This window comes from Nannobrachium achirus (assembly GCF_963921795.1).
Source record: "Nannobrachium achirus genome assembly, chromosome: 14".
NCBI lineage: Eukaryota > Metazoa > Chordata > Actinopteri > Myctophiformes > Myctophidae > Nannobrachium > Nannobrachium achirus.
This window is the reverse complement of record NC_137821.1, coordinates 46,822,831-46,894,919: the sequence shown is the minus strand read 5'-3', so window position 1 is coordinate 46,894,919 and position 72,089 is coordinate 46,822,831. Positions and strand designations below refer to the sequence as shown.

Here is a 72,089-nt window from a genome sequence, read left to right as displayed (position 1 = left end):
AACTAAACTAGTGAAAACAGCCGATCTACACAAGCACACAACTCCTCGCACCGCGAGGCGTTGTGTGCTTGTAGATCTGCTGTTTTCACTACCTTTGTGCGATGGCCTCGTCTGATGAAGCAGGGCTTCACTTAGCGAGAAAATGTACAAATTTGAGGTTTCTGCCCAACAATGACGATAATAAGGTTTAAAGAAATCCATAACAATTTTTGGCGAGCCAGCTAGGAGCAACTGTTCAGATAGGCAGCTGCTGTCATTAATGAAGAGTGACCGATACACGATAGCACATGAGGGGCTTTTAAGCCGTGACATCATTTTGTAGTCAGACCTCCAAGCAGATTTATTGTCAATATGTGTCCCTCGCTATTTCAACAGATCCGAGACAAAAATAACGACTGAAGTATAATTCTACCACTTGCCTGTCAACAAGAAAGAGAAAACAAGTAAATAGTAAAAATAGTAAAAAGATTCACAGGCGCAGGGGCCTTTTGGCCCCAAAAGTTCTCCTCTGCCTACAAAATGATGTCAGACTTAAGAGCCCCATATTGACAGTTTTATAAAAACCTCCTACACACCATGGTCTTCACCAAGATGCAGGAGACGCACAGAGCACGAAGCTCACAGCGTGTCTCAGCTGGCAGGTCCAGAGCCGAGGACGGACAATGAACAGCAGCGAGCACAGGAAGCACAGCTTGAGGAGCTGTTGTGCCTCGCTCAAAACCCATTTAGAACGGGTACACATTATTGTGTCTCATTATGTTATGCTTTAACTATTGAAAAATAGCAGATATACAAGCTCACATCTGCTATTTTTGAAAAAATCTTGAAAATTTGAATTTTGACCCGATTCTATAAGTGTCTTTTGAATCCTTCTTAGATTTTTTTTTAAAACCCTATGTTTCTATGTCAGCAATCTGGCCAGCCATCGTCAAAGAAAAGGTCCTTTTCACTTAAATGGAGCTCAGTTAGTCTGTTCTTGAGACACTACTATGTCAGTGGTTCTCAAACCTTTTCATGTGAAGGACCCCCAAACTGATATCTATTTGGCCACGGACACCCATCTCAAAATATCTAGTTCCAGGGACCCCCCAGAAGCAAAATTTGAGTAACAAACGTTCGCTTTAAAAATACATTATTCAAAGATTTGCACACATTTTCACAACTTTTTTCAAAAAATAGCAGATCTACAAGCTCGCAGCGAGCTTGTATATCTGCTATATTTTGAAAAAAGTCTATTCTAGGCCTAAATGGGTGCCCTAGATAGCACATAATATTGACAGTTTTATAAAAATCTCCTACACACCATGGTCTTCACCAGGATGCAGGAGATGCAGAGCACGAAACTGATGCCGAACACGGCGTGTCTCAGCTGGCAGGTCCACATTCTCGGACGACCGATGAACAGCAGCGAGCACAGGAAACACAGCTTGAGCGACAGCAGCAGCTGGAAGCTGAGCTCCGAGTTGTTGGCGCGCACCATGGGCGTGTCCCGGTGGTAGACGAACACGCCCATGACCAGGGCGCAGACGAGGGTGCCCAGCAGCGAGATGGTGGTCAGGGAGATGCCCAGGTGCTCGTGGTAGGACAGGAACTCCCTGCTCTTGGGGACACAGCGGTCACGCCGGGGACCGGACCAGAACTCCTCTGGACAGCTGGTGCACTCTGCGGAGTCTAAACAACAACGGCAAGGTTAAAGATGGCGTGACATGATTTTTTTTTTCTCCTCCCTAAAGGCCCATTCCCACTGGGCCAGATAACAGATAAAAAATCTCTTTCTCCAGATATTTCTTCCATTCAAAGTAGATGGTAGATACAGACAAAAAATATATATCTGCCACAGATAAAAGAAATGTGTATGTGGCAAATATTTTTTATATCTGTATCTACCATCCACTTTGAATGGAAAAAATATCTGGAGAAAGAGATTTTATTTATCTGTTATCTGGCCCAGTGGGAATGGGCCTTTAAGCATGATGATCAGGCATTATGATTATACTAGGATGAAGATTTATTTCCAAAAAAAAGTGTACAGAAAGAGTGAAAATGTTTATGTGGCCACACCCACTGGGTCATTAGGTATGCCTGGTTGTCAGGTGGGTGGTGACCCAACTTAAGTTAGCCACACCCACAGTGTTGGGTGTATGGTAAAAGGGGAGGGGATAATTTTATGATTAAATCTGAGTTTTTCGATCAGGCGATTCATTCAATCATTCAATCATTCATTCATTCAATCATTCATTGACAGTAGTGACAGTTGCAGTCCTAAGTCTAAAGTCTGCTTGTAGGACTAGTAATGTAAACCAACCTGTCTCATTGCTGACCTTTCCTTCAGAACAAGCAATGCAGTCGAAGCAGCAGACAGGTTCTCCTTTCCTTCTGGACACACGGGTTCCAGGAGAACAGTTCTCACTGCACACTGACCGAGGAGGCTATGGAGGAAGGGTTTTTGAAAAAAAAAAATGAAAAAACGTATGTTTCTATGATTAGTGATTCTCAAACTTTTTCATGTGAAGGACCCCCAAAACTATATGTATTTGGCCGCAGACCACCCCCGCTCAAAATATGTTGTTCCAGCGACCCCCAAAAGCAAATATTTTAGTTACAACAGTTCGCTTTATATTCAAAGATTTGCACAAATGTTCATGATTTTTCAAAAATAGCAGATCTACAAGCTCATAGTGCGGCACTTGGTGCCGCGCTATGAGCTTGTATATCTGCTATTTTTGAATAGCCAAAGTATAAAATAATGGTTAAAGTGATTAAAATCTATGGTCTAAACTAGATTATTCACATCAACGTGAGTTATTTCAGAAAGCCGAAATAACCTTTTGGGAGTCAAAGTTCCAGAAGATTCCGTCTTCATCCAGGATGAGTTCTTCATCTCCGGAGGCTGACTTCTTCACCACGCCTACGTTGTGAAACGCTGTGCTTCCGTCGGGGAGCCACACCCAGTTCATGACATCGTAGATCGGTAAAGCGTCGCCGCTCTCGTCAAATGACACGCGATCACCAAATGATGTGGTGAAGTTCACCCGCTCCAGGTAATAGACAAGCTAGAAATAGTGATGAGCAAAATCATCAAGGGGACAGACTGGTATGCAGTATAATTAAAGGGATATTCCACTTTCAACAGGGAAACAGGGGAAGGGCTTCTCTCCCCACACACACCCATTGTAACTTCAAACTCCATTTTAACCATGATAGATGTATTAAAAACACCCATTATTTTTTCTAGTGACTCATATTACCCTCCTAATATGTGAGCAGGCCGTGTTTTTTCAACAACTTTTTTCATTTATTTTGACTAATTATTTGGGAAAATGGAACAAAAATTAAATACAAACAATTATTAAAAATAAATGAAAAAATGTTATTGAAAAAACACGGCCTGCTCACGTATTAGGAGGGTAATATGGGTCACCAGAAAAAATAATGGGTGTATTTAATGAATCTATCATGGTTAAAATGAAGTTTGAAGTTACAATGGGTGTGTGTGGGGAGAGGCCTTGGGCTTGGAGGGCCTGGTAACATTTACATCACATATCTAAATATTGAATCAAGCAAATTAAAAACTGTTCAGGGTGTTCATAAAAGCCTGATTAGACAATAACATTACCAAAAGTTTTTTGAAAGTGGAATAGCCCTTTAAAATATAATTACCATCTTCTCCCTGTACAGACCACCTTTAGACATTGTCGATAGGACCAGAGACTTAGCTGGCATACAGGAAAGATCCTACTAAGTAAATTTGTCTTGCTTTCACCAATGTCAAGTTTACTTTTTAATTATTACTTTAGTCTAAACTTGAATCAAACTGCAGAAATGAAACCAGTAAGACTCCCTAATCGGTAGATAAGCAACCGTCAGCATACACAAACTTTAGAAGGCAATGGTAGGCTATCAGGAGGGAATATGGGAAATGGGACAGATCCATGTTGATGACATGATACTGTGTAACACTTTGCGTGATTTTAGGGCAAAATCTGTAGGAGCAGTGTCCAAAAATGTGTTTTGCAGGAATCGGCCTCATGGTGGCGCTAGAAGAGGGCCATGAGAGAAATGAGTTTGGCATGGATCGGGGCAACGGTGGCAGAGATATGAGTAGGGGAAAAGTGTGACGTGACAGACAGACAGACTGACTGACTGACTGACTGACAGACTGACAGACGGCCGGTGGAGGTTTTGATAGTAACTGCGACCTGGCAGTCGCAATTAACGGGAAAACAGGTGAATTAAAGGAGTAGTTTACCCCCCAAAATGACTTTTTTAATCACTCACGCCTCATGGAGACTATTGAGTTCAATAATATTTTTTTGTAATTTGTCGCATTCCTAAGACAAAGATTTGGATATAGTAAATGAACCCCCATTGACTCCGGATGGGGACCCAAATGCATTTGGGTGTCCATCCGGAATCAATGGGGGTACATTTATTGTAATCAAAAGTCATTTTGGGGGTGAACTACTCCTTTAATACCTCACCTGCCATGGCTGTACTGTCTGCAGACTGGCACAGCTGTGCCCAGTGAAAGGCCCTCTTCCTGGCACACACTGCAGCATGTCGTGGAGGGCGTGGGCCAGAGCGTACACAGCCTTGTACACGTTATAGTCTGCCCTGAGGTCTGACACGTCCACCAGCGTAGTCTCTGCCGTGCCCAGGTCCTCTTGTCCCGTGCACACCCTTCCACCGGAGTCCACCCACTCTGGCGGGAGGGGCGCAAATTTACACCGAAATGTGTTCTCCCAAAACTGCCTGACCTGATGAAAGAGCAATGGAACACATACACACAAGCGGATGTCATTAAGATATTGCAGCTTAAATACAACACTCCTAGACGGATTATGAGAAAATGGACCCCTAGGCACCGACACGCAAATTATCTGTAATAAATAGGGCAGGCCCTGGTTTCTTGCAAGAGTTGGGCCTCTATACATTTTCTAAAACTAGTGTTTTTTCTGTTTATGTAAGGAATCTCACTTGTCCCAGGCTGGTGGCTTACCACTGATAACACATACTTAACGGACCACAGTCAAGTGTTATGTGATGCTATTGTATGAATGAGGGGGCCCCATCTATACTATAATTTTGCGAATGTCTGAGTGAGTGAGTGAGTGAGTGAGTGAGTGAGTGAGTGAGTGAGTGAGTGAGTGTCTGTCTGTCTGTCTGTCTGTCTGTCTGTCTGTCACAGCGTTTCTCCTCGGTGGCTGGAGCAATTGATCTGAAATCGCATCACCATCAGCATATGAACACACCTGACATAACTGTGAAGCCCGTTTGTCACTTTCACAAATCGTATGCTGTATATTAGCATTTTTATGGTGTATCTATATCTATTTAGCCTACAGTACCTTTTGTGACCACACATGTTAAGGGAGGGGCGCTGTTGTTCAGGCCATGCACAATCACACACAAACCCACACACACACACACACACACACACACACACACACACACACACAGGGGGGGGGGGGGGGGGGGGGGGGGGGTGTGCAGGCAGGTCTGTAGCCATTAAACGAAACGGGTTTCTTACATTGATGCTCCTACATCATGCAAGCACCAGTTAAAGTTACTTTCCATCCCTCATATACTGTGTGCACAGTGCACATCCCATAACCCACACACTGCACATCATTTTGGAGCTCATATCTTTGAACGGGTAAGGGCTAGTTTAGATAAATCGTAGTAGATACAGTAACATAATGACATTATCTTATCTACACGATGTATCTAAATGGGGCTCGAATTGTTGTAATGCATGGATGTTATTTTGAACAATTTTGTTGTTTTGCACTTATCCGCAAGTTTCCAACGTCCCGTTGTGTATTGCGCAGAAAGTGGACGGTAGTTCCGGCGTCGCAGCCGAGTGTGATCACAACGGTTGCATCTGCGACATGAGCTTGTATGTCAGCTGTTTTCCGGATGTGTCCAACACACTGTGTTCTACAGTAAATTCCCACGGAAACAGATGGATAGATAAACTGAGGGGTTAAACACTCACAGTAACGTGTATCATGATGGTTTAGGACTTTTGGGGTTATTTTACTGACATGAATGAATAAGCCCATTGTCTGATAAAAAGCACAACGTTAATAACAGTGATGTGGTCACTCAGGGTCCCCATCTCGATGGCCCCTGGGCCTGGGCCCACTAGGCCCACTAGGCCCGTTGGGTAATCCTTCCCTGACAACACTAAACAAAATACTCACTACTCTATCTTCGTGGTCATTGTCGGGATGTGTTTTTAACAGGAAGTCCTTGAGACCCGGTATCTCTCCGCGCCGGATGGCGAAGCCCAGCGTTCCTCTCAGGTAGGGCATGTAGCGAGGAGACTGGAGGTTGAAGTCGTTCCACCAGGCTGCAGTGGCAGGTAACATCCACTGCAGACCCGTCACGTCCTGCTTTACCACCTAGCGATTGTGTTGAAATAAATAACGAATTAATTTAAACACACACACAAGAACACCAAGCATCGGCCCGAAACGGTCTTCGGCGAGCGAAGAAAACAGGCTATAACGGAAAACAGGCTATGTCCCGGGCAGGGACATGCTGGGCCCCTGATTCAGCCCGGAAAAAAGAATTGGAGAGGCCCTCATTGTTCGCTATAGAGAGAGATCTCTCTCTATAGCGCTGCTGCTACTCAAAGATTTGCCATTTCAGATCATGACAAGTGACAAGCCAGTGGGCCAATTACATGAGTTATATTTCATCGTTGTTGTGTGGAAACCTTGTCCAAAACCGTTTGTTTTGTATTTATCATTTTAAAAATGATTTAAACTAGTGAAAACAGCCGATCTACAAGCACACAACGCCTCCCACCTAGAGGCGTTGTGTGCTTGTAGATCGGCTGTTTTCACTACTTTTGTGCGACAGCTTTGTATGATGAAGCAGGGCTTTGCTTTGTGAAAAAATTGGAGATTGGTTTCTGCCCGACAGTGACGATTTACCCAGCCCAGCCCCCAAAATGGAACGAAGGCCGACATTTTATTTTTATTTTTTTCCTAATGGCCGGCCTGGACCGGCCGGGAATGAACTGGCTGTTCGGGAGTTGTCCCGCTTTTCCCAATGGCCAGCACGTCCCTGGTCCCTGGTCCCTGTCCGCGGGCCCGGACTTGAGTAAAAATAAATAACCCAGGTGTCCTCCTCCGGCCCCAGGAGCCGAGACGGGACAGGGCGGGGACCCCGAGCGAGGAGTCCTGTCAGCTTGGCGATTTAACTTCGCCCTGCCGTAATCATCAAGATTTTTTTTTAACAGTGTAAAAACAATTACACAGATTTATACTTCACTTTATCTGCAAGGAATCTAGAATGTACGAATATTTCACATTTTGAATTATATTCCATTATGGACGGGAACACATTTGTGTGCTTTTACCCCTCAGGCCAGGAAAACATTTTTGTGTAGTACAGTACATATACAGTATGTAGCAACGTATTTGTTTTTGTAATTTCTTTAACGGACTCTACATTCAGTGCCGGTTCTAGGATTCAGGTGGCCCTATGCAACTGATCAACATTTTCTTTTTGGAGGCATATTGACTTGCTCATGAATCAAGGCAGCCAGGCCTAGAATGAAGTTGGGGATTATGGGGAAGGAGGAAAGGGGAGGGCATATTAGAATAATAACGCTAGTTTTTGGATAGGGGATACATGCTTTGGTTGTGGCCCTAAGCGACCGCTTATATTGCTTATGCCAGGAACCGGCCCTGTCTACATTAGTGTAACTCATCTCAGATTCGGTGAAATTAAAATTTACGAAATTAGCAGGTATCATCACAAGTTAACACAAACCTCCCCCATGACGTTATCCATATAGATCAAGTATGCGAACGCGATGACCACGCGAGCTGTGGACGTCTTCATGGCGGAGACGATCCTGTGGAGTTTGTCCAGGTCCTTGTCCCTGGGCAGGGCCTCTGAGTAGGCCACACAGCCCAGCCCGGACCGGACCAGCTCAGCCTGGAACAACACAGCGGCATCACGGCCAGATTCATCATCACTGAACAGCACGCCCACCCAGGTCCACTCAAACCTCCTCATGACCTGCAGCATAGCTCGCACCTGATGGGGGGATGAGTGCTAGGGTTGGATTATTCCATTACCTCAATTCAAAGGAGCTTTATTGGCATGAGAAAACATACGTTTACGTTGCCAAAGCAAGTAGTCAAAATATAATAAAAGCAGTTGAAAATACTGCATTGTGTAAACTGAGCGTTCTACCACTTTTTCTAGTCACATGTTCAAATACTGGATTCTGATTGGTTTAAAACAGTGGTAAATAGGCCAACAACCTTGCGTTGGCTCATGGACCCTGTCACCCTGCCCACTGAAACAATTAATGATTGTAACTAAAGATCCTTGCCTTGCAAGTTACAACTGTGTTTTCTGTCATTTATATGGAAAAAGTGGTAGAAAAGCAATTTATCATTCGAGGTTGTGGGTTGTTGGCTGATTTACCACTGTTTCAGGGTTGGAAACAGTAGTAAATCAGCCAACAACCCACTCCCTCTCATGGTAAATGGCTTACATGTCACGTACCGGTATACACGGTCAAAGCTTTTTGAAACAAATAACAGCAATCTTTTGCAGTCACTGTCAAAACAATTTAAATGGTATTCAAAAAAGCCTCAGATTTAAAATGTGTTTAAAGGTAGCAGCTCTGTTTACAGTATATGTGCAGTAGGTCTAGAGGTCTAATCAGGACACTATGGTTACTGGTTAGTAGTCCTTGATGATTATTCAATCATCATCATCATCATTAACTCAAGGCCATGTTAACATAGTATGGAGCACAGATTCATAAATAGACAGTATACAATACATACAATTCGTACAGAAGCGGCAAAAGGCATGGCATGCATTATTTGAACAGAGATAGAACGTGTTAGAAAAGCACCCAATTTACTAATAACTTTTGGCTCATCGGATTGCATTAATACAATTTATTTCAACATAGATGGGTGAGTTGTACAGTATATATAGCCTAGTACGTTGGCAGATATGTTTGTCTAAAATTCATGATGATAATATGTTTGCACTCAAACAAAAAATCCAAACTCATCCCCAAATCGATTGGCGTTATAGAAATTGCGTAACCACTGACTTTTTCCTAGACTTTCATATCGGCCAGTAACCTTTGGAATTCTCGTGTTATTCACGCTAAATTTACAAATGGCCTGTCTGTACTTGTGGTTTTCACACAAGGGTTCTTTTTCTAACTTGAACTCTTGATTGAACACTACATAATGATGCCAAATTAAGTTAACGTTGACACTTTTTTTGCAAGAACTGGCCTTTTAACAAACTGATCAAAAGTTTGTTTCGGCCAGTCAATGTTATTACATTTCTGAGTGAGCCGAAGGTAAGACAAATCACAGTCCCAGTATCTGCTTCACTTGTGAGACCCATGGTAACATAACGTATATACATCTGTGTTAAACAGGTTAAGCAGAGTTGCACAGTTTGGCTCAGTTTACTCTCTTTGCCTTCAATCAACCAGCCCCAATAGTCAATGAGTGTATTTTTAATTAAAATAAAGATGGGTGGTACCTCCCCAACTCACCATATATTACTACAGGAACCTATAGTTGTTTTTACTTCTAAGATGTACTTGATAGGAATTTGAGATGGACATTTTCTAGCATTTACATTTTTTCAAACCCCCAGACGTATACCATGACATTAAAATTGTTTATTTTAATTTCTATGTTGGGTTTCAGGGGACATTGTATTCAAGTTACTAAAACATAACAACTTATATATATATATATATATATATATATATATATATATATATATATATATATATATATATATATATATATATATACACCTCCCACACCTCCCACGCACTTCTCCCCATTCCTCCCATCCCATCCACCATCCTTACCCACAAGGCCGGGCATACGATCAACAATACATACTGTATGTATGCAATTCAAAGACACAAAAAGAAAAAGAAAACACAAAATGATGTTCAGGGAAATCACTAATACATCAAAGTTTAAAGCGGAGGAGGAAAAGAAAAAAAGATGAGCATGTTCATTCTGATGATCAATCAATGGCCAAGTGTGTGGAACATGAACTAGTTGGATACCAACATGTTAACCGTGTGCAGAAGTTACAGTTACCTGGAAGGCATTGCTGGGTATTGTTCTGAAGAAGGATGGGAACTGAGTCAGATCACTCAGACAGGAGCAAGCAGCATAGTAACTAACCTGGAAAAGGCACAAAACATAATTACATAACTTACTACATAACTGTAAGTAAGCCTTGTCAAGCCACAAGGCTCATAGGGCAGGAGCCTATATCCTGTTTCTGTAGCGTGAGGCAGCTTGATCCCCCTGGACATGATGCTAATAGACTAGGACTTAGAAAACAGGGAAGAAAAAGAAAACACAAGATACAATATTTATCATATTCAAAGATTGGATAAATAGACAAATCACCAAAGATTAAGCATATACCGGTACAGAAAATAAGTTGTGGTTATGACTTTTATTGTTGCGATATGCTTTTGCACTTTCTTTTCTGTTATATTATTTTTTCTTCTTCTTTCTTTTCTGTTTTTTTTTTTTTTTCATCTGTATGACATGGCTATTAATATTTTATTTGTAGTAGATGTGTATATTCCACAATGATGTCATTTCATCCTAGAAATGTACAAATATTCCCAGAGAATGCAACTTCCCCAGCCCCTGGAGGGCATTCTCCCTCACATTTTTTACTGAATCTTTGTGCATCATTGTTTTATTTTATTACATTTTTAAGTGATAATAAACAAACAAACAAATGGCATTCAAGTGAGAGACCTACCATGGGCACCCTGTACAAACCCAACATTCTGGAGATGGCGATGGAACTCTTCGAGGTGGAGGGACCCACGATTCCCAGCACCGGGGGGGACCCTAGGCAGCTCTCGTCCGGCGTGAAGCGCTCCTCTCTGCCGCTGATCTGAGACAGCGCAGCGCGGAAAGTGACGCCGAGCGTGATGCAGGTGTCGTAGATGCTGTATCCCAGGGTGGCGTTGGGCAGCAGGCTGGGGTTGGCGTTGATCTCCTCGGTGGCAAAGGCCATTATCTGTGCCAGTCTGAACCCTTCGGCCACGAAACTAACAAGACAAAATTCACACTGTGACCTTGAATATCGTGGCTGTCAGGCAGAAACATTATTGTGTCTACAGTACACATACAGTATTGGCAGTGGTGGAAATAATTATTCACATTTTGTTACTTACTTCATTTAAAGTATCAATATTGCAGTGTAGAAATACTGTGTTAGGGGTTAGGGTACAATCACCGCACTTATATTCTACCTATGAGGGCCGATTCTGCGGAAAACCGCTCCATTCCCATTGAAATACATTGGCAGAATCCACCCTCATAGGTAGAATAAAAGTGTGGTGTGTGACTGTGCCTTAAAGGACAACTTTGTTTTTTTACAACAAGGGTTCATATTTTAGATTGTAATTAGAGAAAAGAAAAAGTGAGTGTTACAATGTTTTCATTTGCTTCGTTCTATTGTCGACAATATGCATCTTTGTAGAGATATCATCCTGGCACTGATCTATCAAAACAATTTACAATTTAGGCATTTAGCAGACACACTCTTATACTTACACTAGCGAGGTAATACATCAAGACATCAACAAAGAAAGAAAGAAAGAAAGAAAGAAAGAAAGAAAGAAAGAAAAAAGAAAGAAAGAAAGAATACTATCTAAATTACATGTATGGGCATTGAGAGTAGGCGAGTGCTACGGTAAGTGCTATGGGCTGAAACAAAAGTTCTGTGTTCTACTTGCTCTGCTATGCTATTATGTGATGATGCTCACCCGTAGCAAGAGGGCTGCTGTTGCTCGGAGGTGAAAGACAACTCGGGGAAGACGGAGGAGAAGTGGAACGGAAACAAGCCGCCCAGAACCACGTCTCCGGCCTTGTGGAATCTGTCCAGGTTAAAGCGTGCCTGGAACTCACACGATGGAGAGGGAGACAAAGAAGGAGAGAAGGACAACATCAAGGTCAGGTACGTGTGTGAAAGCAGGTGTATGACATCTAGAGAAGCCCTCATGACTGTCCTTTCCTCTTTCTAACACTCCCCCCCTCCCCTTTCTAAACCCATGGTCCAGCTGCTGGGTTTTATATACGCATGCAGAGCTGTGCCACCCTATGCCACCTCGTGATCTGTCACTCAACAACACCCACCTGGGCAGAGGCAGAAGAGTAGAGGCAGGGCTTAACGTTCATGTAAAAAATAATTACGTGTGTGTGTGTGTGTGTGTGTGTGTGTGTGTGTGTGTGTGTGTGTGTGTGTGTGTGTGTGTGTGTGTGTGCGTGCGTGCTCGTGTGTCCTGTAATGTGTCAATGGCACTATCCTGGCTACAGTGGTGTACATTTATGACACAATACTTAGATTAGTACCATGCTTGGCCTTGAACCCAAACTGATTGTCTGTGGTACCAAAAAAAGAAAATAGTCGATCTAATAAACTCTTTCTAGGACCTTGGACATTACACTGGCTATCCCCACCTTTCCCGCTCTGTCCATAAAGGAGTAGTTCACCACCCAAAATGTTTTTTTCCCCTGTTGATTACTCACGCCATGGAGACATGAGTTCAATAATATATGTTTGTATTTATATAAGACAAACAATATATTATAGTAAATGTACCCCCATTGATTCCGGATGGAGACCCAGATGCATTTGGGTTCCCATCTGGAATCAATGGGAGTACATTTATTGTAATCAAATTATTGTCTTAGGAATGCTACAAAAAACAATGTTTTTATTGAACTCAAGTCTCCATGGCCTGTGTATTCAATAGGGGTAAAAAGGTCATTTTGGTGGTGAAAAACTCCTTTAATGACCGACATCAAAGTGACAGACAACAGAGTGTGGCAGCAGTCCATGCGTCATGAGCCCAGTATGTTTAAACGAGTAGTTCACCCCTAAAAATACTTTTTTTCCTATTGATTACACAGGCCATGGTGACTCGAGTTCAATAATAATTGAATTGAAATTGAATTGAGAAAAAAAAAAAAAAAAAAAAAAAACACATTTTGGGGTGAACTACTCCTTTAACACGTTGCAGTCCGAAATAGAATGGTGGTTGGTAGATTAGCCGTGAAATTTCTATTATTGTATTGTGATCTGAGACATAATATTATGTTTATAAACATGACCCCGCAGCCCCTCCATCTTGAACAGCGCCGCTGTTTTTTCTTTTTTTTTCCCCCCAGGCCAGTAACTCACCATGATTTTCTCGATCTCCGTTGGGATAGAATGGGGGTTTTGGCCGATCGTCGATGTCCCCGTGCGTTTCGCGTGCGCGATCCTTTCACGTAAATGTCCCCGCAAATAGTCCATGTGTGACTGAAGAACAGAACTGAAAAGTTTCGCTAGCATAGCCCCAAGCATGGCTGCAGGAGGAGCTCGAGTGTGTAGACAGTAAACGGATGGGTGGAAGGTGCCTTGGAGAAGGAGAGGCGCTGACGTCACCTCTGCTTCATGCACGGTCTGCATGAGCTATCAGTGCACGAGTGGTGACTAGGGAAGGTTAGACGATCGCCGATTTTCGGATCAAAAGCTTTTATTCCGGTTTTAAAGACAAAGTCCGGGAATGTACGACGTGGCTGAGAGTCCCTGGGGGGATGTGCGATATAGTACGGTTTTAACATTAAGGGGCTCCCCTTGGCTTAGAAGGTGTTAAGGTGTTCTGCAGTGATGTGCAGTTCAGCAGAACAATTTACCTTCCAGCCTCAAATTGACCATTCATTTCCTTTGACAATATTCATTTTGCATTAAAGAGATGGTTGACCAATAACATTAACCATTCCATTTGTGTATGGCTGCCCATCTCTGTCTGTATTATGACACTGTACAAATACAGACCTAGTCCTATAGCTGTAAACATGGCACACCTGTGCCCTTGTTAATGTTTATGTCTAGACTCAGTACTGTATTATGGTCTCACTGGACCTTAAAATTAATTATCAACAGTGCAGGGTGCACCTGAGACAGTTTCATCACCCAAGTGTCAACACTGGCAATCACACACCTGCCTTTGATTTCCCAGCTCCTGTTTAATGTGTAGTACCCATCTGGGTATATAGTCTGTTGTTGTCAGACGATCAGAGATGTTCAATCTGTACCCACCTGGGTAATAGTCTGTTGTTCACGATCAGAGATGTTTGCCTGCCGATACGTCTGCTGGACACTTCTGAATGCAAGATCGTTGAAAGAGCGGCACTGAAAACACAAAGCTACGCCCACTGTTTTACAAACCAATCATGTCACGGTCACCACCCCAATGTGAAGGACCACCCTAAAACCTTTTGATTTGGTTCTGCAAGGCACTTTGTTTTTAACTCTATAATTGTGTACACCTAGTTTTAGCAATGGAAGATGAGAGATTACATCATTCTCCAGTCTAGTGTTTATAGCAGGGCTATTATAGGCAACCTTAGGCACGGGTGCCAACATTGGCACAGGGGAGGGTTATCACTGGCACACTGGCAGACATGTGAGAGAGAGAGTTTTTTTATTTTAAAATCAAATTGTTTTAAACATGGTCAATTAAATTAAGGTCAAGCAAGTTAGATCCTGCAGATAATTCTAAATTCATCACAACTCTGAACTTTGACTGGGGAGGGAGTCTGGAAGATAGGTGGCTTATTGCTCTGAGTCTAATGATCGTTATAACAATGTCATGACAATCAAAATATGACATCATTTTTGAAGGGTTGTCATTAAAATGTATTTTGACATGGCACACTGACTGTCTAGAAAATAAAAACACAGCACTTCATTTCAAAAAAGGTTGCTGACCCCTGGTTTAGAGACTAGCTGGTCATCTTCCAGGTGATGGCTCACAAACAACCTGTTCCTCAAGGGGGCACAAGAGGGCGCCATTGAATGTTGTATGCTATGTATACAGTATGTCTACAAACATTATGGCCTTCTCAAAAGTCTAGAAAAACAAGTGTGTGTGCGTGTGTGCGTCTGTGCGTGCGTGCTTGCGCGTAATATTATTTGGCATGCACAAAATTGACCTTTGGATACATTTTGCATGACATAATCAGGACCATAATATTTTTTATAAGACTATATATGTTTCACAGAAACACACACACACATGGCTCTGATTTTAGTGGAGTCAGTGGTAGGCCTACATCAGATTAATCTGTATACTAACAAGCATAACTCTAAATATGATTATAAAAGGGTTATGATGATGTTGATTTGACAGCTTTGACACTGAAGCATTTCTAATTTTCTTTATAAAAAAAGAAATTACACATATGAAACATGATGAATGTACAGCAATTATATTCAATATAATCTGTTTGGACGGACTTTGTAGCTGTTGCTTGCTTGTTATGTTGTAAACATCTGTGACATCAAATATATAACTTACAGAAGTGTTCATTTTTAATCAATTAACACCCGAGTCTGAAATGAAAAATAAGTCTTCTAAATCCTAACAGTTTTCTGAAAAAACCTGCTATATCAGTGGTGCTCAAACGTATATGTATTTGGCTGCGGACCCCCCCCCCATCTCATTTATTTTCCCAGGGACCGACCGGAAGCAAAGGTTTGGGTTAAAAATGTTTGCTTTAAAAATATATGTATAATCAAAATTTGCACACGATTTTTCAAAAATAGAAGATCTACAAACTCATCTGCTATTTTTGAGTAGTCAAAGTATATATATATATATATATATATATATATATCTCAAATCTAAGATGACACAGATCCTTTTGCAGTCTTAATGGGTTAATATACAATAGTAATGTTGGGTTTTCATACTTTTCTTGTTTTCCTTTTTTCTTTTTGTTTTACTGTTTCCTGAGTATGATCCACTTAGAAACCTCAAACAACACATGGTGCTTTCACAGGTCTCGAGCAGAGAGGACAGTGTTGGTGGTTTTACACAGTTGAGAACCACAGCTCATTTCCTCCACCGGTGCTGCATGCAACCTCTAGTCCAGGGTTTCTCAACGTGGGCGCCGAGGCACCCTAGGGTGCCGTGATGCAAGTCCAGGGTGCAGCAGAGTACTTTGATAAATATATTTACGATCCCTACGATACGATTTTCCATTTTCACCAAATGTCTTTGCCAAAAATAGCAGATCTACAAGCTCGCAAAGCCACGCGAGGGTGTGCTTTATCATGATTATTGGCACGACGGGGATGTGAATGAGCCGCAGCTACTCAAAAGCAGTGTTGGGCAATATTAGTAAGCTGTAACAACATAATCTGTTTAACCAGCTCCTTTTAGAACCGAATAATTATTTTGGGAATAACAATAATAGTAAGAGTCACCAATAAGCCAAAAAGGCTATAAAATAAATCTCTCTTGACCTTTTAAATAAAGTGTTTTCAAAAGGCAACAAAACCAGCGTAATATGCAAACATATTATGCAAACCAGCGTAATATGCAAACATTTGTATGTAGTAATATGGTATAATATTACTGTTTTGGCAAAGTAATTCCTTACACTACTCGTTACTGGGTAATCATATTACACTCATATATTACTAAATAACTTACTGTCTAACAAGAGACATCTGCAGTTTTAAAACTTGCAAAGAGCTAATATCCTGGGGGGAGTCAGCTTGCAGTTGCTTACTCAAACGTGTGTGCAGTGCAAGGAAGCCGGCTGTGACTTTGCACTTAGTTGGTACGAACTCTTTCCATCTTCTTCACTCAAACTTCTCCATCTGTAACACAATAAAACAATAAAACACAAATGCATTAGGATTGAACAAATATTGACAGAAATACATTGGCTTTAATAGGAATGGCTACCAACATGTAGCCTATACTGAACAAAATGCAATTAAAACTATTTAACTATTTTTCATATTTTTCACTATTTTTGTGAATTTATAACGATACATAAAATGCAAGTCTTATTATTGGGACTGTCCCTTTCTAGTTTTGCATAAATGACAGTGTTAACAGGTCAGGGTCGGTGGTTGCTGTAAATATAGATAATAGCGTGTGGCATGTATTTTGGTCCAGTATATTTTTTTGTAACATATCCGTATAGAGTCTGTTCTCCTATATGGCAGTGAATTCTGGACCCTGAAGCCAACTCTGCAGAAGTCTCTAGACGGGTGCAACACCAGAATGCTATGTAGTGCTCAACATCAGCAAGAGTACACATGTTACCAACAAGAATCTGTATGCTGGAATATTAAGGGTGAGCGATAAAATAGCAGCCAGGAGAATGAGACTTGCAGGACACTGCCAAAGACACCATGAGCTAACTAGTGCTGTGGGAACCAACACAAGGGCACTGGTCACAAGGACATCCCACAGTAACATATGTGGATATACTCAAGAAAGACGCAGCAGCGCAAAGCACGAGCTGGCCGGATGTATGGAGAACCAGGATGACTGGAAGCGGCGATGGAGAGCTCGTCGAGGACGACCTAGAGAGAGAGAGAGAGCATATCCATCTGCATAGCTGTGCACATGACTGACCTGCTGTGTTTATCTTCACAATGGAGTAGATGTCTTGTTCTTCAGTGGGCTGAACTGGAAAAAACAAAAACAAAACAGCAATTCTGCTATAGGACAACCCACAAATTGAATTCAAATATTTGTAATGTATATTAAAAGAGCAATACATTTATTTAGTTTGGTGATGATGAATGGATTTGTTTTTATAAGTACTTGGAGGAGCACGTTACATATCACCTTATTATGTGCCTCCTGAATCTTGCAAAGTACTGTTGCAAGTACATACAGCGAACACAGAGAGAGGAAAACAACTGAATAAGTGGCCGATCAGAGTAGCCTGATATTTATGTGAGGTGTTGAGATACTCTACCTCTCTCCCTGGGTTGAACTTTCTGCCTCACAGTCACGGCAGCGTACGTCACATCTTCACTCTGTCTGTCGGTCCTACAGCCTGCAACAGAGAAACAGTCAACAGTCGATCAGCTCATACAAATTATTTGGGCCAATTACAGGTTAGAATTTAGTTTATGTGTCTTTCATGAGTGCATGTTTTTATGTTGTTTGGGAGCTCCTAACCAAAGACAAAGTTTCTATCACTGTGAGATGGACAATAACATTGTTATTATATGTTTTAGCAGTTATGAACAGATTGTTCAGAATCAGATAACCTGATGTAACGCTTGGGTCTTAGCCAAGGATGAACCCTGCTTTTTACCTTGATTGGCCAAAAAAGGCTTTGGCAGTGCCCTGTCACCAAAAAATGGATAAGATAAAATAACATAACTTCTTGGTAGAGTGGAAGAGGTTTGATCTCCCAGGGTTAAAATCTCAGGTGGGACATGAAACTTGGATTGCAGCTTTATAAATAAGGACAATAATGAAACCTCAAAACAGCACAGGGAACATCCTGTAGAATGTTACAGCTTCTCATGTGTGTGTCTGAACTAGAGTTCTCAATAAGCCTGAAAATAAAGGCCAGGCCCTACTAGTAAGCATACAGTTTAGGCCCTACTCGGCCTGAAAACGTTGGGTCAGGTTGGGTAGAGTCGGGTTCAGGAAGAATTTGAGTAAAAGATTATAGATAATAAACGAAATCTCTATTATTTTTTTCATTGAGCCCAAGCCCCTACCCGGCCCGACTTATTAGCATACATTTTAGGCCCTACCTTACCCTAAATGTCGGGTCGGGTTCGGGTATGGTCTGGTTCGGGCAGAATTTGAGAACTCTAGTCTGAACATTATTGACGTACCTCTGCATTTCTTCCAGACGAACAGGCCCAGAATCAGCAGAATGATGGAGGCTCCAGCCCACATCAGAGGGTAGAAATATGGAGAGAGAGAGGAGGAGGAGGAAGCTATTAGAGAATTAAATACAGATTAAATAGTTAGGATGGGTGAAATGCAGAAGACAAATTTCAAATATGTGCAAAGAATAAAAATAAAAATATGACCACACATTTTAAGAGCTCCCTGTGAATCTCTTCACAGATTTTTGCCCATCTATTCTAGATTGTGTGTGGCAGTGGTTCTCAAACCTTTTTGACTGCAGTACCCCCTTATACTGATTCCTAAAGCCAAGTACCCCCTTCCCCTGACTACAGCATTTTGCTTAGTTTTTCTAGTTTCTCTCCCGTACCCGCTACTGTACCCCCACGTACCCATTTGAGAAACACTGGTGTGTGGGACCCTAATAGACAAACTACTTTGTGGGGTATAGCAGACCAGCACAGCCTATAGGGACAGTTAGCTAGGATTTATAAACTCTTTTTTAATCATTAACGTTTTTTTTTTATCACTGTCTTTTTTATTGGTTTTCCATTATTCAAAGGACATGCAAAGAACAAATTGACTGATTAATTCAGCTTTAATGCATAACCTTCTCACCTCTCACGTCCATCCGGCTCTCTGGTGACTCACCAAGGTCAGAGATGATACACTTGTAGAATCCTTCATCAGACTTGTAAACACTGTGGATGGTCATCTGTCCTGTAGACTCTGTCCTGATGAGGGATCCATCTTTATAGAAATCAGCTGGGAGGTCAGAGGATGGTTTACTAGTTGTCTTGTTTTTGGACAAGCAGCGGAGCGTGACATCACTTCCCTCTGTCACAGGAAGTGCAGGGCTCTCCAGTATCACAACACCATCATCTTGACCTGGGAGAACCAATAGTTATGAAAATGTGATGGTTTGTGTATACTGTATATGGTGCCATGGCATTGGTCCAAAATCTCATTGTTCCTACATCCCATTAGTCAGAATCTGGTGATGTTAACCTGGTGAAAAATACTATGCCTAAACCTAAACCTAACCCTAACTCTAACCTCAGTAAAACTATGCCTAAACCTAACCCTAAAACCTAACCCTAACTAAATTCGGTCTAATGAGATGTAGGACTAATGAGATGTCGGACATATGGGCAGTCCCCATATATATAACAAATATAACAAAATATCTATACATTTATTATTTCACCTACATAGCTGTGGATGTGGAACCACATACAGCTGATATAACAGTTGAGAACTAACCTGTCAAACATGGAATACAAATACAAACTGTAACAAGATTAAGCTGTTGATCAAGTGCTATTGCCATGGCCTACTCTGCCAACATCCCATTATTATTTGTAAATTGTTACCATTCTCATCTGTCTCTGACGTTGACTATTAATTAGCACAGCAACACAATACTTGACATATAATGACACAATAAACCTGTTGAAAGGGAATGAACCTATGTATGTGTTAACATTGATAAAATGTGAATTATGTCTATCCATCACAGTATATTGATGTAAATAATAGATTTTACCAGAAATGGTTATGTTGATAGACCGGCTGAGTTCTCCTGCCTCAGACTCACACCAATATATTCCACTGTCCCATGGATACGGTGTAATGAGACAGGAGGCTCCTACACAGACAGAATCACATTGAAAAGAAAGGATTTCATTTTTTTTTTGTCCATCTGTCTGTCTGTCTTTCTGTCTACTTACCTTTAGTGATTCCCCATCCATTGTTGCAGGTTCTATTCCCTCCCATAATAGTTTCTCGTTTCACAGACGACACTGGCATTGAGTGTCCTTCTTCCTCACAGCTCAGTAAAATGTTCTCAGATTTAAAGAAATGGGATCTATCAGGACTGACTCTCAGAGACACTGGAAGAAGGGAATGGCGGAAGGAAAGGAAAAAGAAAGAGAAAAAGAAGGAAGGATTGGTCATCAATAGACATGGACATTCTCGTTGCTGTTTAATGAGAGATTTGTCTTGTCATCACGAGAAGACAAATGTTGTTTTGTCATGATCACAACTTGAGGCATGTACATGTCCACCATGGAATGGCACACTTCATCAATCTGAATCTACAATACGGAATGAGTATGATCATCAGTTAGATTACCCCAGTAATAAGTAATTGAAACAAGCCCAAAAGTTTTTTTTTTTTTTTTAGATATCCTTTTAGTTGACCTTATAGCTAACTGTATAGCCTATTGTCATGAAACTGTACCTTTTCCTATGCAAACGTCTGATAAAGTATTCGATCTATCAAGTTGTTGCTATAGCAAACACATAGCTCATTAACACAGTCTGTGCATTGTTAGCCTCCGGAACCTGCAGGCATTTCATAGTGCATTATGGGAAGAGACCACCAATGCTAATCATAAAACCCAATGGACAATATTGCTCATTCATTTTGTATGAATCCATAACAATCAATACATTCATGTATTTGTGGAGGTGGATTGTGGTGGGGTTTGTAAATCCCTGGGATGAATACTCTTTGTGTACTGTATTAGCAGGATGGTTTTGGAACACATCAGATGGCTCATCTCACACTATCCATGATGCAGTTCGGTGAACCTCTCTCACCATCAGTTTGAGCTGGTCCACAGCATACAAGGAGATGCAGCACTGTGGACAGACAGACAGACAGACAGGCAGAAAGACAGACAGACAGACAGACAGACAGACAGACAGACAGACAGACAGACAGACAGAATAAAGACAAAAATTAATGATAGCTTTATGTGGTGATGATAACAGGATTAAAGGATAACACCTTCAAGACAAACTGTAGGGGGCGCCAACCAGGAGTGTCAGCTCCCCACACATGTTGATCTAGCTGCATATGGAACTTTCTATCCCCAGCATAATTAGTTAATCTAGCGTCTTAATTATTTTAACCACTCCATCCAGGCCTCGTTGGTTATTCAAAAATTAATATGCAAGCTCACAGCGCGTCAATTGTGCCACACTGCGAGCTACAGTACATCTGTGTGTGTGTGTGTGTTGAGTCATTCTGTCTTCCTCTCTTTTTTTCTTGCTTTTTTCTCACAACTTCCTCCTTTTCACACAGTTCTCTGTTTTTCCTCCGTCTACTTTACGTCTTGGCCTGAGGTTACGTTGCATATACTGTAGACACCAATTTATTATAACTCTGCTGGAACTGCAGACAAGGCAATATAATCTGGCCTTCAGTGTCTCATATAACCATGTTACTCCATGAGTATGGCAACCTTTAAAACCTAGGCCCTGACCTGTGGTGGAGAAGTACTCAGCCAGATTTGTTACTTGTTACCAGTCAAGTAAAAATACCAAAATAATTATACTCAACTACATTTACTTAGTTACCACCTCTGGTTCTATTGTGAAAAAAGCAGATCTGCATGCTCACAATGCCTCGCAAGTCGCAACACAATTTCTGCCTCTAATATTTGACAATTTGGCCAATGTTTAATTAGTCATTTTAGAGGTATTAAAAAGTCCTTAAATTGTAACTTTAGAAATGTGTAGATAACCTCTATACACTTAAACTTTATGTTTGTTTGTTTATTGTTGAGTGAGAAAACAATGTGTCAAATTAAGTAACCCACAGGTTGCGAACCACTGAGATACAGTATAACATATAACACATCTATATAAGTGGAGTTTTACAAACAGATTTGTTAATTTGTTGCTCTTTAGCCCCTTTTCTCACCAAAGTAGTTGTCATGCCAACTCATTCCTCCCCACATTTTTGTGTTGCCACTGTCGTTGCATCGACTCCCCTGCCAGTGAGGAGCCCCCACCGAGAGTACGTAGGGCCCTTGTCCTACTCCTCCCACCCAACACTCCCTGACAGGTGCCTTCCCCCAGCCCGTAGAATTACATAGTGACTATTATCACCCTCTCCCGAACACAGGCCAATTGTGTTTGTGTGTTTGTGTTCGACAAAGTCGTCGCACCACGGTGGATTTGAACCCACAGTCTTCCACAGTGGTGAGCAGGCACTTTACCACAGCGCTACCCGGGCGCCTGAGAGGCTCTGGGGTTGACTAACATTTTGTCGTTGTCGGGTGGAAACCTTGTATGTCCAAAACCGTTTGTTTTGTATTTATCATTTTAAAAATGATTTAAACTAGTTTAAATCTCTGCCCGACAGTGACAATTTATAAACAACAATAAAGCGTCCCTCCAGTAAAATATGGATTTCCGTCTCATTAAATACATAAATGAGTGCAAAGTAGAGTGTTAGTGAAAAGAAAAAGTATTCTATTACGACTATTAGAATAGACATTTATTGATCCTGTGGTGGGCACATTCAGGTGTCATAGGAGCACAGCAGGTAAGATACAGACTTAATACAATGGTTAAAGTCATGCAACAAAAAATTTCAAAGAGACAAGTATACTCACATGATATTATATGGATTGATGCAAGTTTCATCTTGACAAACTGACTGTCACTCTGACGGCTACGTTGTTTGACGTAGACCCTCTGCTTCCTTTTGACTGAAGAGTCCATTTCCTGTTTTGGTTTAGAGGCTTAGCCAGCTACCCCTCACACACACACACACACACACACACACACACACACACACACACACACATACAGACGCACGCACACGCATACACCCACAGACATAGGCAGAACAGATCACATGCAGAATAATCCAGAAGTGAAAACCATCTAACCTAGTACATGTACATGTAGCAAAAAGAAAAAAGAAAAAAAAAATACTTTCAATGAGAAATATATTTTATGGAATATATTAATATACCCGGCGACGTTAGTGATGGTCTGACACAAGTGTTAGTGTTCTAGGGTTAAAGGGATATTTCATTCTCATTGAAATGTGCAATACAAATATACTGTACTTAACTTGCCTTGCTGTGCCCATTCCAGCCTCCAAGGAGCTCCCGATCTGTTACTTTTCTTTATATTATAACTAGTTTTCTTGTTTCTTGACAGCATCAGTGTGAGACATCTTCTCTATTCTCCAATGGTGTTTTGTTAAAGGAGCTATAGTCAACTTTTTCTTGAAAAACGGATGCTAAAATAAAAATAATGTTCAGAAAATATTTTATAAAAAAATAAGCTTCATATATGTGTTTCTATTAAAAAATGACCACAAAAAGCATACAATAATGATAAAATAATCATTTTGGCCATTGTCAGACCAACACTTTGTTCTATAGACTAGGACTAGACCTTACCCGTTTGAAGATGTATGCTCCAAAATATGTGCATAGTGAGGGTTATAGGGAAAGTAACTGTAACTGGTGTGTGCATGACAATATGTAGGAGCATCATAATGTAAAGAGCAGGCCATCGAGGAGTGCATATTATTGAGCCAGACAGACAATGTGTAGAACAGGGGTTTTCAAAGTGGGTGACGGGGCACCCTGGGGTGTCGCGACGGCAGTCCAGGGGTGCCGCGAGATCATTTGATAATATTTGGAATTTATTTGGACACTTGAAAAAATATTTAGTATCATTTTAAACTTGAAGTTCACAATTATTTTCAGTCAGTTCTAACCAAAATGGCTATTATCTCAAAGTTTTCCTCGCAACATAATCACTAAATCATCATTACTGTCAGGCAGAAACCTCTGTCGCACAAAACTAGTGAAAACAGCCGATCTACAAGCACACTGTGCTTGTAGATCTGCTGTTTTCACTAGTTTAGTACACTTTATAGATGATAAATACAAAACGAAAGGTTTTGGACATATAAGGTTTCCATCCGACAACAATGATATGCTATAAATATAAGGTGCTGGGAATGGAAAATTATAATGTAGGGGACTAGGTGTGCCTCGGATTAAAAAAATATTTATGGGGTGCCCTGAGACAAAATAGTTTGGGAACCCCTGGTGTACAAGGATTGCTTTTTTGCTATAATTGTGAATAGCCTATAGTTGATCAGTAAAAATGAAATAACAATAGACCTCCATCATACTTTGAAATGAAAGTAGCTACTATATGTATGATGAATGAAAATAATTTAACATCAAAATGAGGTGAAAGAAGTATGGGGATTATGGATGCGTTAATGTACATTTGGGTGCTCATTTGGGAGCGTTTGGTGTCAGTTGAACTCATTTTTGCAGGGGTTGGCAACTGCATTTGCTTGCTTCCATATAGTTGGAAGATGAGACGGTCACAGTTACAGCCGGTGCATTCGTGTACGCGCGTGACCTGTGCAACGGTGACTACGCTAAATGACATGCGTGCGACCTAGGCAGCGGTGGACAGTGGACACGCTAATGAATATGGAGCTCTTCGATGTACATGCACGTCGATCAATTCCATTAGATTAAAGGCATTCGAAGAGCTCCATAAATGAAAGGCTTACAGAAGAGAGACATTGTACACACATGGTAACACACGTGCGCATCACACCATAGACCCACAATGGAGAGAAATTATATTAGCGTCAAGAGCTAACAGCACCAATTAAGAGCTAGTCATTGCACGATGGAAAGTGCAATTGCAAGGGGGACAAAGCGTAAATTAATTCCTTGGCTTGGTGTGTGAACAGAACATCATTCAGAGTCCTTCTGCATGTTGTGTTTGCGCGGCTGTGGTAGATGTGCGGAGATTGTGGACGTAAGGGCTAGTGGGCTACAGATCCCATGGGCTGGAGGGCTGGGGGCGTAGCAGGCCGTAACCGTGACAACAGAGCATGTGACTGCAGCCACTTTATTGTAATTTGTTATTTTCTATATTTTATAGTTGTATTTAATTTCCAAGAGCAGTAGGATGTTGGTTTCATGTTTTCCATGTCACTTCCTGTCCATGACCATATATGGCAACTGTCAGTCAATGGCAGCTCACTCCTCAGTCTTTGTCATCCCCTCCTGGTGAATGGAGGCATGAATAGGCTCTATCTACTTCCGGGTGTCTTTCGACTTCCTTCACAGGTGTTACTGATGATACTAATGAAGGGTCTGTTTGATTTATTGTACAGTGGTTCTTTAATTTCAAGGACCCCCATAACTCTGTACAAATGGAATCAACAAATGGAATCAAATGGACCCTTGCGGTTTCATTTGCTTCCATTTGTACACTGTCAGAGTTACACACCTGAATGGGGACATTTGGAACCCACTCAAGGACACTTTGAGACCCACTGGTGTGGCAGAGTGTTTCCAGTGAGCCAACATGCACAATATCAGCACCCTGACTCTGTTTGACCAGAATGGAACAGACCCTTCATTAGTATCATCGGTAACACCTGTGAAGGAAGTCGAAAGACAACCGGAAGTAGAACAAAATGGCGTATATGCATAGAGCCTATTGTTTGGTCACAGCATGGTGCAGCTGACAAGGTTCGTTGTTTGAACACAAACATGTATACGTTTTCAAGTTCATATTTAAGTTGTATCTTTGTTTTGTTATGAGTTTAATTGATGTATTGTACATGTTTTCTTTCAGTTCGTTTGCTATTGTTTGTGTTGTGTTTGGGATTCTTGGACCTTCATTCCTTTCGCACAAGTTACATGCAGCCAGAGAGGTAACTTGATTTCTATGTGATTTAATGTATTTTCTTTCTACGGTTTTGAGTTGTTTAGTGTTTATTTTGTCCTGATTATACCTATGTTGTGTTTGACAGTTTTGACAGTGTTTGGGTGCTGTTAAATAAACATCTGTAAAACGAAACAACCTGACTCATCTGTGGAAGGAGTGACAGAGCACAACCGTGACACACGCACTCGCTGCATATTGCGCGTGCTGACAGGCTGACTGTGTAGAAGAGAGAAATGTGTACACGACAATGGAGAGAAATGACTAATGAGGTTCCATTGTAGACGCTAACAGTTAGCATCAAGAGCTAACTATTCAATTCAAAGAAGCTTTATTGTCATGAGAAAACATACATTGAACATACTTTGTAACGTTTTGTAGGCCTACAGTAACTCCCAGTAGGTATGGGACTTTAAATATCAGCATTTTTGTTTTAAATCCTCCAATTTTGTTGTATTTCTCCCAGTAGGTATGGGAGTTTAAATATCAGCTTTTCTTTTTTGGTATGGGAGTTTTTTTCACTGGTTGTGATTTGATCCCATGTCCTGGAGGAACGGACCGTAACCCTGGCAACAGACAGATTAACTCGGCTGTAGAGTTCAACAGAAGCGGTGAAGAAAATGCTAATAAACAGCTTGAATTTGGGGAAAATGAAAATCGGGCTCCGTCACCGTCTGTATAATGCTAATGGCCAATGCCATGTGAACTTTGGGATCAGTTGCTGAAGCGAGTGAATAGATAAACGTGGATGTTAGAGCGTTAGAGCGTGAGTGAGTGAGTTTCTAAAATTATTATGTAGGATGTAAACAAAGTGTCGGCCCTACAATGAAAAAGTTGACTATAGCTCCTTTAATTGTTGCTGTGGGAAGGCACAATGCATTTGTTGACCTGGTGTCACATTGTCATATAAACGCTCCTTAAGGCAGTGTAGGCTACTCTCCTAGCATCCGATGGCATGTCTAAATGTCTAAATAACATCTAAATTACATTACATCTTTTTCTCAAATAAGACTGCATAGTCGTCAAGGCTTGGGCAAGTGCTATGGGCTAAAGTGGTGAGTCTCTTCACGAGGTAAATTGCTGAAAGAAATAGTAGATCTGCAAGCATACAGAGTGCCCTAATGCATCGCAATAGACAGTGCATGCATGTGTGCGTGTTACTGTTAAATATTGGTATTGTGGTGTTTCTCGCTTTAGGGGTGTGGTGGAATTCAGATCAATCAATAATCATGAGAAAATGAGGAGACAAGACAATTATATTAGGTGGTGTGTGTGGTCAAGTTTATATATAACATGATATCATGGACAGAAGTACAATTAACACTCTGGGCAGTGGTAAAAGAGTTCTGCCCAGAAGAATGGTCAAACAGTTATACTGTGGCTTCAAGGCCTCTGGAACAAGCTGTACCATAACAAGATAGGCTTTATCAAAACAATAGTTACTGAGGCCTTCTGAAGACCTCGACTCCTAACTATCAAGTATTAGTATCATCATACTGTACAGACCTAGATATTAATATAATCAATGAATACATGACATGATCTACTCTATAACGTCATACATAATCAATCATGATACACTCTAATCTACTGCAGGGGTAAGGTTATAGCAAGAGCAATTCTATCTGTGCATAGATCACCCCCTTGATGGTCATGGTCTTGTAGGCCTGTTCTTCACCTGAAACAATACAAGTGAAATATTATATTACATTATATTATCATGTATGTGTATAGCTCATGCACTTACAGTCGACACACACACACACACACACACACACACACACACACACACACACACACACACACACACACACACACATACAGGATGGTAGGATATCTACCGGTATCTATATACTGTATATATGTTATCCAAAACTGTTCAAATACTTACCATTTAGTTGACAAGATAACAAGCCCTGCAATCGCCACAATCACTCCTGTACTGAGTTCATCCACTGTGGCATTCACTCCGTTAGTCCCTCGAGTTTCAGCGGTGCCTTCTGAAGCACAGTGATCCAAGAGGACACAAGTCACACAACTGCCATCAACGTTATGAAACCAAGTCAATTGGCTGGCCTACTTGAACAGCCACACGTCCTGAGCATTGGCTCAAAATCCTACATTTCCTTCGTTTATTACGGAAGACAGAAAGAGGTCCTACTCCTTTTTCATCTGAGTCCAGAGTAGAAGCAGGCTCACATGTGGCTAGCCTTTGTGATAATGGCAAGTGGCAACTCAGTAGTTGACATTGTAAGTTGTATGTTACTTGCAACATTTTGTCCAGATAGCTACGTGTAGCCACGGGTCAAGGAAGATCCATTACGGTACAGTAACATTACAGTAGATAGTTTTGATAAAAACTAAGGTGTCTCCCCAACTGTATGTATTCAGCCGGTAAATGCATGATATGACCTCTGCAATACCATTATACTCCATAGCACGAAGGTGTAACTCACCAATAGTAACTATTATGAGTTATGACCCTGGCCTACCTGGACCAGGGTGGCGGCGCATGCTGGATGAGGGGGCCAGGTGGCGGCGCATGCTGGATAGGGGGCCGGGTGGCAGCACGTGCTGGGTGGGGGGGGCATAATGGCGGCGCTTGCTGGATGGGAAGTCCTAGTGGTAGCTGCTGCTGGATTGAAAGGCCTATTGGTGGCGCTTGCTGGGTGGGGTGGGCTCGTGCTTGTATGTGGGGTGGGCTAGTTGATTGTTGCGGGGGGAGGGTGGTCGGTGGCTTGGTAGTGGTCGTAGTCACTCAGGTATGTTGGCATTTAGTTGGGTCAAAAGGGGCAGTTCCGTGACCGTGGAGAGCGAAGGTCCGTTTTTCAATGGATTTGTCATCTAGGAGGGTTATTAAACAAATTTGGCCGGGGTGTATTTTTTAAAATGGTTGGGGAAATGGGTAAACCATCGCAAGCATTTGTTTTGCATGAAAAACATTCCTTGGGCTAAAAAACGGCCAACAAAACTATGGTTTAGTGATGATGAGTCATCAATGTTCACAGTCTTTTAGGGTCCGTTTTTAGCCCAATTAATGTTTTTCATGCAAAACAAATGCTTGCAATGGATTCAGAATAATTAAGAACCCCTAGTTTGACCCCTCACATCCCACTTAAAGCAGATCTTTGGGTAGGCATTGTTTTCCTTTATAGTGTAGGTGAATGAGACTGAAAATTACCCTTGCTGTCAAACATTTTCCCAACCATTTTAAAAAATACACCCCGGCCAAATTTGTTTAATAACCCTCCTAGATGACAAATCCATTGAGAAACGGACCTTAGCTCTCCACGGTCACGGAACTGCCCCTTTTGACCCAACTAATTGTCCTCTGCCTTGTTCCTTTCCTGAGTGTCTTATTATTCTCCTGCCTGGTCTGATCCATATCTGGTGGCGGGGTACCCTGCTCGAAGGACCATGTCAAATGTCTTTACCTGACCTACACTATGGGACCACTGGCTACACAGTTCAGTTATGTACCCCTACACCAGTATGCTGATTAGAGCATAAGGACCAGACCATTTAGCATTTGAAGCTGTTTATTGTAGACAGATGAGAATGAAGGTGAAGATGAAGAAGATGATTTTTACTGCATAGAAAAGCAAAACAACAACAATCAATAACTCAAATGAACAAACAAAGGGCTAAATAAACTATAAAGAACATAACAAATACACCAAGGAACACAATATCTAATGAACTGAAAACACAACTTACTTTAATGCATGATGTCATACACCAAGCCGTGGGTCCCATAGTGTGGCTTCAGGCAAAATGTTTGGTCTGTGGTGCTGCACCACAGGTGTGCCTGTTACCAATCACCCACTGCTATGTGAAAATGATCAGCCAAGTAAGAGGGTTTTTTACATTAAGTGTGTTGTATTATTAGGGGTGAACAACATAGGCCCAAGTGCACCCCAAATCCCCAATCACACTGATGAAATAATTCCCTCCCAGAGACCTTTGAACAAAATGATGAACAAAGACGAGAAGGGAAAAGCACACACAAATCATGAAACTAACTGGGGTTGATGTCAGCAAGGGCATGCAGTGGCAACGGGTTCCTGATGCCAAATCAAATGGGTTTTTGGGCAATGCCCATTACAAGTTGATGATGCCATTTGTCCATGTGTGGTCTATTGGTCTAGCCTTATGGAATTTATGGAAAGTATGAGGGAAAAAATAAATAATAACTTGATATTTTTTGGCACATCCTTTTTGCACATTTGGCTTATTAGCCAGTAATCCTTTTAATCTATTTTGCCATGTTTTCTTTCCACTGGAATATTTAAAGAATGTATTAATTATGTAGAATGTCCTACAGTCCAACATTCTGATGTTAGCGTTGTGTAGACTAGAGGTTCCTGAATGTGTCTAAGAGTGATGGAATTGTGATAGGCCTACCTATAGCTCTGTGCATCTCAACGGTGTGGTTGATGTGTGTCAGGTGAACTCTGCAGGTCACGTCCCCTGCTCCCCTCAGTGTCAGGTTCCTCTGGACAGTGTAGCAGTGGCTGGAAGCTCTGACTGTCACTGAGGGATCAGCAGGGAGGAGGCTTCCTCTATTGTCCAGCCAAGACACCTCAGGTTCTGGATGCCAGCACCCGGAATCACACGTCAAAGATAGGGCATCACCTTTTGCTTGTATTCCAAATGGAGAGATCACTGGCGTAGACACAGCACCTGCATAACAAATAAACATGATTATCTGTTTGTCTGTCTGTCTGTCTGTCTGTCTGTCTGTCTCTCTCTCTGTCCTTTAGATCTGTCATTAAAACTGGGCTATATGTTCGCTAGCAGTTCAACAGTCAAATTAGTGAAGAAATTAAGCTTAACTAGGTGCAATTCTGGGAAATAGCAAGTGGGGTTGCAATGACGATTATGACGCGAGCCACGAGGAATCCGCTGGGAAGTTAATTCTGTCTTACCATATATACAGTATATTATATATTGTGATATATAGTGAGACCGACTTGTGCAGTCCTTGTTTCTTTTGTTTCTTTTATTCTTGTGTTATTATTACTATGTGCCTTATTTTAACTTGTTTGTGTATACTTTTGTCCATTGTACAGCACTTTGTAACTTTGTTTCGAAAGGTGCTTTATAAATAAAATGTACTTACCGGTATTTACTTACTTACTTACTACAGTACGTAAAGCATGACCAAAAGCGTAACTTTTATGTTTACAAAAAGCAGGTTCACTTTGCCTATAGCAACCACACTAATAAAAGCTATTTAGTCTGTTTTTACCACTAAATCTTACCAACAAGGAGCTGGATCAAACTGCTGCTGTGCAGAGTTGGAACGAAACACCTGAACGTCCCCTCGTCTGAGAGCTGCACCCTGGACAGCTTCAGTGAGATGTTACCGTGAGGAAGCTCCTCTGCAAAAAGGGACGTCCTCTGTTGGTACAGCGGGTTCAGAAGAGAGTGGGAAACCTCGTGTCCATCTTGGAGCATGTGCACGTAGGCCGGCTTCAGGTCGGGTCTGGACCACTCCACCTTCATCTTGGCCGCGTTGACGGATGGTTTGATGTGGCAAGGAAGGATCACGACGTCATCCCCCACCTTGGCCATCAAAACCTCGGACGACCCGATCACCTGAGGGCCTCCTTAAAATAAAACAAAATGGCTCAACCCACATGAACATGTGATCACATTCTTTTATTTTATTTATTTTATTTGGGGGGGGGAGGGGGTCCCCAGGGTCCTCAGATGATAGTGAAGAGACAATTTAAGGGCTTTTACTGAAAAATAAAAACATCGGCTACATTGTCAAATAATATAAGAAAGAGGCAAAATGTTTTGAAAATATAGCCGATCTACAAGCTCACAATGCCTTCCGTTGCAAGGCGTTGTCTGAGTTGTGTATCTGATCTGCTATTTTCACAAAATGCATCTGTTGAACCGAGTCAAACTAAATGTAATGCCACAACTCAACTCCAATTTATGCTTATCAGGGTGGGGGGGTCCCCAGCTCAAATATGATTATTTTGTGGCATCCCCGGTTCAAATATGGTTATTAGGGCATGTCACCAGTTAAAATACCGTTATACCTTTCATTTTGATGTTGCAATGCTGTGAGCTGAGGGCTGAGGCTAAGCATGTTATTTAGATAGAATGCTATTTAATCTGCTATTTAAAGACATATTCTGCTAACAGCATTGAAATGACATGAGAACGAAAGGACAACAATGTAAACAAGGCATAGGGATTTGACCTTTGTATCTGAATTGTACTGTCCTGTGCTTTTCCTATAGCCTATATGCGAAATTCTAATAAAGTATTCAATCAATAAATAAATCATCTATTGATTAGACAGTTACTGGGTTTTCTCTAGCCTATAAAGAGTGCATGCCTTTCCCATTAAGAATAATAAAATAACTGTACAGAGTTGCATGTCAAACACTGCAAATGTTGTAACTTAGACAACATTGCCATCTAGTGGACTGTATCCAGTATCTAGTCTGGACTGTTAGGTATAGGACTACTGTAGCTAGTGTAGCCTATTGTAGCCATGTTATAACCAAGTTTTTACAACATTTTACAAAATAGTGTATTTTTTGCAAAGCGTAAAATTCAGCATTATGAGCTTTTATAACAAAAATTATACAGTGTTATAATTAAAGGGATATTCCACTTTCAACAGGGAGCAGTGGTAGGGCCTCTCTCCACATACACACCCATTGTAACTTCAAACTCCATTTTAACCATGATAGATTCATTAAAAACACCCATTATTTTTCTGGTGACTCATACTACCCTCCTAATACGTGAGCAGACCGTGTTTTTTCGATAACTTCTTTCATGTATTTTTAATAATTATTTGGGAAAATGGAAAAAATGAAATACAAACAAATAATTATTACAAATAAATGAAAAAAGTTATCGAAAAAACACGGCCTGCTCACATATTAGGAGGGTAGTATGAGTCACCAGAAAATATAATGGGTGTTTTTAATGAATTTACCATGATTAAAATGAAGTTTGAAGTTACAATGGGTGTGTGTGGGGAGAGGCCCTGGGCCTGGAGGGCCTGGTAACATTTACATCAAATATCTTAAATATTCAATCAAGCTAATTAAAAACTGTTCAGGGTATTCATAAAAGCCTGATTAGATGATAAAATTACCAAAAGTTTTTTTGAAAGTGAAATATCCCTTTAAGAAGATTATCAAGAATGCTGAGAGCTGAGAAAAATTAGACCTTACAGAATGACACATCATTTTCTTTTCTCTCTCTTTTTTATTTCTTTTTTTTAATGGTCAATTCTACACGGTTAAGCATTAGGCCTATCTCTCCAGCATAAATTACAGACACGGTATCTTAGGCTACTGCTATATTTGTAGGCCTACAAATGACAATAATAGTAGGCTAATATGAACAAAAAACAAAGAAAAACTACAAAAAAGGAACATCCAAACCTTGAGGTCTGAAATACACCATCAATGTTTGGGGTCACCCCCTATCAGGTTATGAGAATGTTAGAGCCCCCTGATGAATGTGCGTTGTCACTCGATCTGGGCTATTCTGACAAATAACTTGCTTGACATTACCTGTCACAAATGTGTTACAGCAGCTGTTCCATATCACCAGGACAACGTGTAAATGAATCCACATCATGCTAGACTGCAGTCTGCAGGGTAGTGGCAGCCAGCTGCAGGAACGGAACTGTCTATCTAGCTATTAGCTACATATGCTCACAGTCTGGCCCAGAGCCAGAGGCTCAGAGCTATATCGATCTAAGCTGTGGTTGGCCCATAGGCCATGACGTCTTCCTTTATTTGTATTCTTTTTTTAACTGCATATTTATTGTTGTGAGTATCTGGTAGGCCTATACAAATGTGCATCTCTAGGCCTATATTGTCCTGGGTTGTCCTTTTTTGTAGACGTCTCCCATGGAGGTTGAGGAGAACAAGTGAAAAAAAAGTAAAAACAAGTAGTCATAAACATGATAAAAATAAATTGATAAAATAAATATCTGTTAGTATATTTGTATTCCTTGTAAGTCCTTAAAAGTGGTATTCATTTGCTTATCTTCTTAGTCACTAAAATGTGTCTTGAAATAATAAAAATATGAATAATATGAAATATGAATATACTGAAAGGTCATTAATCTATAAGAAAGAAAGAAAGACAGAAAGAAAGAAAGAAAGAAAGAAAGAAAGAAAGAAAGAAAGAAAGAAAGAAAGAAAGAAAGAAAGAAAGACAAAACTAATACAAATGTAATGTAATTAAAATAATGAACAACTGTGTCTAAAAATATTAGGCCTAGGCTACTTCACTGAGCTTACCTTGAGCCAAGTGTTTACTATCGAACACATGGCTAATTTGCATATAACTTCCGGGTTACCCACTACAGAAGGCTGGCTGCGGAAAAGCAGTTTGCGATGGAGATTTATAATCAAATAAACTAATAGGCCTACGTTTTCCCCTACACTATTGCATTGATCATCTCTGTCTGCACAGTGGATGGTTTATTGTCTAGCTCGCACGATGCCAATAGCGTTCTAATCCCCGTCTTGGGCTCTGATCAGTGCTATATGATGCAATATTGCATCAGTGAGCTATATTTGCTAGCATGTTTTGGACCAAAACTTTTGGTAAGAACAAAAGCAGCACACGTTAGCTCGTTGCTACGCAGAAGACAGCTTTTATTACACTATAGTATCATCTGATATTTTGACAATTGAAGACCATATGTTTGTTGTTAACTTGTTATGACAATATAACTTCCCAGATCGCTGGATTGATTGCACTAATCAGGCGAGGAGTAGCTTAGCATAGCATGCTAAAGAGCATTGAGGCTCAATGCTACGGTGGGGGAAAAAGTGTTACATGGTCACAGTGCCTGGCACTTTGGCTGTCTGGTCAGCGTGCATATACCTGGCAAATCGGAGTCCCGGTTTCGCCTCCCGGCCGTGACGCTACAACAGTACACACACACACACACACACACACACACACACTCTGACACTCACACAAATCATATTATGTATGAACAACTTTTAACAACACACATCTTGCATGGGGTGTCTCTGGAACAACATGTTTGCAGATGGATGCAGTGACCAGACCACCACCAATGGAGTAAAGCCTGGTAGGCGAGGTTACCAATGGAGTGGCCACTCTGCCCACTACGGCCACTATAGTGCCTGCCTGGCAGTGCCTGTTTCTCTCTCCCTGAAAACTGTTTTAGAAGACATTCTAAGGACCCCCCATTATTTGGCTGCGGACCACCATCTCAAATACTTTGTTACAGGGAGTCAGGGACCCCAGAAGCAAATATTTGCGTTAAATGTTCACTCTGAATTTGGGTCTTGCTGCCAAGCTAGATGCAGAATACAGGCAGCTCAGACAGGCAAACTAAACGAAATGTCGCTGCCTGCCTACACTATAACCTAACCTCACCTCGCCTCGCCTACCAGGCTTTCTAGCCTACACACGTCCCCCGCCCGCCCACTGGCTTGGGGACTTTCACAGACGCTCTTGCATCACTATGGGGTGATGCGAGGATAGTTCCGCTGAACACACCACCAGCTCGACTACTTGCGGTCATCTCTTTCTCTCTCACACACAAGTCCATGATCGCAGTGTGATCACATTGTTTTTTACACAAGGAGACTCGAGTCAGTTGACTTCTGCAGGCAGGAATCACGGTGGTTAATAGCCTAATAATAATGGGTTCAAAGAAAGGCATGCCGTTCCAGATGTGCACCGTTCCAGTGAGTGTGAAATCATGGATGAAGATTTCATTCCGCATTTCCCTCATCTTGGTCAGCAGCTTCTACAGCCCGCATGTGGAAGGTAAGGCTGCGCTGTTATATGTTAAATGCCACCACCCTGACTTATTGAATGTACGTTATTTACACCCGAGTTACTGAGTGACAAGTAAAGCAGCTGGGTTTTAAACTTTAAAAGACCCAGTAAATTGTGACGTCTCCCCCGCAGGTCTCAGCTATTTTCACTACTTCTTAAACGTTTTGTTTTAATCCCTCTATGATATGGTGTTGCCGATCTATTGTAGGTAGCCCGTTTATGAATACGGACAGCGTTGGCACAAGGGACATCTCACATCTGGCCTGGGCAGTGGGCACCATATCTTTGGGATGACTGCATGGCCATGGAGTGGACGAGTGAGCTTTTAGTGCCCAGTGCCCAGATGGGTTTCATAAACGTGTGTGTGTGTGTGTGTGTGTGTGTGTTTGTGTGTGTGTGTGTGTGTGTGCGCGCGCGCACGTGCGTGCGTGACGTGTGCCATAGTGTATACAGTTACTACAAATCACCTGACAGGAACTCAGCTGACTTGGCTGGTGTTCAAGTACCACAGTTGCCAGACGTTGTGAGATAAATAAGCAGCCAGGTCTATAAAATAAGCCCCAAACAAAAGAAGTGACAATAAAAGGCGTCATTAGCACTTTAAACCTATATAGGCCTACATACAGTATAAGTTCACGTGTCGTCGTGTCGACGGGTTGCGAACTTGTAGATTTGCTATTTGCTATTTTAAAATAAAATAAAAAGTCAATCATTTTGAATATGTTTTGAAACATTTTAATAGCAAGAATCTGGTATGGGGGTCCCTGGCACAAAATACCTTTAGATGGGGGTTGTGTCGAGTCGGTGGACAAATGACCAATGAGATCCACTGGTTTAAACAACAATAGGAAACAAGCCCAAATAAGCAACTACATTTTACAAACAACCCCAAAAACCCACAACCCGCCACAGCTACCAATATTGTAAGCGACCATCAGGTCGCATACACAAACTTTAGAAGGCAATCGTAGCCAATCAGGAGGGAATATGGGAAATGGGACAGATCTATGTTGATGTCATGACTTTAGAGATACCGTGTACCGCTTTGCATGATTTGAGTGTGTGTGCAAAGTTTGGCATCAATAGGCTAACGGTGCAGAGATAAGAGTAGGGCAAAAGCATGACGTGACGTGACGTGACGGACAGACAGACAGACAGCCGTCAGCCGGTGGAGCTTTTCATAGTAACTTGAGACCTGACGGTTGCAACAATACATTTTGCAGAAAAACAAGGCCAAAGTCACTTATAATAGACGGACATGGCAACACAGGCTATGCGCTCTGCTTGGCTGGGAAGTCCCATAGATCTTTACCAAGACAAGCAAGATCACATCTCCGGTTTATTTCCCAAATCTGCGTGAAGTAGGCGGGTGCCTTTTTAGGAGACTGTAAGCATGTTGGAGTCTATTCATTCCAATGGAAGAGTAAATGTGAAGTTTGTGAACACATTCTGAACCATTCCTTAGCCCTATGGTCTCTGAATTAAATATTGGATCCATCAACACAAGCCACACAATCTTCCCCAAGATTGTCATACTAAAATGTTTTTTTGTTGTTCTTGTTCTTGTTGTGTTTTTTACATTTTTTCCACCAGAGAGACAATGCAGGAGAAAATCTACTTTAATATGGACCTTTCTCTGTCCCAGCAACACACTCTTTGCTGTGTTAGGAATGTTTGGAATGTTTTTATAAACTTCCAAAAGGACACAAATTATTGGTGACTTACAGCACTGCCACCCAAGTGTGGAATGCTCTGACCTAAAAAATGTGGATGCATCTTTCAGGAAAGGGGGAGGTACTTAGAGTAGGACTTCTCCTTATAAAGGTGTTTTGGCTTTGTAAACAAAACAATGGGCAGGACAGTCATGACCGGGCCCTATAGCCCAGTGGTTCTCAGCCTTAGTTTTCAGGCCCCAAAATAATCATATTTGAACTGAGGACCCCCCAAAATAATCATATTTGAACAAGGGACCCCCCCCCCCCCCCCCCCATTCTGACAATCATTTGGAATGGAGCTGAGGCATTACAGTTAGTTCCACAGATAAATATTGTGAAAATAGCAAGGCGTTGTGAGCTTTTATACTGCGATTTTGAACATTTTCTGTTGCCCAAAATAAGGACACCAGTTTTCAAATTGGTTAAAAGATCCTGGACAATGGTGTGGAAAATAATGATGTAAATATCAAAGTGCTGTGGTTTTTTGTTCTACATAATTATGTGAATGGAAGTGATTCCAGCAGTTATGCAACATAATTGAGATTACCTTGAGAATATGACATTGTTGTGACTGGCCTAATGTTCAAACACAATTCAATCATTATAATGTCAATAAATAAACAAGGAACAGTAGGCAGTAGCATAAATAGAGTGCTAGGAGAGCAATTAAGTGCTACAATGTAATTTGTCTAGCAGGTAGATGTAACAACTGTCTATATAACATTACATACTTGGCATCTCTGGACCATAAAAACAGCAGACATGTAAATATAATGACAATGACTTAGGCCTGTGTTTTGCACCTGTAAACCTGTGATGTGATGACAGTAAAGATAAGTCTGTTTTGTTTTTTTGTTTTTTAAGGAGAATATCAGGTGATCGGCCCATCTCAGGCCGTCCTGGCCAAAGCAGGGGATGACGTGACCCTTCCTTGCCACATTGAGCCGTCTCGCAGTGCGGACAGGATGACAGTGGATTGGTCGAGACCCGACCTGAAGCCAGAGACTGAGTATGTGCACGTCCGACAAGACGGCCGCGAGGTTCCCCACTTTCGTCTGAACCCGCTGTACCGACAGAGGACGTCCCTTTTTGCAGAGGAGCTTCCTCACGGTAACATCTCACTGAAGCTGTCCGGGGTGCAGCTCTCAGACGAGGGGACGTTCAGGTGCTTCGTTCCAAACCTGCGCAGCAGCAGTTCGATCCAGCTCCAAGTTGGTAAGGGTTAGTCTTCAAAACATGGTTGGGAAGTTAGCTTTTTATTTTTCTCCCCTTCTTTTTTGCAAGATTTCTCAAATTTGACTTGAACTGTGAACTGTTTAACTCCAGAGAGAGAGAAGGAGAGAGCGAGAGGGTGAGGGTGAGAATGATATATTAACTCATTAAAAGCCAAACGCGAGATGTCTCGCGAAAAGTACTCGAGTACTTATAGTGCCAAACGCGAGATGTCTCGCGAAAAGTAATCTATTACTGTAACGTTGAGTACATTACCGAGTAGAATGGCCGGATGTCCGGAGACGAAATTCGTCGCTGATTCATCATCATCATGGCTCCACGAGCACAAAATAGTCATCCCATAACATTGAGGTGGATGGGGGATCTCATCTTTAATGTCCATTATCTCAAAACTACACTTTAGAAGCGAAGATGGAGGCAGATGCTCGCTTATATAACACATGTATAAATACTCCGATGCAATCCAGCATGGCACCACATAACAACAATCGGTTCCGTCGCAGGATGCGATGACGTCAGACCGGAAGTAATCATCGCGTGCACTTCTGGCCTTCAAAATAAGATAACGGGAGTGAATGGGAGCCTGAAGGTGGCGTCGTGGACTTTATAATCCGTTAAAGTCAGAGGCTTTTAATGAGTTAATTAATTGATTCATTGATTGTGTTTATTTGCTTTTCCAGGTGCTGTGTCTCAGCCAGTGATCTCAATTGGACCAAAAGACGACGGCTTTACCTTGACATGTGATTCCGGGTGCTGGTATCCAGAGCCTGAGGTGTCTTGGCTGGACAGTGGGGGAAACCTCCTCCCTGCTGATCCCTCAGTGACAGTCAGAGCTTCCAGCCACTGCTACACTGTCCAGAGGAACCTGACACTGAGGGGAGCAGGGGACGTGACCTGCAGAGTTCACCTGCCCCACATCAACCACACTTTGGTTGAGATTCACCATGTCTCAGGTGATCAATGTTTCCATCACGCTTTAACACATTCAGGAACCTCTCCATACATTTCTCATACTGTAAGACTGTATTCTGTCTGTGTAGCATGCTATGCATTCTGTAAATATATAATCATGTATTGTGCAATATTAAAGTATAGTTGTGTTAGTTTTAGTACTAGCAGTCTACTCTTTTGTCAGGTTAGTTCGAGTATACATACTGTAGGTATTCTCTCTTGCACCCCAGAAAATGTAACTAACTACGGTGAGTCTACCGCAGCGCATGCGACAAAATCTTTTGTTTTATAGGTATCGCAGGTTGGGTTGTCATGCATGCAGCCGTGCTCATCCCCCCCCCCCCCCCCCCCGTATACTATAGTAGAGTTAAATAGTCGCGACTCGCGATGTTTCTTCTACTTGGAAAGAAGCTCGAATAAGCTGAAATTGTGAGCACTTTGTGAGCTTGTAGTTTCTGCGGAGCTCATAAGAGCCACTGTACGTTGACTGTGTATGTGTGCGTGCGTGCGTGTGTGCGTGTGTGTAAGCAAAGTAAGCAAGGGGGGAGGGGGCTCACACTATAGTCAGTCAGTAACCCACATTCACTATAATGTTTTTATATACCTATCATTTATCCCACTTCAGTTTTCAGCTTCAGCCAACTGAGTTCTGCCTACAGAAGAGTGCAGAGGGGGGAGCAGTTAAGGGGTTAGTGTTTTGCTCAGGGACATTTCAACATATTGCAGAGAGCTTGAATCATACCTAGGACCTCCAGGATCTCTATAGTCTAGGCGGCCTCACTAACCATTCAGTTATGGCCTTCCCTGAATGCATATTATGCTGCGTCTTCCAGGGTCCAGCAAAACGCCTACGTAGCAGTTCTTCAATAATGCAGATTTTTTTTTGTCTGTTGTTATATGTAATCATCTTTTTCTTTTTTTCCTGTAATTTCAGATCATATTTCCACTGAACCCATTGACATGTTTAATTCCACTGAATCCACTGGCACTCATACTCCCGCTCAAACCACTGGTATCATTTTTGGCATATTTGGCATAGGGACTGGCATTGTCTTGGTCTGTGGCATTGTCAGACGTGTCATCAGATACCGCCGGTCGAATAATGCTGGTAAGTTATCTAACTTCCTTGAGTCCGTATTACACTCAAATTGTCCTTGGATATTAACATGACCTACACTGTTTAGGGTTGGGTGAGAAGAGTAGGGTGAGGGAGAATGAAGGCTCTAAAAAAGTTTACTATAACCAATCTTTAATTGAGAGAGTTTGACCTGGTTGTGTCAAGGACACCTACATGGTCTCTAATAAACCAAAGGGGTCAGCAGCAACCAGGGGAATTGGGAATTGACCGAATGACTAAACCGGAAGAGAGAAAAAATAAAACTATGCGTCTTTTTTTTTAAACACACAAATCAAAACACAAACACCACAACATAAAGTAAATAAAATAAAATGTACATTTGGGAGAGTGTACATTAGAAATTTAATTCAAAGTAATACACCTGAAGACATGGGAGAAAACATTTTTGCTGCATATTTTTAAACTACTTCAAAAGTACCTTGGTGGTTTTGCTAGTTAAGTAGCACTTGCACTGTCCAGCCCATGACCTCCCATGAACTTACCACCAAAGTGGATTGAGTTATTATAAAGAGCAGATGAGTGAATAATTCATGTGGTCAATGTTGTCCTCTGTTACAGTGCTATGAAAGAGGGACGACTCGAAGAAGAAGCCATCATTGTATGCCACGAAGACATGGATGAAAGTGAGGAAATAGCCAGCACACAACAATTGTCTTTACACATGGTTTACAGACACAACAGAATGTGTTTTCCCCCCCCAATTGGTTGGTTGAAACATGTCTGTTGTCTTATTTGTTGCCTTATTTCTATTAGCCTGCATAAAAAAAAGAAAGAAATAACGTTGTTGTACAACAAATAAGGGACATAGCTTATCTATAAGCTGGACAATTGTATTGCATCGTGTCACCTTGTGAGATTGTAGACTGGCTATTTTAGCTACAGTATAAGAAAGGTTGAAATTTAGAACAAAATCTAAAAATGCCAGTATTATTGTGGTTTCTGGAATTTCAACATTATTTTTATAATCATTTGAGTGATTTTTAAAACAGAGAAAGAATGTGAGACCATATTTTATCACGCATGGGTGATCTATTTAGCTATTAAGGGAATATACTGTTGTTGCATGATGCCACAATCACTGTAGATATGGGATTAAGCACCTGGATAGTATTTATCAACGATGAGTCATTAGTATACAAGGGATATCTTTTTCATATTTTTGCTGCTTAGTTGTGTATTAGCTGTGGGATTATTGAATGGACTATGGGGATTTTTATTTAGTTTATTGGATTACTTTTGTTTGTTTTCTTTCATTTACTCTTTCCCCCTGAGTGGAGACACAAATGGACTTGATATGCTAACTGTGTTTGCACAATCAATATGGCACCTACTGTACACGCACGCCGAGATGCGACTTGTGGACTTAATTTAATTTAAAATTCACAATCATAAAAAGCTATTGACAAAATGTTACTGAGTGATTGTTACATATCACTTTTATATTGGGCTTACATGAAGGTGTTCATGTTAGAAGTTTGGGGAATATTGCAGTTAAGTTACAACAGCATTTTCAGTTACAAAGGGCTTTACGACCGGTTATCATATTAATTATATATTTACTTAATTATGTATATGACGGTTTCATTATTACGTTTCAGTTAAATGCAGGGGTTAGTAACCGGTACGTATCATTAGACTTCTTGCACACTAAGTCTATCCGCTTGCCTTATACCTTTCTCTGTTTTATTACAGTGGCATTATTTTATTTTTTTACATATGTATTATTAAAGCAGTAGTGTTTCTGTTTCTGAATATTGTTTTCCTCATAAGCGCATCCTCTACATTTCTAGCCATGAGGCAGCTTGATGTACAAGAACGAGGCAGCTTGATGTACAAGCACATCCCCTGGACATGACGCTGTATGTCGCAGGGGCTTACCCCCAGTCCAACCCTTGACAAGGAGTGCCAAGCAGGGAGGCACTGGGTCTCATTTATGACCCAGCCAGGGATCAAACCCAGATCTCCCGGTCTCAGGGCGGATACTCTAACCACAAGGCCACTGAGCTGACCTCGATCGTCTCCATTTGTGAATCTGTGATCGAAGTTGTGAGCTGTTGAAGAAATCAGTACTCGATTTTGATCTGTGCTCTGTGAATTAAATTAACCTGGCCTCACCTAGTCGCTAATCCCTATAACCTGGCTTGGCGTATGGAACAGAATAAGCCAGAATGCACTGAGTATAGACTTCCTCAAACCTGGCTCGTCTTAAATCCTGGATGACTTAAAGGGATATTACACTTTCAAAGTCATTTTATCGTCTAATCAGGCTTTTATGAACACCCTGAACAGTTTTTAATTTGCTTGATTCAATATTTAGATATTTGATGTAAATGTTACCAGGCCCGACACGCCCAGGCCCTCTCCACATACACACCCATTGTAACTTCAAACTCCATTTTAACCATGATAGATTCATTAAAAACACCCGTTGTTTTTTCTGTTGACTCATACTACCCTCCTAATACGTGAGCAGGCCGTGTTTTTTCGATAACTTTTTTCATTAATTTTTTATAATTATTTGGGAAAATGAAAAATATTTAATACAAAAATGGATTATTAAAAATAAATGAAAAAAGTTATTGAAAAAACACGGCCTGCTCACGTATTAGGAGGGTAGTTTGAGTCACCAGAAAAAATAATGGTTGTTTTTAATGAATTTATCACGGTTAAAATGGAGTTTGAAGTTACAATGGGTGTGTATGTGGAGAGGGCCTGGGCGTGTCGGGCCTGGTAACATTTACATCAAATATCTAAATATTGAATCAAGCAAATTAAAAACTGTTCAGGGTGTTCATAAAAGCCTGATTAGACGATAAAATGACTTTGAAAGTGTAATATCCCTTTAACTCTTCTTTTGTGAAATGGGCCCCTGTATCCTAGTTTATGAGAGCCTAAACATTATATTCTTTCTGCACTGTGTGTACAGTATGTGATTATTTTATTGACCGGAGTTTATGTTTAGTTTATTTGTCTTTTGTCTTATTTTGTCTTTCATGCCTTTTATAAAGAAATCTATAATTATGACAAAAGTAATATCTGCCTAAAGAAGTGTAACTACTGAACAACTGCCAGTACTGGACACAGCCAACAACCAGCACGGCTATTATACTCCCATTTGTACTGTATCTAAGCTTGCGAAGTGACGCATTGTGGACCTGCCTGATTTTCACTACTTTTTCACAAACTGTCTTAGAGCACATAAATGGTTACCAAGTGGTGTATAATACTGTATACTGATGCATTAATACACAATGCATGGTTGTCCACATCTTTGTAAGCCTTCTGTGATCTTTCATTGACATGTTTTTACAATCCAGGTTATAGTTAAATGTAGGGCAACGGGAAGTTGCTATATTTGTACTTATTGTATCGCCAGCAATCTGTATACGTTGGCCAATGAATGTACTGTACATGCATGGCCAAGCATATCATTCCACACCAGCTATTTTTGCAATGTTCCTGAAGCCTTTCTACTGCTGAATGTGAAATTAAATTCAGTATTGGTGATATAAGTGTCCTTGTATTTGTCTATACTGGAGCTTATAATGGCATTTAGAGTAGGCCTATTTATCAAGAATGTTGAGTGGCAGACTTTTAGATCTGGCTGGCTTATAATCAATCTCTTAACAAGTTTTACTGCTGTGATTTGATTTAAAAGGCCTTTAACCTAATAAATACATTAATTAATAAATAAATACATAATAAGAATAATACAAATGTAGGCCTATGCAAATTCAAATAAAACAAATAATCTAAAACTTATTCAAGTTGCTAAAGTTATATTATTTCACTGAGATTTAGCCAGGTGCGTTTCTGTGTTTACTGCATGGGCTATCGAGCACATGGCTAATTTGCATATAACTTCCGGGTTACCCACAGCAGGCTGACAGAACGCGTCCAGCAGATTACCAAGCGTGTCTATGAAGGGAGCGCTCGTTTTATGGTTAGATGTCACAGTTATTGTCCACGACATTAAGTTATTGTCCACGACATTGCAAGCGGCGCGAAGGCCAGCGGACCTTGGTCCTGCTCTTCGCCCCCGAGCGCCGCAGGCGCGAGTGGCCGCGAAGAGCGGGCCAGGGCCGCGCGGCCGGCGGAGCGCCACGCGAGTTACGAAGCCGTGGTGAATGCAATCGTTATATTTATGAGCAGGCCTGGGCAAGCGCACGATAAACGCAATGATAATTGGGTTTTGGTGCACCTCGCGCGGTCCAAGTGACTACAACCGAGCGCTCCCTACGTCCGGTTCAGCCAATCACAGGGGGCTTGGGGGAGACCGGAACCAGACCGGAACAGGGACAGCCTTGGGCATACGCCAGACGCTGACAGAACAGCAGTTTGCGATGAGATTTATGAAAACTGTTGTTACTTTCCAACACTATTGCATTTCATCTTTGCCTGTACAGTGGATGTCACAGTAATTTACTGTCTATGGCACGATGTCAATAACGTTCTAATCTCCCGGTGGCTCTGATCACATCAGTGATGCAATATTGCATCATATACAGGGCTGCCAAGTTCCAGAAATTTTTAAGAGTGAGAAATTTTTTGGGGGGGGGAGATGGGGGCGCGAATTTTTTTGGCCTTTTTAACATCGATTTAGAGCGATTTCGTGGCGTGTGGGGCTTAAGTTGGTTGGCGCAGACGGGGTCACTACCTCATGCTTATAAAGCATTCAAACTGAGTGACCAGCACAAGTAGAAATAAACTTGCAACAAGAATGACCAATAAATATAGACCTACATTTATTAGTAAAACTACAGTAGTTTAACTACTAATAGTAGCCTACTACTAGTAAGGCTAGTGGTTCTCAACCTTTTCAGACTGCGCCCCAAATAATCATATTTTAACTGGGGACCCCTCCACCCTATAAGCGTTCAGGCAACATTTTGTAGGCTATAACACGGTTCTACTGTGAAAATAGACATGTGAGCATGTAGATCTACTATTTTCACAATGTCTGCCTCTATTACTTGACAATTTGGCCAATGTTTAATTTGTCATCTTAGAGCTATTTTGTCACTTTAGAAATGTGCAGATACCCATATACACTTAAACTTTGTTGGTTTGTTTACTGTTGAGTGAGAAAACAATGTTTCACATTAAGTTAATCATGGCGACCTCCACAAAATAATTTGGGGACCCCTGGGGGTCCCGACCCACATGTTGAGAACCACTGGGCTACTGGGATTCTTCCCTCTAGTAGAGTAGTAGACTAGTAGGCCTAGTGTTGGTGCAAACCTCCCTATCTCTTCTAAAGCCCTCCTCAGAATATGGGGATATTAGGGTTCAAGACAAGTGGATATAACCCATGAAATTATTGCGCGTGGGCTCTTTCGTGCATGCGCTCGCGGGAGGCAAGAGCTGGATTGTGGTCATCTTTGTGAAATATTGCCCGGCGTTTACTCGCGGAGCGAGTGTTTTTCTCCACCGCGGGGGCGGCGCGATCCCCGGCCCCGCAGATCGAAGCGAGAAAGCCGCCGTCTGTAGGGCTCTCTCTCTCGCTCCGTCGCCTGCATGTGTGTATGTGTCAGGCTTGTCAACTCTCCTGGATTTCCCAGGAGTCTCCTGGATTTTGAACCCCTCTCCTGGGAGTCTCCTGGATTGGCAAATCTCCTGGATTTCTCCTGGATTTTGTATCAAACTCCCAAAATTCACCAGAACACAGGAAATTACATCTACTATGTACATTTTTTTATGGGGGAGGACCCCCAGACCCCCCGCTTTAGGGGTGGGGCAATGAATGCAAGAAACATCAGACACATATTCACTTAAGTAATGACTTAAATATTAGAAGTCATCATTAAAGATGTCCTTTGGTTCAGTCATCAATACATGCGTATAAAACATGCACAAAATTCACCAGAACACAGGAAATTACATCTACTATGTTAACTTTTTTCGGGGGGAGGACCCCCAGACGCCCCGCTTTAGGGTTGGGGGCAATGCATGCAAGAAAGATCATAATAATGACTTAAAGATGAGAAGTCATTATTATTCGTTCACCTACATTTGGCATTTTAAGGCTAAAATTGTACCAGTGCTAGTAAAGCAAGCCTGATAAAAGTATCGAACATGCACAAAATTCAACAGAACACAGGAAAATATATATATCTGTTAAGAGGTTTTGGGGAGAGGACCCCCAGACCCCGGTAGGGGAGTTCCGCGCACCCCCCAAAAAAATAATCTCCTGGATTCTGACCGTCCAATGTTGACAACCCTGGTATGTGTAGAGGGGAGAGAGAGTGGAGGAGCAGAGCAGCTGCATTCACTGCGCTTAGAATTCTCCGTGCGACTTTTACCGAGTGAGAAAACCCCCGCAACTTTCGGGAGAGGTCCGTGGGATGGCTGTAAAATTGCGTGAGAAATGGCATGTGTGGCGTGTGTGGCGTGAGAAGAGGTTAAATTGCGTGACTCTCACGCTCAAAGCGTGAGACTTGGCAGCCCTGATCACTGCGCAGCGATGATAGCTAGCTGTTATAAGCATGTTAGTAACAATAATAGAAAGCAAACGTTAGCTCAGTGCTACTCAGAAGAAAACAGGTTTTATTGCACCTTGGCTTCCAATATTTAGCCTAACTTGAAGACCACGCTGTTGTCTGCGCTGGATATTGAACTAAATAATGTAGGCTATTATGCACCACTGACATAGCATGCTCGACATGCAAGCAATGAATGGTTAGTGCGCAATGCTTCGGTGGACAGGACACACACGCACGCATGCACATGCACGCACAGGCATTGTTTTGTTTTGTGTTTGTTTTTTACAATGCAGGACTCAGGAGTGGTGGTTGGCAAATTATTATTAACCAGGGTCTTTTAAATTAAAAGTTAGTCTAATTAAAAGTTGTAATAATAATAGTAGTAACAGTTGGTAGACCTATAGTGTAGCCTATATGCAACCAAGCATGGAGGCTATACCGTCATTAGTTTATAAACTCTGTACTACTATATACTGTCTGTCACGTGAGGTGTCTTCCTTGACCTTGACATCACGACAGCACCACTGGTCTAAAAACCCAGGTCCCCCGCCCCCTGCAGGAGGAGGGCTTGTCTTGGAGGCTTGCTGAACTCATACGAGCTCTTGCATCAGATCAGTTTACATTAAATAGCTAAAGAAGGTGGTCCGAGTAGATCAGCTGACACAACACACCCACAACACCATCGCTCGACAAGACTTGCGGTCTCGTGATCTCTCTCATAACAAAAGTGATTTGTATATCCTTCCAATTATTAATTCCGACGGTGTGACCAAGGAGATGCAACGAACACGGATTATGGATCCATGTGCCATGCCAGTCAAATCATGGATGATCCAGATATTGATCATAATAAGCAGCTTCTACAACGTGGAAGGTAAGGTTATGCTGTATTACTGACAGTTTAGCCTACTTTTGACTAGTTTTGAGAATCGAGACCTTTTTGAAAACGTACTGTTGTGGGACCGTACCTATGTTCCATAACCTCACTAAACTAATGCTGTGAGGTGGGGAACATAGAACCTGGGGAACATAGAACCTGGGGAACATAGGTTGGACCCCGTTGTAGGAGAATCGTTCATGCATTTGCTGCTACTCGCATGGGACTCTTTCATTGTGTCAGCCAGTGCCAGGCACTTAGGTGACGACATTAATGTAAAGGTAAAGGCAAAGAAAGTAGGCTAACAGTAGGTCTACAGAAAGGTAATAGCTCATTTGTTGCAAGTAGCAGGTACACCCCCCTCCTTCACCACACACACACACACACACACACACACACACACACACACACACACACACACACACACACACACACACACACACAAACACAGCTGAATGGAACGGAAGTCTTGGCACAGCACCGTTGTGTAAACAAAGGGCTGGGTGGGTAGGGCAGTCATAAGACTCAGAACCTGTACATGTGCTACGTGCATGGGCTACGTGCCGTTCTATGCCTGTTTTATGGTGCTCTCCCTCCCTGGCTGGGAAGTCCCGTGGCTTACAGCCAGCGCCATGCTGCCCTTTACGCGCGCCCTTTACATGCTGCTGCTGTTTCATTCAGAAGTAGTCAGCCATGTGTTAGTAGACTCATTGTTAACTCTCTCTACCACACGCGTGCGCGCGCGCACACACACACACACACACACACACACACACACACACACACACACACACACACACACACGCACACACACACACACACACACACACACACACACACACACACACACACACAGTATATCAAGTAGTAACTTAAGCCCCTTTTCGACTGCAGTTTTAGCACCACACCGCACCACATACAAATATCTACATTTTCCATTACAAAAAAGTACCCCTATCGGTAAGAAACAAATTGACCCTTTTAACTGTGATTATATTACAATATAAATTTGTATTACAACTATCCTAATTATAATGCACTGTAATGGATTATAACTGTGATTATAATACATTATAAAGTATTAATGTATTACTATGATAATTAAAATACACTATAATAGATTATAATAGTGGTTATAACACATTAGAATCTATTATCATGTATTACAACTATATCCTGGTGGTCTAAATGAAAAGTCAGTGAGTGATCAGTCATTATGAAGTGTTTGGCCCTGTTTGGCCTAGCTCAGACCTACTCTAGAGTGGATACTTTTTAGTACCCTGTTTAGTACCACTTTCACACCACTCTACCCAGGTTCTTGTAGTGGAAAACCTGGCACAAGTGGGCGGTGTGGTGTGGAGTGGTGTGGAGTTGGGCCAGTGGAAAATGGGCTTTAGTAAGTAGCTTTGTAAACAAAACAATGGACAGGACAGTCATAAGGTAAAGCCACTGACATAGACTCTATAGAGCCTGGAATAAAAAGGCATACATGTAAATAAAGATGACAAATTAAGGATTCATAAATAACACTACACTAAAGCCCTTAATACTTTTTCTTTCTGAAAACAGACAAAATGATGGATCTTGCACAAAAACTAATTTCACCCACTGTGTTTTACACAGTGAACGTGTTTTACACCTGTAAACATGATTCTGATTTTATTTTTGTTTCAAGGACAATATCAGGTGATCGGTCCATCTCAGGCCGTCCTAGCCAAAGAAGGGGATGACGTGATCATTCCTTGCCGCATTGAGCCGCCTCGCAGCGCGGACAGGATGACGGTGGATTGGTCGAGACCCGACCTGACACCGGTGTTCGTGCATGTCCGACAAGAGGGACGTGAGGTTCCCAACTCTCTTCTGAACCCGATGTACCGACAGAGGACGTCCCTGTTTGCAGAGGAGCTTCCTCACGGTAACATCTCACTGAAGCTGTCCGGGGTGCAGCTCTCAGACGAGGCGACGTTCAGGTGCTTTGTTCCTCCAAACATGCACAGCAGCAGTTTGATCCAGCTCCTTGTTGGTAAGGGCTAGTCTTCAAAACATTGATGAGAAGTTAACTTTAAACTCTTTGCTTTGGATTTCAAGATTTCTCCAATTTGACTTGTGAAAGACCCTGGCTGATCGTACAAATGCCTTCTAAATCAGTTGTTTTCACGCTTTCAAATATATATATATATATACAGTATATAAAAAACGAAAAACATAGCACAAGATAGATCTGCTATTTTTGAAAAGCCAACGCAAAACCGACTCATGAATCTAAAATTACACAGAACTACCGAGGGAGAGAAAGGATGTATTCATGATTGATTGATTGTTTTCATTTGATTCTACAGGTGCTGTGTCTCAGCCAGTGATCGGACTAATTGGACCAAAAGACGACGGCTTTGCCTTGACGTGTGATTCCGGGTGCTGGTATCCAGAGCCTGAGGTGTCTTGGCTGGACAGTGGAGGAAGCCTCCTCCCTGCTGATCCCTCAGTGACAGTCAGAGCTTCCAACCACTGCTACACTGTCCAGAGGAACCTGACACTGAGGGGAGCAGGGGACGTGAGCTGCAGAGTTCACCTGCCACACATCAACCACACTATTGAGATACACAGTGCCATCCCAGGTAATGAAAGATTCCATCGCTCACAAGATGTCAGAATTGATCACTTCTGCCCAACAGAGTAATTTGTTTATTGAAACTTTAGCATGCAAGTTTAAATTTGGTCCAGTCGAGTTCGCCTACATGTACTGTAACTTATTAGTTCAATAACATATCGATCATAATAATAGTCATTCAGCGAGTCAGTCAGTCAGTGTCGGTAACCCACATTCACTAATATAGGCCTGGCCACTCCAGCTTCCAGCAAAAAAGACCCAATCAGTTCTTCATAATATAACTTATTGGTAATAGTAGACTCTTGTGTAGATTTTGGCTAAACATGAATTAGAACAGTTCGGAATAAATGTGAAGTCAGTAAAAGTGAGTCCAAAGTCCTAATGGTAACTGGAACAGACTTGTATGTAACTGCAATTTTCTTCTGTAATTTCAGCTCATAATTCCACTCAACCCACTGGCAAGGTTAATGCCACCCAGCCCACCGACGTTGCTGGCTTCAGTGTCATTCACACTGTCATTTTCATTGGCAAGTGTTTGGTAATTGGCCTTGTTTTGGCAATTGCCTTGTTTTGCCTCGTCTCCTGCATTGCCTATTGCCTCTGTAAGTATACATTCAAATACAATTGAATTGTCCTTAAACTACAGTATATTAACACACTTCTAACTAAGCTGTTATTCAGTTTAAAGGACAATTTAGTTTTTTACAACAAGGGTTCATATTTTAGATTGTAATTAGAGAAAAGAAAAAGTGAGTGTTAAAATGTTTTCATTTGCTTCGTTCTATTGTTTTATCGTGTTTACCGTGCTAAGATGTGGGGCATGCGTACGCATGGGGGCATGCGTACAATATATCTAAAATATGAACCCTTGTAAAAAACTAAAGTTGTCCTTTAAGTAACATGTCAGATGATATATATTGCTTCAGTGGTAGAGTTTATACCTACCATCGCAGGAACTGTTTTTTTTTTGTTTTTTTTTCTCTCTTTTTTTTAATCCCCAGGGATCCCAGTACCAGATTAGTTTTTTTCCCTCAGAGATTTGTTCGAAAACAGCAGGTCTACAAGCTTACAACTGCGACATGTTGTGTGCTTGTAGTTCGGCTATAGCTGCAACTCTTACAGTTGGTCAGTGCACCTGTTCAGTGAGAAGCTGAACTGAGAAGAATGGCGTGTTCCTCTGCACACGTTGAAAGTTGTCTGGTGCAAATAAGCAGATTAGTGACAAGTGTATTGGAGGGTACACGTACTCGTCTGCTGTCTACCCTCTACCCCTCAGCAATTGCACAGGACTAAAGCACCTGGGAATAGGCAGAACAACTAAATGATAGAACTCAGATCCAGAGAAAATAGAAATGTGATGTGATCAGTATTACTGCAGTTCATTGTGGTTTGTGTAAAGTGTTCACTGAAAACAATGAAACCACTTCTTTCGCCTTTTTTATCTGCTGCTTTTGAACGTGTTTGTGTACATGCACAATGTTTAGGAATATCATGAAGAGCACGCACAGGAATTATTCATGTGGTCAATGTTGTCCTCTGTTACAGCAAAGGGAAGTGAAGAGAATGGCGGTGACATTGAAAAGGGTCGAATGTTGGGAGAGAGGAACGACTAGAAGAAGAAGAAGTCACCCTCTTATGCAGCGATGATGACACCGGTTAGGTCATTGTTTATTTATGTATTTATCAGTGACAGAGTTATCACTATAAATATTTATTATTTATATATGTTTTAATATGGGGAGCAGTGCCTTCCATATTTATGACGGTTGTACCGTCAAAATGAAAAAAGCTGAATCTGCTATAACAAGCGTACCCGCTGACCAACAGTCAGTACTGGACACAGCCGACCCAGCTATTAACACCTTGACGTCCGAAATAGAATGGTGGTTGGTAGATTAGCCGTGACATTTCTATTATTGTATTGTGATCTGAGACATAATATTATGTTTATAAACATGACCCCGCAGCCCCTCCATCTTGAACAGCGCCGCTGTTTTTTCTTTTTTTTTTTTCCCCAGGCCAGTAACTCACCATGATTTTCTCGATTTCCGTTGGGATAGAATGGGGGTTTTGGCCGATCGTCGATGTCCCCGTGCGTTTCGCGTGCGCGATCCTTTCACGTAAATGTCCCCGCAAATAGTCCATGTGTGACTGAAGAACAGAACTGAAAAGTTTCGCTAGCATAGCCCCAAGCATGGCTGCTGTAGGAGCTCGAGTGTGCAGACAGCAAACGGATGGCTGGGAGTAGCCTTGGAGAAGGAGAGGCGCTGACGTCACCTCTGCTTCATGCACGGTCTGCATGAGCTATCAGTGCACGAGTGGTGACTAGGGAAGGTTAGACGATCGCCGATTTTCGGATCAAAAGCTTTTATTCCGGTTTTAAAGACAAAGTCCGGGAATATACGACGTGGCTGAGAGTCCCTGGGGGGATGTGCGATATAGTACGGTTTTAACATTAAGGGGCTCCCCGTGGCTTAGAAGGTGTTAAAGGTGATACACCATGCATTTAAAAAGTATTTATGTCATATTGTTTATGTCCCAAAAACGTTTTTCAAAAGGTTTGAGGCTAAATTACCACTCCTGAATAGAGAGCCTCTCTCATTTTTGAGTGGCTCTCAGAGCATTTCAGCTGCAGTACCACCTTTGGCCTGAACTGCGCCACCCCCCCCAAAATCTTTTTGAAAAAAAAATTTTTTTTAGAAAAAAAAAATCTGTTGAAAAAAAATTTTTTTTTGAAAAAAAGAAAAAAACGGCCGATGATGACGTCACAATCGGCAGCAAATCTGGACAGCCTGTTTTAAGAACCTGTGGGATACTTTTAACCTTTGCCTTCTCAAAACCAGAGAAAGACACAACGGTCAGAAATGGGACTTTGTGAGGATAGAAGGTGCTAGTGGGACCCCAAAAAAAGGTTTTAAAATAGAAAAAGTGAAATTTCATGGTGTATCACCTTTAAGCTATTATAGCCCCACATTATTAGAGGCAGAAATTGTGATAATAGCCGATCTACATGCTCACAGCGCCTCGCAACGCAGCGTTTGTTAGCATGTAGATCTGCTATTTTCACAATGAAACCGTGTTATACAAAATGTATACTGCTTCAGCTCTTAATGCTCATAAGGGTGGGGGGGGGGGGGGGATATGATTATTTTGGGGGTCACAGCCTGAAAAGATTGAGAACCACTGATTTAAGCCGGGAACAAACGGGGGGAAAGGGGAAGAAAGTACAAGTTTTCATTTCATTCAAGTAAAACTATGCCTAACCCAAAACCTATTTCTAACCTTATCCTCAGTAAAAACAAATACAGGAATATAAGAAATACTGGGGGCGAGCGGTCCACGGGAGAAAATGGGGGTGAACATGTTTTGGCTACTTTTGGCCGAGTGTCTTTAGTACTGGTCTGTTGGTGTTCTTCCTGAAAGCATTATCGGGAGCAGGGTCTCCCATAATGGAATGAAATAGAAGGTAGTTTTTGCCTACCAGTGTCTCTTATCGGAGGCAGTGTCCTCCATGAGGGTGGAATGGTTTACTTATCGGGAACAGTGTTTCTCATAGTGCTGTATGTATTGATGCTGCCTTAACCTACACAGTGCATGCCACTGAACTGGTCGGCTGAGTTCGCTGGCGTGTAGTGCAGAGATATATTGTTTATTTACTGTGTCACTTATCTGATATGTGTATCTGGTTTGTGGATTTAGTTTAGCTTTATTTTCAGAATAATAGCTTTTAAATCACCTAGTTATGTTACCCCTCTGTACTACAGCAAGCTGCCTCTTTAAATGAACAACTTTTGGCCGAGTGTCTTTAGTACTGGTCTGTCGGTGTGCTTCCTGAAAGCATTATCGGGAGCAGGGTCTCCCATAATGGGATGAAGAAGAAGGTAGTTTTTGCCTACCAGTGTCTCTTATCGGAGGCAGTGTCCTCCATGTGGGTCGAATGGTTTAACTTATCGGGAACAGTGTTTCTCATAGTGTTGTATACTGGTGCTGCCTTAACCTACAAAGACAAGTGCATGTTGTTTTTCTTTATTTTTTTAATATGGAAATGAAAGAGAAGGTAGTTTTTCCCTACCAGTGTCTCTTATCGGAGGCAGTGTCCTCCATGAGGGTTGAATGGTTTTACTATTTCATAGTGGTGTTGTATATACTGATGCTGCGGCTTGCTGCCTTAACCTGCACAGTGCATGTCGTCCAGGTCTTTACAAGACATCTGTGTCACTGTCACGGGTCATCAACATGTCCGTAGACTTGACAAATGTCTCGAAAGTAGCAAAGGGATTTTTTTTTTACACATCATTATAATGTTCTCATTTTGATCATAAGATGATCACAGTTACTGAATGTCAGTCTCCAGGTTTTCTTCAGAATATCTATTACACTGATTTACTTTTATTATTTTAACACTACATTTGTACACTCTCAGAGTTAAAGGCCTGTTATGGTCATTCAGGGTTATCTCTTTGTGTGTTTCTGGTAATAGTATTGTCCACTCATTTCGTATGAAGAAATAATTTTGTCAAAAAATGTCCACCACAAGCCAGCATGGTGATGAACGCTGATCTGTTCCGTTTCACTGTCCTGTTCTATTGTTAAATGTAGGGAAACATTATAAGGGAAAACGTAATGTATTTACATACATAGTACATATCTATACGACAATGTATGTAAAAGATCTAAAATGAGAGGTTGTGAAAGGGTGGCTGTCACCATCTGAATGGAATTGCACAGTGACGACATCATGAGATGAGGAATATTTATATACATATTTATTCAATATTTTATATACATTTACATTTATAATGTTTCTCATTCAAAGCTCTATTTCCAATGCACAGGAATACTTTTGTACTTTTCTACTGTGAAATAAACTTTCTACTGCTGATATGTTCCCTCTCTTTCATTTGTTCTTTTAAATTCTGCTGAGACTCATAGGATTGGGTTGGAAGGTGACAGATCAAATAGTTTGTAATAGGATACACATAATTATATACATCTTAATAATGAAAAACTAAAATATCCTGCATTTAACAAAAGGCCCTCTTGTAAAGGTTGTGAAATGTTTATTTATTGACCTCTGGGCTCCCTCTAGTGTCCTTTATGTGTCATAGCACATTGGTTCAGAATACATATTGTCTGCAACACACAGGTTTATGTGACTAGAGAATATGTTGACTAATGGACTGCCTATTTTCTTTGCTTTGTTCAACCAAACCTATCTTAGTGTAGGTGAGTCCTACTCACACTGGCAATTGCTCCACTATGATTACTAGAGATGGCACATTGCTCCTCCATGATAAGATGAAAGTATTAATAACATCATAGATGTACTTTAGGCCTCTGGTCAAATTGTGATTATCATTTCCCCACAAATACAGCATATTGTTGCCTCCATCCCAGGTAATGTTAACGAGAGTCAGTTAATTAATTGCATTTTCATAGCGCTTTTCTAAGTACTCAAAGCGCTTTATAATGGTTAATTTACTCATACAATGGGAGGTGAAGTGGTGAACAGTTGATGCCAGCGTCCTCACTTCCCACATTCACAGAATTTTACACACCTATGGTGGAAAGCTAACACAAACCAACTCATTGGAGGCAATGTGGAGTTCAGTGTCTTGCCCAAGGACACTTGGACATGGGGACAGACAGGAGTAGCCGGGATTCGAACCGCCGACCCACAGAACATTGGACAACCTGCTCACTCTAGCTCCTGAGCTACATCCGCCTCCACAGTTGTATGTGCATTTTACCACATAAAGAAGTAGGGCAAACCAGAGCCAATCTCTTTAAACAGGTCTGGTGCCAACTAAAATCAGCCGTTTATGTTTATGTCTTTGATATGACAATCAAAGCCACAATAAGCAATAATAGATACAAAAATCTTTATCAGGGACTGATTTTGAGATTAACAGCCTACATCTTTCAAACTAAATAATGTCTTGACAAGAAAAGAAGCAGGGGTTATGTGAACCACAACAACATGCAGTCTAGTAGTTTTCGCTTCTGGTGTTTTGTTGAAGCTTGTGTTAGTTTCATTATGACATGTCAGGGTCACACTCGTGGGGTCTGGCAAAGGCCAGAGAACTGTCTGTGAACCCGCAGACAACATGGCAGTCATCCTTGCAAGTATGTGAACACCTTTTGGATTGGCCAGCTTTAATTATATTTCAGAACTAAAATGTAAAAAAAAAAATATTTTCCTCTAAAATACATTTTCTGAAAAAAAAAAACAGACGTGTGGGTTAAGATATTTTCAAGCATTACATAAGTATATACTGTAGCTGAACTACTATATTTGTTATTGTCCTGGCTATACAGAATACATTGACAGTTTATTGTGGGCAGATTTCTATGTACAACGGTTGTCGGAACCTTGTAGAGTGGCCAACCCCTTCCCCCATTTTCCATGTGTGTATGTGTGCGTGCGTGTGTGTGTGTGTGCGCGTGCGTGCGTGTGTGTGTGTGAGAATATATGTGTGCCAAACAGGAAGTGGACGCTTCAGCCAAAAAGGGGTATACAGTACATGTATGTCAAACCACATAGGCCTACAGTAGCTGTTGCAGTTTCTGTCAGTTTGCCAGCATGGATTTTGCACCAACCTGCATAATAACATGTGAGTACTTTATTTTAATTGTATATTAGATTACCTTGATTACTAGCCATGTAACTTTATTTAGCCGATGAAAACATCAGTGAATTGTTTTCTTTTTTTTTCTCCCTTTTGTTTTGCACTCACTTTCATTTAATTGTATTTAATTTATGAGACATTACTGCCTATTTTTGTTAGTGCTTAAGGGACGGATTTAGGGTTTTATCTGGAATTCCAGGTTGAAAATGTATAAACCACCAGACTGGTTCTGTAGGTGGGAAAGCATAATGTGTCATCTTAGATTTCTGCATTGGCTATTAAAATATTGCAGATCTACAAGCTCGCAGTGCGTCACTTTGAGCTTGTACATCTGCTATTTTTTTAACATTTTCTAAAAAATCACTGATTTAGAAGGCCTTAGAATCGGCCTCAGGTCTTAATGGGTTAAAGCAGTTTTTTAACCAGTGGTCCAGGGACCACTAGTGGTCCTTGAGGAGGTTCCAGGTGGTCCCAGCTAAATGATGGAGAGTTGGTAACCAAATGGACCCTTATAGATCTTTAACTCTTGAGAGTGTAAAATGAAAACAAATGGACCCGTACAGGTTCATTTTACGCTCTAAAGAGTTACATTATTGTTAAACATCTGCATTACTTAATTTACAAGAAGACACAATTCTACACAATTCGAAAATTGTTGTTTTGATAGACATGCCTGTTAATATCTCTCCTATATGCAGGCTTGAAAGTGTCTGGGAGTTCTTGCCAGAAGAACTCCCAGAGATGAAATTCAGGGAGACCTCCACAAAAAAAACTTATAAAACACAATACAAACACAAAATGTCTGGCTTGTGTCCGTGCCTATGCATAGCAGCATCAACCCAGAAAGAAATACTGATAGATAGTCAGAGCAACATTATGCAGTCATAAGTCATAGTCAAGTCACCATCACCTGTTCTATTTTTTGTTCTCTTACTTTAAGTTAAATTAAACTGTTTTGAAATAACAAGCACATAAAGCACTTGATATAATGTATAGCAAAATGTAATCAATGCTGTCTTTTTACTACTTTGAAAAACATTTAAAAATATTTCAAATAGCCGATCTACAAGCTCACAACATTTCGATGTAGATCTGCTAGTTAAACTATTTTCAAATGTTTTTTAGAATAGTAAAATAGTAATAGTAAAAAAAAAAGAAGTTTGCGATAAGGGGTAATGGCTCTTTGTATTATAGCATTCATTTTCTTTTCCTCTGTGACCTTTTACCCTTTTGGCTTGTTTTTGGCTTGCGTGTGCGTGTGTGTGGGCGTGTGTGTGTGTGTGTGTGTGTGTGTGTGTGTGTGTGTGTGTGTGTGTGTGTGTGTGTGTGTGTGTGTGTGTGTGTGTGTGTGTGTGTGTGTGTCGCTTGCGGAAGAGAGAGTGACAGACAGAGGCAGAGAGAGAAAATAAGAAAACGAGGGCAGGTGAAATATGAAAAAAAAGACAGTGGTATAGACTATAGAGTGATTACAAGAAATAGAGAATTGAGCCTCGAGAAACAGGAAGGATGAGGGTAAACAGTAGAACAGAACCCCCCTCCACATGCACGCACACACACGCACGCACGCACGCACGCACGGCCGCACGCACACACACACACACACACACACACACAAACACACAGTAAAGTGGTTAATGAGGAAGGCCCCCCTCGTGCCTTGGTTTGGTTATTTGTCATTTCTTGGACTGTTAAGGCAACTCTGGAGAATTTTACAGTTTACTATTTAACTATGATTGGCAAAGTGAAAGATTCTTAAAATAAATTACACAACAAAACAATGCATATATTAACTGAACTATAAAATCGAATGTCTGGGCATATATCTGGTTTCAGTCTGCATGTCTGTCTGTATGTATGTGTGTTGTAAAATGTAAGTAAAAGCATATGTACATATTTATAGGTGAAAATCACCACAGTGTAGACACTATTTTAGAATATAAAACTACTTATAATTGTTTATCTCTGCTATGTGTCTCTCCCTCTCTCTACCCTCCTGTCTCCCTTCACAGTTCTGCATCTCCTCCTCTGCTGTGGCCCTGCTCAAACAGATGGTGAGACATCTTCAGTGCACTAACACAACATTACACATTATACAGTAACATGCACACGCAGTGTACAGTATGCATGTGCGTGCATCCGCTCTGACTGCCTGTAAAAGGAAACTGTATACCGAGGCGGTGATGGTGTGTGATTTGATGCGAAAGGGTTTGGGTGCTGAATGTTTTGGCCTTTCCTTTTAAAGCGATTGGTGTAAATGTTATGAAGTTGTGGCACTTCTGTGCCAAATTGTTTTGCTGCCATGAATCTTTACAGTCTTTTGATCTGAGCATTCAGGTAGCATCTCATCTGTGTCTTTTATTTATCTACATCTCTATGTCTTCTTCTTCTTCCTCCACCAGTGTCTCTGAGAGTCAGTCCTGACAGAGCCCAGTTCTTCCAATATGAGTCCGTCTCACTGAGCTGTGAGGAAGAAGGGGACTCTGTGTTGAGGTGGTCCGTGAAGCGAGAGACCAGTGAGAAGGGGAATGGCACCTGCAACTATGAATGGGGAACCACTGAAGGTAAGTAGGGACGGAGAGAGGGACGGACCGGCAGGCGGATGGATAGATGCTTTTAACTGAAATCCCTCTTTCTTTTCATTGTGATTCCTTGTAGGAATGTCCTGTGTGATGGTCTTGTACCGCTGGGACAATGGAGTTTATTGGTGCCAGTCTGAGTCAGGAGAACTCAGCCAGTCCATCAACATTATGATCTCTGGTACAATCAATACTAATATATCAATATAATTACTATATTGTAATAGGTAGAGAGATACATCAAGTATCTTTGTTAACACAAATATTCAGGTTCGTTCCCATTCAAGTCATGATGTCACACTTTGGCAAATGGTCGTGTTGCTGCGCTATACCTTACTCATTCCATGCCAGGCCCGATAGTCCAGAGAATATTTCAATATATTTACCTGCCAGGCCCGATAGTCCCGAGAATTTCCCGTTTTTGAAAAAAAAAAATATTTGACCCAAAAAAATGTAGTAGGCATGATAGCAATCGCGAAATTGCATGTTTAACCCCCATAGCAACCCCATCTTTCAAATGTGGACACACGTGGTGCATTATCTAGGCATGGGTGTGCATGATCCGTGGACTATGAATTACATGGAAGTCTATGGAGACGAATGGCAAATGGGAGTGCGAAGGTATTCTTAAAAGACGGTGATGTTCGAGTGGCATCTGAATAATGTTTGAAGGTTGAAACATAAACAATAACCTGGGATTATCCCCCAGGTTGTCCAACCTAATGGTTGATGTCACAGGTGATTAACCAGTTATTAATTCACAAAGACAAGGAGAATAATTTGATCAATGCTTTAATCTAATAAATGCATGGACCTTGCTGTCAAGGACAAACTAGTGTGAGGTGAATGAAATTGTGGTCATGTTTTTTGACAATTGAATTAAATTATTTAGAGTAGAACTAAAGCAACATCACACTTGAGGTCATTCTGATATACTTTATGTCGGCAATTGTATTCCACAGAATCACAGCTGTGTAGGTGAAAATTATGAATAAGTACCTTGTATGTTATATATTGCTTTATATTTTTTACCCTAAGAGGTTGTGGAGCCACAACCACATCACCTAAGTCAAATAACTCAACCTGCTGTTGATTCTAGATGGAGAAGTGATCCTCGAGAGTCCTGTACTTCCTGTGACAGAGGGAAGTAATGTCACTTTGCGCTGCTTGTCCAAAGACAAGACAACTGGTAAACCATCATCTGACCTCCCAGCTGATTTCTACAAAGATGGATCCCTCATCAGGACCGAGTCTACAGGACAGATGACCATCCACAGTGTTTACAAGTCTGATGAAGGATTCTACAAGTGTAGCATCTCAGGCCGTGGAGAGTCAACAGAGAGCCGGATGGATGTGAGAGGTGAGAAAGTCATGCAATAACGGTGAACACATGAATCAACTAGAAAGGTGCAATTCTTAGAAATTGCAAGTGTGGTTGCACTGACGTGAGTTGCGAGGGATCCACTGGGAAATGCATTACATCTCACCATTTGTATTATATATTGTGATGTCAAGTGAAGCATGACAAAATCTTCACTTTTCTGTTGTGCAAAGGTTAACAAAAAGCAAGTTCACTTTGCTGGCAAAAACATCCCGGACATTGAACAATAGTGTGTTGACTAGGAACCACACAAAATTACAAAACTAAGAGTTCAAATTCTCTGCTATTGGCTTATAGAGGCTGTGCTAGCTGGTCTGATACACCCCACAATGATCAAAGTGGTTTGTACCGACCAACCAATTATCCCAATCCCCCTTGTCCATATTTAGTTGAGTTCCACAACTCCACAAGCAGAGCTTGAAATAAAATAAGCCCAGTCTGATTTGCACTGGCATTCCCTGACGTACTCTTAGTCGAAATGTAAATCTGTAAATATCTGCTGACAAGGAATAGAAAAGCTGTCAAAATGTGTGATTGAGAGGAGCGTGTATCTCAATCTGTTTCAGACCCTCCTGCTTCCTCTCTGCCTCCATATTTCTACCCTCTGGTGTGGGCTGGAGTCTCCATCATCCTGCTGATGCTGGGCCTGTGTGTCTGGATGAAATGCAGAGGTATGTCTATGGTGTCCATATTATGGCCATTTAGAGAAACTGTAAGATTCTAAAGGGTGCCATTAATGTTTATGGGACTAGCGCCTATGTAAAAAAGAAAGCTGTGGCTGTTCCTCTTTGTAGTCTATAGCTGTCCGTCCTTCCATCCTTCCCTACATGTGCCTCCTTTTGTCAGGAGCATTACTGTATGTCCAACTTATCATATACGTACAATACATCTTGGGGAAGGTGGTGTGTCATGTTATCTGCCATTGATCTAAGTCAATCTAAAATATATTAACTTATCATCAATCAATCAATCAATCGGCAGGCCGTAGGACATACAGACATGTGCGTGCAGCTAAACACAGCCAGAGGAGAGGTAGAGTAACTCACATTAACACCATACTGCTGCTGAATACTATTACTGTACATGATGGATTACATCTAGATTATAATCACTCAACAACTGTCTATTAAAATATACTGAATACTATGGCATGGCAATTTAAAGGTTCAAAGATTGATGGTATATCCTTTTTTCTTTATTAACAGATCCAGATGTCAGGTGAGTGCAGTATTGCTTTCTGTCTGTTCATCAGCATGCCAGCAGTATTACAGTGACAGTACCCGTGTTTTTGGCAGAATAAATATTTATATTTCAATTTCAGACCCGTTCAGTCTCATGGACAGGGGTCATCAACATGTCCGTACGTGGACAAATGTATCCGTGGGCAAGACTTGGTTTTGTCCATGGCAAATTCTACATTTTCTTTTTTACACACCATTATGATTTTCTTTAAGACCCAGTTGCTGTATGTCTGTTTTCTTCAGAATATAAATAAAGACTTATTTACTATGACACTATTGCATATTAGTAGTCCACTAGTACTAGTGGTTCTCAAATGTTTCATTTGCAAGGACCCCCATAGCATTGAGAGTGTACATTTGTGCACTCTCAGTGTTTCATACCTGTTATGGTTATTCAGTGCCATCTCTTTATGCGTTTCTGGTAATATTAGTGTCTTCTCATGTTGTATGTCCGTGGCAAAAAAAAAAATACCACAATACAGCATGACGATGACCCGTGCTCATGGAACCAATCAGGGCTATTCTGCGGACCGGAGCACCAATCAAAGTGGGGCTCCTGAAGATACGTACTGCTCACTGCAGCCTGGTCAGTTTCTTTTTAACCAATCATGTTGGTTAAAGACATTAATGACAAGTTCAATGACAACCCTTCGAAACCATGTTTGAAATAAGCACCCACATTATTGCTTTTTTGTGTACCTTTAGGAAACACAGACGTCTATGGCGTAATCAGGCACTCTGATGACTTTGCAAATGGTACTCATGCTTTCTCTTGAAGGAGAAAATTCCTCAATAATTGGGTGTTTTTGCTTTTATTTGGTTCAATCATTTATAGTACAACCTTTCTTTCATTCACAGTTACATGTTGTGTCAGGTAAGTGGCCTACAAATTATTACTCTGTCTATTCATCAACATCTTCTTTTCGAATCAATTTCTGCCACAAACGTCGCATAATGTACAACAGCAAATAACCCAACAACATATATATATTTTAATTACAGACCTGTTCGGTATTAGGGACCCAATCGGGTCTCCGATGCAGACCAGAGGGCCAGTCAAAGTGAGGCTCCTGATAATGGGATTTGTGTTGACGTTGACCGTTGCCTAACAACATTGCACCAATGTCGGGGATCTCTATATATGGGTGTGTGCATGTGCGCATAACCTGGGCACACAGACAAACCCCCATATACAACAAGACATACAACTTGAACTTCTGAACCCAGATGTTGAGAGGTCAATACACAAGGGGCTTCATGGTTTCATTCCCAGAAAAATGTATCATGTACTGTAAATATTTTTAAATTGTTTTAAGATGTATTTTGCACTCTGCCACAAGCTGCGGTCCTATAAGCTGGTCACCTGTTGTGCAGCCGTTCAAGTGTCTGCTTCACACAACTGCAACACTGTAATGTTTTGCTGGTTTTATAGTGTTGGATTTCTGTGTACATGGGTCTGTGAGAGACGAGGCATCTAAAAAGGGTCTGTCTGTCTGTCTGTCTGTCTGTCTGTCTGTCTGTCTGTCTGTCTGTCTGTCTGTCTGTCTGTCTGTCTGTCTGTCTGTTCATCCTTTCTGTATGGGGCTAATCTCACAGACCGCTGGATGGATCAGCACCAAAGTTCTTATGGGCTTCTGTCTTATTATAGGCTTCTGTCTTATTATAGGAACCTGACACACAAACTGCCTTTTTATAGTCCATTAGTACCAGCTTATTCCTCTGCCGTGTGTCAAACGTTCAAATCCCGCCTATAAACATTAATGTTACTGCCCTCAATAATGTTTGTATTATTATGGAGCTTTTCAGCAGTTTATTATTACCAGGAGACGTGTAAAAAGCCTGGCCAATGTCCAGTCCAGAGTCCAGCAGCTATTTATACAAGCAAGGATTATGTTCAAAGCTACAATTGAAACTACCTAAACTGATAAAACCTCATGGGCAGTTTGGGCAAGTTATCCAAGGCTCATTTAAGTCTTTTAACTTGATGTGTTGCCTTCAAAACATAGATGGCACCAGTGACACAAGATAACCACTAGAAGTCAGCATTAAGCTTTGTCTTAACCCCAGAATCATCAAGGTGTCTGCATAATAGTGGTCCTGGATGCTGTTTTCATGCATATTTGTTTTGTACATTATGGTATAAGTTTGGGGTTGAAGGGTCAAAGGCCACGGTCACAATCAAGGACAGTATTATGTAATTTGTCATATCTCAGTAACAGAGAGATTCATGAGATGTTTTGTGAAAACCCAGGGTTTGCGCCTCAAGAAATATCTTTCTTTTCATGAATAGTATTATTATTTTGTATATTTGTACTATAAAATTAAAACCATGTTGATTTAAATAACTATGTATTGCAACCGACCTTGGAATGTGATGTGAACAAAGTAATAAAGGAAATAGTTTTGTTTAAATCTAGCCTGTGTCTCTCTCTTGTCTGATACAAAGATCTGTACTTTATGAACGCCTGAGCCCTATCTCCTCCATTTAAAATGGAAGATTAAAAACTGATTGATTTATTTATTTTATTGTTCCTGTTGAGTTCTGCGGAAACACAAACTAAAAATGATAATAATATAATAAAATCGCATGAATAAAGAAAACATCTGCATATTTATTCACAATACATAAAAAATGGATCCACGACCCAAAATGTGTTCGGGAACCTGTCAAAATCACAGATATAATCACTTCTTCATTCTGTACAAAAGGCTAAGGCTGCTTCAACGGTTCTACCGTGGTTCTGGGGGCTTGGATGCTTCCAATTGACAGTTCCAATGACTGGTAGGAAACTAGGAATGTTTGCGCTTCTTGCCTGACTGGTTGATAGAGTTACTTCAATGGTAGTCTCTGTTTCCACTCTGTGTGCAGAGCCTGATACTTTATTTACGCAATCATAGCACCAAACAAATGCATGCCGGCTAAACTGTAAAATGTTATCACCATTTTTCCCCATTGAGATGTTTGTTTAACATCCGTCCGTGGTCTAAATTTCTAGAAAATGTCCTTTTAATTTCAATAGACTTGTTGGTCTCATTGGGGACCAGTATAAGTATTTTACAAAACCTAAACAGGAAACTGAAAAAGTACTCTTGCTGTATTAACAATGTGATTTCTCCAGATCTTCTGCTGTGGTCACCGGAGATAAAGGCACTGCAAAGGAAAGCAAAGCACACAGTGATCACACATGGCAACAATGTGAACAGACATGTAATAATCATACCAGGAGATCATCAAGAGTTAAGACCTGAGGCTGATTCTAAAAATATCTTCCAAATTCTAAAGGTTTTCTGAAAAAACGTATGTTGCTATAATTCAGTGTTGCTGAAAGCTTTTCATGCCAAAGACCCCCAAAATGATGTGTATTTGGCCACGGATCCCCCCCCATCTCAAAAGTTGTTCCAGGCACCCCCAGGAAACCCCAAACATTTTCAGAAATTAGCAGATCTACAAGCTTATAGCACATCACAAAGCGTAGCGCTATGAGCTTGTCTGCTATTTTTTAATATCCAAAGTATAAAATGACACTGATGCATTCCCGGTCTTTAAGAGCCTTTGTTATTCTGTTTGTTTCTTACCTTTTTTAAAAGAACGTGTCTTCTTTATGGAATACGTGATCACTACTGACAGCACAATTACACCTACAAGTACTACAAGGCCTATGACTATAAACATAACAAAAAGCGGAACGGCTGTCTGTTGAGAATGAGTGGGAGGCTGGTCCTGAGAGTTATGACCTGAAAAGACAAACAACATGGACAGAGTGGTAATGCCAGGGATAATTGCTGGGTCGCTGTAGCCTAGTGCAGCTAGACTATCTGCTAATGCTGCCACAAGGCAGCACTCAGTGTGATATGACAGTTATAGTGTCTGGCTATGCAAGGCTATAGGGTCGCTGGCAATTATTTGAGAAATAAATCCGACAGGGTGATAAGTGGATAAGTGGTGGATCTGATAAAAAATACATGTAGTCCTACAGGGAGACAAAGTCTTGCTGAAAAGTCTTACCGTGAATTTGTCTTTCAGGTTGTTTTCGATCTGCATTCATTTGTATTTGCTTATCCACTTGTCCTCTTTCAGCCAATTTCTGTGTTGGGGTTGGGGTATCTACAGAAGTCATCATAATAAGAATGTCAGCTTTGTAATTTAAATAAAAACTGCTTTCTATTTTTGCATTTTAATGGCACAGAATAGACAACAATAGAACTGACTCACCAAATAATAGAACTGACTAACCAACAATAGAAGAACTGACTCCCCAACAATAGAACTGACTCACCAACAATAAGATGTACAACAGCTTCCTTCTTGTGACTCCTCAGTTTGGGAATGAAGAGTCGGTATCGCCCGGCGTCTGACGACCTCACCCCGAAGAGTTTCAAGGAGACGTTTCCGCTCGCCAGCTCGTCCGCAAACAGCGACGTCCTTCCGTCATAGGACGGGTCCTTCATGTCCAGAACCTCTCGGCCGTCTCGCCGGAGGTGCACGTGGTTCCTGCTCCGGTCCGACGACAACGACGGGCCCGGCCTCGTCCACTCCACTGTCATGCGGACGACGCTAAACCGAGGCTCCAGCCGACAGGGCAGGAGGACATCTTGACCCGGCGTCGCAAAGACGATCTTGGAGGGACACACAACGTGAGGCTCTGCTGTGGAAAACAAAAAGAATATATATATTTGTTTTATTTTTACACTCAACTTTTGCGGCTGTTTATCTGCTTCTACACAGTGCATGACGTCTGTACAGAACTAGCCTCGGGAACCCAAGTGTTTCATTCAAAAGAAAGAAAAGCCTAGGTAAGCCTCCACGGAACTGTGTTTTCCGGGGCGAAAAACCTGGGAAATATGGAGTCCCGGGGTGAACATTGTATTTTCCAGACAAGCCGGGGAGGGGAAGGGAGGGGAGGGGAGGAGGAGGGGAGCAGAGGCATAGCACTGACGGTGCATTTTAACAGCGGGCAACAGCGGGTGGTGGTCGGATGCATTTCAGTTCATTATTTGTATCTGTAGCTGCCCCTGGCCTCTAGTCTTTAGAAGTGGCCCGGCTTGACTAGGCTAGTACATAACAGAACAGAACAGAAGCATGTACAGCCAATGGTGTAAAGTATCTAACTACATCTACTTAAGTACTGTGCTTAAGTAAAATGTTGAGATATTGAGTATTGACTTGACTTGAGTATTTACAATGTTCAATACTTTCAACTCCTACTCCACTACACCTAAACACACAAACCACACCAATGAGTCACAACACAACTCCTTGCAACAAAACAGATAAGGTCACCCGCACCAATAATGCAACTCCTTGCAACTATCAGGGCATAATGGTTGCAAGTAGTTCCAAGTAGTTGCGTGTTGCAAGGCGAATCATTGGTGTGGTTTGGGCTTAAAAGGGGAATATTGTATGGTACTTTTTTGCTCCACTACAATTATATGAAAAATATAGTTAGGCTACTAGTTATTTTGTAGATTTTCATTATTTCTTGAAAACATATTAACCACTTCAGCCCTATATTCTGGCTATTTGAAAATAGCCGATCTACAAGCTCACAATGCGTTGCAGATTTGCTATTTTCAGAATATCTATACATTTTGAACTTGTGAATTGGGACATTCCACACAATGAGCTACTTTGACTTTGGTACTTTAAAGGAGTAGTTCAGCCCCAAAATGACATTCTTTCTATTGATTAGTCATGCCGTGGATACTTGAGTTCAATACTATTTTTTTATATGTCACAAGACAAAAAAATGATTACAGTAAATTTACCCCAATGATTCTGAATGGGGACCCTAGTGCATGGGCCTGGATGGGGACCCAAATACAAGGCCCTGGATGGGGAGTGGGACCCAAATGCATTTGGGTGAGAATCAATGGGAGTAAATGTACTACCCCCCATTGATTCAAACTAAGTCTCCATGGCATGACTAATCAATAGGAAAATACATCATTTTGGGGGTGAACTACTTCTTTAAGTATTTGAAGCCCATTCTTTTGAGCAACACATTTTTAATACAGGACTTTCACATAGCAAATCTACATTGCAGTATTGATAGTTTTACTGTTACTTAAATCATGTGAGTACTATTTATTCCTCCACTGTGTAAAACATCTGTACAACACAGACCGACAATTTAACTAAGCACATTGGTGCCCTGGTGTTTGTTTTCTGGGCATGTCATAATAGTAAGTAAGTACATTGTATTTACCAAGCACCTTTCAAAACAATGTTACAAGGTGCTGTACAATGGACAGCAATAAAAACAAACAATATGAACAATATAAACAATGAGTTAAAACAAGATAAAACAGGGCACATATAGGGCTCATAAAATACAACTGCAAAAGCCTGGTCACCCTTGGTTTTAAGTTTGAATAATAGGCAACATTTTGCAAAAATAGCTATATTACAAGCTCATAGATCAGCTGTTATGGTGGAGGGCCCAATTATTATAGACCCCTGTCAGGGGTTGAGTGGAATACTGTATACAATTTGTGGAGGGGGCATCGGGGCTATATGCCGTATGTTTTTCTTTTTCCTTTTTTTACAAAATGATGGATTTAAATAGTTTAATACCTTCACGCAAGTAATAAACGTACAGTTTATTCTACAATGTAGGCAATATGCATAAGTCTGAGTTCTCCCTCCCAAAGAGAAGTGCAGGTGATTGGCATTATGTCTATCAACACAAAGCTGGTACATAAATCATATTATGAAACAAATGTCATTGCAGGAAAGTTAATGTTTATATTGTCATGTTTTGTCGGTAATGGAAGCAGGCAACAGATTAGAAAGTTAATACACCCAACATTTTCAGGCCAAGGACCCCTTAGTTGAGAGAAAGATGAAGCAGAGACCCGCATAACCTTTTCATAGATTCCATATAGTTTCATCGTTTGACAGCACCATCATCAGTGTAATCTGGATTCATGTCAATCTGTGTTTTCAGATATTTAACCATTTGAACTGTCAATAGTTAATAAACTTGACCTTTCAGTCTGTGCAGTACTTAGTCTGCCCTTGTACCCTCTACACCAAACCTCTTTGCCGAAAATAGCCGATCTACAAACTCACGCCTCGCAGCTCGAGGTGTTGTGAGCTTGTAGACCTGCTATTTTTGTCCAAAGTTCTCAGAATATGGATGCTATAGGTTTCAAGTGGTTGATATAAAAAAGGAGAAAAATCTTTCTACTTTCTAATCACACAAAGATTTGGAGGACCCCCTGTAGTAAGGGGGTGTCCCAGGACCCCCTAGATGTTGAAGACACTTGGTATACAGCCTAAGGTGTTTTTACCTACCTGTCAGTGAAGCAGGCAGCAGTGTGAGCAGATACATCAGACTGCAGTATAAGCGATGATAAAAACAACACCACGTGTGATCCATAACAGCCTCTGGATGAGAAAGGCGGTAAAATAAATCCAGTTGTTGTTGGTATAAAGGTAACTGTGAGGCTGTGCTGCCTATGGTATTTACTGATGACGTTGTCTTTAAGGACCATCACCCTCTCTTCCCTCTTTCAGAATACTACACGACTCTAAAATATTGTTTCTATGGACACACCAGTGTGGTGGGAAGATACTGTGTGCTTACTCTTGTGAAAGGCTGTGTCTAAGACGGAGAAGCAGTCATGCAGAACAGGTTTCACAAACAAAACAAATAAACGTGCCAAGGCTGTCTACTGTAGTGTGCGTGCTGATTCATTATCTTGGAGTTTTGCCAGGGAGTTTCTTCCTTATTATAAAACGTTAAGGACTTCTGGTTTAAAGGGGAAGTAGTTTGAGATCAGACAGGAGATAATAAAGTTATCTGGAACACTGCCAGACATTTACAGTAACCACAAGCTAAATAAAGCTTTTCTTATCCGAGAATGTTGACTGGCAGAGAAAGAAAGACTCGCTCGCTGCATAAGATAAAAAAGACTCCTTTAATACACAGAGGCTTATTCTTTTTAAATAAAGTGGCAGTGAATTAAAGTAGCAAACGTTTTGGCCCTGCCGTCCTGGCACCTGAAAATGTTGAAATGAATTGTCAACATGTGACTAGAATCAATCATAGGCATTTTATATCAGACTCAAGGTCCATATCAAATACATATCAAATGTCATTACTTTATATTTCCTTGTGTGTGTGAGCATGTGTGTGCGTGCGTGTGTGTGTGTGCATGCATGCATGTACAGTATGCTTGTATGTGTGCATGCAGGGCGATCCGTTTGATTGTAATCAAAGGGGGAAAGGGTAACCTATTTGCAGTACAATAAATCAGATAAAATACCGGTAACACAGGCACTCACTCTGTGTGCACGTGTCACTGTACACTCTAAACTCAACCTTTGTTGAAGAGCAAGCTATATCTTGCACCAGTGGGCCTAATTTCCAGACACGAAGAAACCAAAGATAGTAAATAACAAGAAATGACTAGAAACTAATAGGCCTATATAAATGAGATACAAAAGCTGTACAATATAGTAGGCTATAGAAAGTACAGTAAGTGACATTTAGAGAAAATATGTGTGTTAACAGACACTCTTGTCTAAAGCAAACATACCGGTAGTTGTATTGTATTACTGTACTGGTGTGTAATAATGAAACTGTGAAAAGCATGACATTTCTGATACATATTTACTGCTGCAGTGAACCTGCCCTGGACAAATATTAGTAAAACAAATTGCTTCATAAATATGTTCAAGGTTCAAGGGTTGTATTGTCACAGGCTTACAGTATATTGCAGTTGATTGCAGGCAGTGTGATACTTGTATTTATTTACAGCTTCCTCAACAGTATGGATATAAGAAGAAGACAAAGAGGAAGAATATTATTACCAATGCACAATGTTAATGTTGTCTGTTGTGTGACAAAAGGAAGGAGTAGGTTAAAGTAGCAGTGTGGACGCACAAGGACCGAACCATCCTAGACAGTCCCCCACTGGGCAGTTACAGTGGTGGACAAGTAAAAGTCAGGAATTCTAAATGTACTTGAGTAAAGTATTGGTATCAAAATGACAGGTCTGTCTCCTCTGGATCTCAATCTCAGACTGGCCAGGGGAGGCTTTTTATAGCCTCCTGGAGGCACCAGGCCCAGGTGCTCTCCAATGAGCAATTAGACAAATGAGGCCCCCCCATGGTTAGCAGCAGAGATGGTAACCACTTTACATGGGTTCATATTTTAGATAGTCATTAGAGAAAA

General features: G+C 41.2%; 2 protein-coding genes across 2 annotated transcripts; both read left to right on the top strand.

Annotated features, from left to right (window-relative positions):
* The first annotated feature begins 35,821 nt into the window (after nucleotides 1–35,821).
* On the top strand, nucleotides 35,822–42,412 carry LOC308297778 (butyrophilin subfamily 3 member A1-like). The gene is made up of 5 exons (XM_080741344.1): nucleotides 35,822–36,064; nucleotides 38,656–39,006; nucleotides 39,705–39,977; nucleotides 40,910–41,083; nucleotides 41,672–42,412. The coding sequence occupies exons 1-5, from the start codon at nucleotides 35,938–35,940 to the stop codon at nucleotides 41,677–41,679; spliced, it is 933 nt and encodes a 310-aa protein (XP_080597470.1). The 5' UTR covers nucleotides 35,822–35,937; the 3' UTR covers nucleotides 41,680–42,412.
* Nucleotides 42,413–48,390: 5,978 nt separating this feature from the next.
* Nucleotides 48,391–52,693, top strand: LOC308298089 (butyrophilin subfamily 3 member A3-like; the record flags this gene model as incomplete). The annotated part of the gene is made up of 5 exons (XM_080741647.1): nucleotides 48,391–48,469; nucleotides 50,148–50,495; nucleotides 50,812–51,087; nucleotides 51,515–51,607; nucleotides 52,626–52,693. 5 exons carry the CDS (start codon nucleotides 48,391–48,393, stop codon nucleotides 52,691–52,693), a joined length of 864 nt encoding a protein of 287 aa, XP_080597773.1.
* Nucleotides 52,694–72,089: the final 19,396 nt, after the last annotated feature.

Excerpts from the sequence above, each read along its gene's own strand:
- LOC308297778 (XM_080741344.1), top strand. The coding sequence starts at position 35,938 with ATGGGTTCAAAGAAAGGCATGCCGTTCCAGATGTGCACCGTTCCAGTG. Across the intron at positions 36,065-38,655 it reads CTACAGCCCGCATGTGGAAG|GAGAATATCAGGTGATCGGC; the intron begins GTAAGGCTGCGC and ends TTGTTTTTTAAG. Across the intron at positions 39,007-39,704 it reads TTCGATCCAGCTCCAAGTTG|GTGCTGTGTCTCAGCCAGTG; the intron begins GTAAGGGTTAGT and ends TTGCTTTTCCAG.